Below are 59,582 nucleotides of genomic sequence, written 5' to 3'. Positions count from 1 at the left end.
AGTGCATTGTACATCTTTCTCAATTTCTCATATTGAAACAGCCTTGATTTATTTGCATGATGAAAGAGGCCCAATACAAATTCTTTAGAACTTTCAGTTAATCGTGATTTTGAGGAAGTATTTAAGATAATAGAACCTACAAACCAAAAATGGCTGTCCATCTGTATACTGGTAAATCTTCAAGCACAATTCCCTCTTTCGGGAGCTTTCATGTTTAGGGCACCTAATAATATTTAAATGTGGTGCAATTTCTGTTATTAGATACCAATTCAGATTAGGGAGGCAACATTGTGATAATAGGTAAAAAGTGGAGGCTGATGAGGTTGTTCAGCTCTCTGAAGACTATGATACACTGGCGGTGGACGTGGCCTATCACCTACGAGGGGAAGATTTTCCTGTAAACAGCCGTAATAGTTCATTTAGCTGGCTATGGAAGGAACTACATAACCTTAGCAATTTAAAGCCACTAAAAAGGTTGTTCAAGTGGAATTTAGTATTCAGTAATATTCCCATCCTAGCACTACTGGCTGCTAGAAGAGGATGTACGGATTTAGGGTGTTGAGTTGCCACCCCACAACAAAGGGGAAAAGCTAATGAAATAGGTGAACCATTCATTAATTTCTCTGAATTTTCATGTGTAGTTTCTAACTGGGGTATATGGATCCGAGGAACTCATTTCTTGTCCCATATGTACTTTGAATTTTAGCTTAGAGCACCAGAAAAACGCATTAAAAAGAAAAAAAAAGTGAGTCGAATATCAAATTATAGCATCACATGCCTCCTTTAAATGGTGTATATCTTATAAATACCATAAGGTAAAACTTATATTTTTGGCGTACTTGAATAAGAGATTATTTGAAATAACATCGAACCATCTTCTAACTATCTTCTATTTTGTGGATTAAGAGTAGAGGAATCCAAATGAAGAACTTTAGGTCAGCTAGTTAAACTTAAACACAGGAACGGACACTTGAATTGGTGCATTTTTGGCTGCAAGTATTTGAAGGCAAAACCCTCAAGAGACTCTCTCAGCAGTCAGCACTTAGGACTGACTTAATTATTATCTTTGATCACCAGTTATTGAACCCCTTCTGGTGTTTGAAAAAGGATGTATAGAACATTCGACGAATTATTTTCTTGGTAGTGCAAGTTTGATCATGCAGCACATTCATCGGATTATTTTCTTTTAGAGCTTCCTCTTTTACTGGCTAAGGCAAAAAACAGAAAGCTATCGCCTATGAAAATGAGATTATTTTGGGTTAACCTGAAAAGCATGCAAGAAATGAGAAAGATACTGGACAGAACTTTACCACTGACCCCCCAAAAAAAAAAAAAAAAAAAGCAAACTTCGAATTAAAGAATAAATGCATTGCAAAAGGAAATGCTTTACTACTCAAACTCATACATCTGCTGAATTGCAAATTAGTGAATTTTGCAGAGTGTGGCCCAAGCCCTCGTGACGGATCAAGGCTGAAAAACTGTCAATAGCAAAATCTGCATGGGTGGACGGTGGAAAGAAATTGCATAGGTGGAAATTAGGCTTTTGGTCCAATTCACCAAAATTTAATTTTTTGTGTGGTTAAGAATTTATTTTTAAAAGCTTTAAAAACAGTAGATACCTGACCTAAATTCCATTCAAAAATTAAAATTGACACAAAAAAATTTTTGACGTACTGGTCCAATCTGCAATAGGTAGTCTCCAGCAACAATACTCAAAGGCCCAACACCACTGAGCATATATATTGGTCCAGTTAGTAGGCATCGTTCTGCTATGGGTCGCATCCATGATTCATTAGCTGAGCAGATCCTTGACGCTGGGTTTGCTATAGCACAGCCCAACAATATTCTAGCTCGCGATCACGGAACCAAGCTAAATTTTGGTTTTTGAGGCATGTAAAAGATACTCAATAAAATCAATAGCTGTGAACAAACTATTGATGATGACTTGTGCATGTAGCATCTAATTTCTGTCTTTGTTTTTTTTTTTTTTCCCCTTTTTTGAGAGAGTCTTTGTATGTTTTGAAGGCCGATTTTTTCTTTCCTCGTGAGATGGTCTACATAGAAAAATATTCCTCCAAAAGTTTCTTAATCAATATTCATATTTGAGGGAGAAAGAGAACTTAGGAATATGTTAAGTTCATATTCCTCCGTCCTAAATTTACACCAACCGATGTATTGATTGTTTTGTATCATTAGTATTACTGATCGATATTGAGCTGATTTGATTGGTGACCAACTGGATCGAGAAGATGACCAGAGTTGAATCTTTGGAATCACTCCAACGCTCAACTCAAATCTAACCTAATTTAATTACTTTGATACGTTAAGAGAATAGTAAATGTGTACTTATTTAAGGATTATAAAATATTTATACCGAGATTAATTCTAAATGCGTGTTAAGATGGCGCAAATCAAATTGACTCGTAGGGCCTAATTCATCATACATCCACGTTATCAAACTCTATACAAGGCGGGAAGAATGATGGGTTGAATGATATAGAAAATGGAATGTAACGAAAGATTTCGAATTCGAGACCCTTCATTTATATATATGAAAATAGAAAATTCTATATGACATGTGGATATAAATAGAATAGAGACGTGCCTAAATTTATATAATGTGTGAATTTTGAATAAGAATTGAAGGGGTGTGAATTTATAAAGTTAATCTAGTAAAATTATAGATCTCGTAGTGTAGTAGCGATTTGATTTGACATACTTCGGATAAAAAATAATTTAAAAATATGTTGGGAAAAAAAAAGTAAAAATTTGTGTCCGGAAAACTACAATCCAAACGTGAATTATTTTTTGCTTAATTAAGCGGCCAGCCAGTAGCCTGGCATAGCAGGTGAGACGCGAGCGCCGAGGGTTTTGGTGTGGTGCTCCTCCAGGGCCAGGCACAGGCAGGATTCAGTCCCAATCTACATATCAATTAAAGCAGTGCCAGGTGAAGTAGCGGAGAGACATAGCTGGGCCTTTTCATTTTTATTTTGATTTTTATTTTGTTTTTTTACCATAAAATATACCATGGCTGCTGTGGAGAAGACTGAGGAAGAGCTTCGCAAAGAGATCGAAGAACTCCATCGCCAACAGCGCGAGGTTCATCTTCATCTTCATCTTCATCTTCTGCCCAACCTCGTTATCTTTTTCCCACTAATTCCAGCCTTTTTACTTCAAATTTATGTCTTCCTTTTCTCCATTCATATTGCTTGCATGTGGAATTAAACTCAAAACAATTGCTGTAATACGGTTGTTTTATTCATCTTTCTTAGATTACCGAGCGGCTTCGCGATCCAAGGGGTCTCCGCCGCGGTGCTTTATCCGTCTCTGCTCCTCGCAATTTTGCCCCTAACGGCGGCCGCCAGCGTGGCTTTGTTAGACCTGTAAGTCTTGCCTTCACCCCTATGCCCTTGCCTCTACCCCTCAATTGCAGACACATTTTACACCAAAGGTTTCGTTACTTGTTGGTGTTAATTTTTTATTTAACTGGGTCTTTTAGGCTGATAGGACCGATTCCGAAGACCAACCTCCTCCCAAAAAGCGACTTTCTTCAGCTGTCTTCAAGGTTTTGTCAAAGGAACCCTAACCACCTTTTGTTTTGCTGCCACATTTTATTATTGCATATTGAGATGCCTGAACTTACTGTTTGTTGTCAATGAAGGTTGAGGATGGAGAGATTGTTGAGGATGCTTCCTCTCCGGCTGCTGCGAAAGAAGTGGCAAACAAGCCTGCTGATGTGGAACAAGGTGCTGGGAATTCAGCTCCTACCCTGAGTGAGAGGAAGCCCTCCAATTGGTCTATGAGGGATGCTAGTTATCAAAAGCCATCTAGAATGGTGAAGTGTCTTAATCCGTTTTCAATGATGCACTGTTTGTTCTCTTAATGTGGAAATTCGAAAATTTGAGTTGGTCTTCAATCATGTCATTTAGGACTTTGACATTCCTCCAGCTGAGCATGTTCCCAGAGTATTGCCCAAGAATGAGGATCCTAGTTTGGTTAACAGGAACAAGAGGATGCTGAACCAGCTTCGTGGAACCCTCGAGGTATAGCAATTCAGTATATCCTCTTTGTTGCATTGCAGATGTCATTGGTTACTTAACGATTTGAGTCCAATTTCGAATGTCTTTGTTGTGTTTAAATGAATTAAAACGAAATGCGAGTGATGCTATTGAAGCGTGCCATAGTTGTCATCAGGCACTTAATCATTTGGATTTGGTTCTCTAAATCTTTCTTCTTTTTAAATGAACTAAAACGCATTGCAACTTGCAAGTGATCTTATTTAAGCTGGTTCTATGAAGTGTAGGTATTGCAATTTGTTGAATGTGAGAAGCTTGCCTCATGTTGGCTGTTTGAGCCTGTCATGGTTTTCTTTTTTTCTTTTTTTTTTTTCACAGAGTGTACATTAGATTACAACTTTTTGCCTTCAGACATGGACAAGGAGGCAAAGTTTATTTTTCTTAGTAGTACATCGAAACTTAACTGCGAGATGGAAGGGAGATAGGGATAGCCTAATTAGGAGCATGGCTGAGGTGTCAAGATATCAACCATCTAGGATGAAGTGGTGGGCCGCTACTTCTTGGCTGTTATTTCAGCCAATAAATTTATACCCGATCACTGTGTATTCCTCTCTGCTAAAGCAAGAGGACTTCCCTTTGGTTCATCTCTGGTTGATCATATAATATTTGTGTACCTGATAAATTGATATTTGCTTGAACAATTATGTGGTCACTACACATTGCAGTATTTAGAAAATGGAAAAGTATCAGGTCCTATTCTTTTCCGTAACACATCTGAATAAGGAAGTCAGTAATTTTTTTTTATTTGCTTAAAACACTTCCAGAAGTTCAGAAAAGAAGACATGCAACTTTCTGGATCAGAAGCATACATGCGTAGGTCAGATTCACTCAAAAGGGTGAGTGCTTATTATTTCCTTTATAATATTTGTATCAGTGGTTTTTGTTGCCTTGGAGCTGCTATGCTTTTGTTTGAGTCAAGTATTTAAATAGTAAACAAGTGTCTGGGGATGTATTGCAGGCTGAGCAAAGGGCACGTGAAGAAAGCGAAAGGCTTAGACAACAAGAGCGGGAACAGATTGCGGAAAAGCGGAGGAGAGATTTGGTCTGTTTTTCTTATATCATGTGTTTTTATCGTTCTTTGTGACTCTCTAAAACTGTCTATTGGATTCCCCCTTTTTTCTCTACCAGACTCTTAGAGCTCGTGTTGCAGCCAAGGCAGAAGAAAAGAAACTGGACCTGCTGTTTCTTCGGTGGTGTGAGCATCACAAAAAACTTGGCAATTTTATAAGGTGTGTAGGATGGAACAGTTATGATCAAGCTTTTGGAGATGAGTCCTTTTTACTTTTAACTTGGTTGTCACCTCTGATCTAATTTTTTATTATGTCGCTTACTGCAGGTTATTTCTAATTTTGGTCCAAAAGTGTCCATATTCACAATTTTATTGACACGAAGATAAGTTTCTTCTCGTGTGGAGAATGTTGAAGCAGTTGATTGATATTTGCTTTCATAATTTGCAGGAATTTGTGTTGATCAAACGTGTTCATTTAACATGTTTTATGACTCTTTCTTTACTTTTTCTGGGTGTTTCTTTTTTAGGACAAAAGCGGAGCCTTCCATATATTACGCTTTTGCCAAGCCATTGGATGAAGATGTACAGTTGGTTGAGCAGGAGAAAGAACAGGTGCGTTCTGTTTGCAATTCCTGCTTGTAGACTTGGGTATTGTTTGCCTGTGCAAAAGCGACAGAAGAATACAGAAACTAATTAAGCTTATTATCTAGTTTTGATGCGGGATATAGGAAGCAATAATTAGCACTAACAATGGTTAAATTCTGTCGAAGAATTGTTCATAGCCCTCCAGCACCAGTAGAACTTTATTGCATTTCACTGTTGGTTGTCGGAATTTATGACTTAAAAAGTTCATAATAGACGTTGGCAGCGATTTTTCAGTATAACTGTGGGGATTGTAGCTAAAAAATTAATTTTGTCCAACATTTTTTTTGTTCGGTATCAGTGTTAACGATTTACTGGTTCTTATTCCCTGGGTATCATCAGATGTTTCAAGAATGGAAAGCTGCAAGGAGAGAGGAGCTGTCTCAATACCAGAAACAGATAGTTGAGCAGTACGTGGCAAATGTTGAGAAGGAGCTAGAGAGGTGGCAAAATGGAAGGAAAGGTAGGAAAGCAAACAATGAAATGGCAAATTTGCAGGAGACAATGGACAAGGAACTTGAGACCCACAGGCTTGAGCATGGTCCCAAGACCAGAAAGATTCCTGGTGGAACCAGCAATGAAGAAGAGGAGGATGTGGAAGACATTAATGTTGGGGAGGATGATATGATGGATGATGTTCTGGATGTTGATGAGAACAGCAGGAGAGTTGATGAAATAGCATCAAAAGCAGAAACTGGAGATGGGAGTCCACAACCTGAGAACAAGGATTAGTAATATCTGAAGCCTGTCCTAGTTATTTTGTAGGTTTTGGTCTGGTAGTTTCTTGTCATTTGAGTTTTTCTTGTTACTTGGCTTCTATTTTTTTGATAGGTATGGTTTTATTTAACTAGATGTTGAGTATTGTGTGTGTTCTTGTTTAACCCTCCAGTTTTGTGGTGTCAAACAATATTCGACTGGGAGAGGTGTGCTAAATTAGTTGTATACATACATTAATTGGTTTTTAAGCTTTTCCTTCTAAAAATAGTTCCTGGGATGGCTAGATACATGAAGTATTAGCGGCCTGACGCAGGATGTTTTGGACATTCCCTGGAGCGTTGGGTCGTTGGATGTTTTAATTTCAACGCAATCCTTGAGAGCGTTTACGTGTGATATTTTGTCATGTTGATGCCGCCGCTTCGGTTAGCTGGTGAGTGCGGATGGATGGAACTCTGGGGGGCCGACTTTCGGGTGAGTTTTGGCTAAGCACTAGCTAGCACTTTCTAATGCGATCCGGTAGTTTGTGGTGGTGAATTATTTGGTTAGGAATAGACAGAAAGTCTGAGAATATTCTAACAGCTTCGCTGTTAAATTGTGGCGTTGCGTTATTCAATTCGTGTACTGCATTGATAAAATTTTTATGTATACAATGGTAGCAGATTGTACGAGTGAAATATATACATATCTATATCACTGCAACTTTAGTACTATCTATTATAGAGTCCAAATTGCGATAAATTTAAAGGAGTAGGTTGAACGTTAGTTACCTCCCAAAGGGGGTAAAAAAAGGGTGAGTGTATGCAGTTATGCACAATCTATTTAGCCTCTACTCTTCTGATGCACGTCAACTAAATGAAAAACTGAACATGGGAATCTCTTCTACTCATGAGTTTTTTTTTTTTTTTTTTTTTTTTTCCTCTTTCCCTTTTCACACTCTTGTTTCTACAATGTGATTTATCATGATATGATATACCCTATTCTAGAATTTTCCGATAAAAGATATATAGTGTCCAAAAACCAACACATTTCTGCCCAAGCCGCCCGAGCTGGGAAGCAGTCCCACTAATCTTTACTATACTAAAGGTGCGAGTTAGAGTTGCTACAGTGAAAATGGGCAGGTTATACCGTGATTTCTGTGAGCTTTAGAGGCAGTTTGGTCTTTTGCCATTCAGTGGTGGTGGCTTTGCTGGAAATTTCCTGCTATCCGCGTGGCTTTGTTATGGGCACTGAATAGGGAGCCGCCGAATACACCAGCTACGCCTAACATGTGAAATGAGAAATTCCATTTCAACGAAAATTTTGCCACTTTGGATACATTGAGCCCAACAGAGATAGAGAGAGCGAGAGATGGTCCTGCACTCGTGGCATCTACCTTTGACTTTGATTTTCAAACCCTCATCTTACCTTTTAAACATTTTCAGTATAGATTGTAGAAGAAACAACTTACCATTGTTTGGATTGCGATTTATTTGCCAAAATATATTTGTTTACATCATCATTACAATTTCCAACGCACCTTTTTATCTTCCCAATTACCTTTTTATCTCACATACATCACATCATAAAAAGTGCTACAGTAAAAATATCTCTAATAATTCACAATCCAAACAAACTTACGTACTCATTTTTCGTAGCCATTTTGTTGACAATATTAATAAAACTCAAACCCATTGTTATAATGGCTCGATACTAGAGGTGACAAATCAACCCACCTAATTAAATTTACCTATACCGGTCCATGAATAGATGGTATAAGTTCAAAATTTTTGAATTAAATTTTTGAATTAAATTTTATAGTACTTAGTTCAAATTTTTATATTCTTATTATTCAATTATTAAATAATAGATAATTTTGTAACATAGAGTATAAATGAAAAAAAATTGGTAATTAAATTTATTGAACATTATAAATAAATATTTAAAACTAATAATGGGTACAAAGAGTGGTATAAATTGATAACTTGTTTTGCAAAAATAAATTTAAATGAGTTTACCAAAAGTTAAAATAAATAAGTTGTAAATGGGTAATTGAGTTACACAATTCATTTTTTGACTTACCCATTTATACCTATCTAATTAAATGAGTATAAATGAGTTAATTTACTTATACCCATTACCCATTTTATCCAACCCAAATTCGTACTCATTTTTCGTAGCCATTTTGTTGACAATATTAATAAAACTCAAACCAATTGTTATAATGGCTCGATACTAGAGGTGACAAATCAACCCACCTAATTAAATTTACCTATACCCGTCCATGAATAGATGGTATAAGTTCAAAATTTTTGAATTAATTTTTATAGTACTTCGTTCAAATTTTTATATTCTTATTATTCAATTATTACTAGAGGTGACAAATCAACCCACCTAATTAAATTTACCTATACCGATCCATGAATAGATGGTATAAGTTCAAAATTTTTGAATTAAAATTTTATATTAATTTTTATAGTACTTAGTTCAAATTTTTATATTCTTATTATTCAATTATTAAATAATAGATAATTTTGTAACATAGAGTATAAATGAAAAAAATTGATAATTAAATTTATTGAACATTATAAATAAATATTTAAAACTAATAATGGGTACAAAGAGTGGTATAAATTAATAACTTGTTTTGCAAAAATAAATTTAAATGAGTTTACCAAAAGTTAAAATAAATAAGTTGTAAATGGATAATTGAGTTACCCAATTCATTTTTTGACTTACCCATTTATACCTATCTAATTAAATTGGTATAAATGAGTTAATTCACTTATACCCATTACCCATTTTATCCAACTCAAACCCACCCAAGTCACTCATTTCAACACCTCTACTCCATACTTTATATTCAAGCCCAACATTTTTGTTTTCCCACTTTAGCTTTCTTGCTTTGTTTTACCTTGAGAAGCAAGAATTTTCATGATAAACTGAATTTGTTCTTCACTACGATTTCCCTTGTGTTCCAACAAAGGAACGTTTAACTTAAAATAAATATTTCAACCAGGGGAAAAAAAAACCAGTTTAAAAACAACTACATATAACGGTTGATATATACATACACTGATACATCTATACCTTCTATACAAAATGACTTTCTAATTATCAAATGCAATCATATTACCAATTATCATCGTTTAACCTACTCCATAAAATTAAATTAAATTAACACAAGTTAGGGCAACCTCGCGCGTAGCGCGAGGCCTAAAAAACTAGTTACTACAAACAAGCGCTAGAAACGTAACAAGTCGTTCCTAGGAATCATTCATTATTGTCCCACTGGGAAGAATTCTCGTGTGAGGGTAGTCTGTTTTTATCTCGAGGAAAAAGGTTTAATATTTGTACTAGTGTATTGCTAGTCAACTGCCACTTCACTAGGACTAGTACACTACACTGCATCAGAAAACGAAAGTGTCGTTAAGAGTCACTAGACTGATTATTGTTGTTTTGGATAAAAACAGAGAAAAAAAAGGGAAAGGTTTCGCACAAATTGTCTTGACAAGACACACAGGGCAATAGTCCTAAATAAATATAACACTGAGACAGAGCACAAAAACACCAACTCCCTCTTGAAGCAGAGAGGATCAACCTTGCCTCCCATTAAAAATTGTCACTTAAAACGTGATTTCTCTTAAATTTACATGATTGCTTCTCCATATGCTTTTTTAAACGGGTGTTTCTCTTAAATCTATGTGGATGCTTCTCTTACATTTATATGATTCGATAATGATTCAGTTCACGTTAATTCATCGTAATTTTGTTGGATCACCCTCTTAATATAAATTAGACAGATTAGAGCAGGAGTAGATGGTTACAATAAACCAAACAAAAAGAAGCGCAAAGAGTCTCAATCCCATAATAAATAGTAATACTCAACTAATAAAAGAATATGGCTTTGAATGAATGGGTTTGCTGGGAGGTTTCGATTCCAGGGGCCACCCACATCATGCGTATAGTGTATAATAAGGACACATGCATACATGCACATAATTGATAGAGTAATACCAAGTAGCTCACCTTTTTGACATTAACCAAACACGGCAACCACACTGCTTTACTCGCTCTCATTTTCTTTATTTTTGTTCCCACTTCTTCTTTGAGAGCCTTAAGGAATAAGGAGGAGGAGGAGGAGGGGTTCTTTTCTATCTTTTCCCCTTCCCTGTATATCTCTCTTGGAAAGCAAGCAAAGCAAACATAACAGAGTAAAGCAAAAAAGGAAAGAAAATACAGCGACAACAACAACAGAAGAAGAAAGACCGACCGACCCATTTGAGGACGTGAGGTGGGGCTCCCCCCCCCCCTTTCCAGTTTCCACCTCCCATTATATACTAAAATGACCTCCAGACCACCCAACGCCACCAACGGCACTCACCACCACTCGCACCCACCACCACCACCACAACCTCCCAGCAACACCACCAACGCTACCGCTCTTAGTACCCACCAACCCCACCCTCCTCCTGCTCCTCCTCACTCCCATTACTTCCCACCTCACTCTTCTTCCTCCTCCTCCTCCAAGGCCTCCTTCAAAGGCTGCTGCTGCTGCCTCTTCCTCCTCTTCTCCTTGCTCTTCCTCCTCGTCCTCGCCGTCATCCTTGTCGTCGTCCTCGCCATTAAGCCCAAGAAGCCCCAGTTCGACCTCCAATCCGTCGGCGTCCAGTATCTCGGCATCAACTCCAATCCCAATCCCACCCCAACCCCCACCTCCTCCTCCTCTGCCTCTGTCTCCCTAGCCATCAGGATGCTCTTCACCGCCGCTAACGATAATAAGGTCGGGATCAAGTACGGCGACTCCAAATTCACGGTGATGTACCGGGGGATCCCTTTGGGACGGGGCACTGTTCCTGGGTTCTACCAGCCCGCCCATAGCGTCCGCCAAGTTCAGACCACCATTGCGGTGGACCGGGTCAACTTGCTCCAGACCGATGCTGCCGATTTGCTGAGGGACGCCACCGTCAATGATCGGGTTGAGCTGCGGGTGCTGGGGGATGTTGGAGCTAAGATCCGGATTCTTGGCTTCACTTCACCTGGGGTGCAGGTTAGTTGATTAATTTATTAGTAGTAATTTCTACTCCCCATTATCACTGCGAGCAGTACTCCACTACCAAAATTTACCATCCTACAATTAATTATTGCAATTGTTTTCGCAGCCCATTATCACTCGAACCCCCCCCACAACACACACCAAAAAAAAAAACCAGTGGTATAGTTGCTTTATGGATTCTTTCTGTTAGACAAATTGCCAAATGCTCTTTCCAAGGACTGAGAATTTTAGTAGTGGCGTGTCCCATTTGTCAACGAACAAACAGTACTAATCACTAGCATAGGAAAACAGACATTATTTATTATCATTTGACAATTACTTATAACGCTATGGTGACGAGGACTGAGGAGTGTGGAGGGCTTACTTTACTATTGGTTTTCTCAGGTCTCTCTGGATTATGGGTTATGGGAAAGGCCTCCGCAGCCGCAGGGGGGACGGGGTTTTGGGGGATGGGGCTGGGTGGGGCGTTGTGGCCAGGGAGGTTGTTGTCGGCGTGGGGATATCTTGTGGGAGGGCTCTATGTGTTGCTTTTGTCGTTAGCTTGCCTCCGGTGTAAGTGCGTAGAAAATGAAAGTTATTGTGGGGGCGGTGTTGCTAAGGTACGCCGGCTGCTGGATTCCCGTTGGCTAAAATACGCGGGAGTTGTTGGCTGAGTATTTGCATTAACGGTAGTGTTACCAGGCCTGCTAGTAGGACTAGGATTATTAGGCTGCCCCTGGTATGGTCCACTGGTCCAGGTGGGGGTGTCAACGGGTGAGGTTTGGGTCCGGATCCGACTCAAATTCGATAATTTTTTTTTGGATTTGAGTTGAAAAATAATTTTGATACTCAAACTCGGACCGTACTCGTTTGCTTTAACAAAAAACGGGTCACATACTGACATACAGAATATAGGATTACGATTCATATCCCTGAATAATATATTAATAATTATAAAATATAAATATTTTTAAAAACATTCTTTTATCAAATTAACAATTTAATAATGACTTTGTAGATTGATTTGTGATTAGTTTTGGATTGACTATTGCGAGTTATTAGTGGTTTAGTTTTGTAATTTGATTTATTTAAGTTTGGAGATTGAATTTGTTATTGATTTTGGATTTAATTTTAGAATGTTTACGTTTGAATCTTCTCTTTTGGGGTAGACTCGGACTTGGTTCTAGGATTTAAAGATCCATCGAATATACGGGTCGGGTCCTGCTCTAATACATAAAACGGGTTTAGATATGAAATTTTCAATTCCAGTCCGAATCTGATCCGTTGACACCCTATGGTCCTCCAGGGACTACTACTAGGAGATTACGGCTGGCTGGATGGATGTCGTCAGCTTCTTTTTTTTTATATTACTATTATGCCATTAAATTAAATTACTATTGGGGGCCATTGGCTTAGGTTTACTACCGTGTCTCTGTGGCATTAGTACCGGTACCCTTGTATTTCTGGGAGGGATGTGCTTCGTTTTTAGAGGGTCATTAATAATTCTTTCTGTGTTTTCTTCTTGGGCCTTTTTTTTGGCTATTTTTTGGATAGGTGATTATTATTGGTAAATAAGCTTCCATTTGCCTTGTTTATCAGTTGGACCTTTTGCTTAATTTAATGCTTGTCATTGACTCCTCATCAACATATACTACTTATGATGTAGTATCCATCTCCGGTTGGACTGTTTTTTGTTTCTTTGCTTTTTGAAAAACACCCCAAAAACGGGGGATTCAACTGTTTTCTGGATCCGTGGCAACTCGTCACCGCAACAGGCGCGTGCATGCTTTTTTATTTTTATTTTTATTTTTATTTTTAAAAAAAAAAGATGATGTGGAAACTTTTTGGGCAAATATAAAAAAATGGGATTCCCACAGAACATGCTCTGTGCATGTGCTAGCTAGCCGCTTAAAAAGACACTTGGTAGTAATTTTTGTCCCACCGATGGATTAGATGCTTTCCGTTGTTTCACGGAAACAAGAAGATAAAAGCAAAAAAAATCTTGAAACATTTGTTTGTTTTCTGCTCTCTAGGTCCTGTGCAAAAGAGACTACTGTTTCGGTTGGTCTAATGATTGAATTTGAATTGTGGGGGGGGGGGGGGGGGGGGAGCAGGTATCGGTTGATTGCGCAATAGTGATCAGCCCCAGGAAGCAAGCACTCACTTACAAGCAGTGCGGATTTGATGGCCTCAGCGTATGACCTGCTCCTCTTCAAACGGACCTCCACCGGTTCTCTTTTTTACCCTTTCTTTCTTTCGAGAGGGAGTAAATTAAAGAAGACTAGGAAGAATACTTTTTTTATTATTTGCATGGTTGAATTGAAAGAGTAATTTTCTTTTAGCCACCACCGCGACCGCACATGGACGGACTCGATTTATTTTTGGTTGCAACAACTTCAGAATACCTGATTAGTCATCACTAATTCTTAATTACTGCTGTTATTAGTGAGGCAAATGTTTATAAAGAAATGTAACTCATGAGAGCATCTTTCCTTTCTTTTCTTTTCAACTTCTGTCCTGGTTTTGTTGTAAAAGTTTTGGAGCGATTTTGTGGATGGAGGAGAATCTTGGGGTTAATTCTTTTTAGATGTTCCGCCCGCCTCCGCTTATGAGTAATGATTGAAGATAGAAGAGAATCTTGGGATGATGGTCTCTTGCCTTCTTGCTTAAGCATTGTTGATTCTTTATTGTGATATCTCTGGCTTTCTCTCACAGTTCTGTCTTCTTCCCCATTCTCTTCTTCTCTCTTTCCATGATCATCATGAAGGATTTTCGAAGGGCAAGTGTCAATTCAATTAGTTATAGTTTCTGAACATATAATAGCCTTTCTTTTACTTCTACAATAATTGACAGAGAGATTATAACAATATATGTTCAGGTAGCATCGAAGGTATTCTTATTGTCCTCGTGTAACACGCATATATGCAGAATTTTTTGAAAATAATAATAATATTACTATAACACTTTTTCCTCAAGTGATAAAAAGTTGATAAAAAAAATAACGCGATTATTATGCTCCACTTGGCATTTGCAGGTTTAAATAAAAAAGCAGTTCAAATCGTCCGATAATTTCTTTAACACTACTGTTTGTTATTCAAGACCTTTCCTCTTAGGAAAAGGCAAGATCCAACTCTCAAAGAACAACTAACTCGAAATCTCAGGCTCCAGGAAGAGAGTCACCCAAGTAGACAAACTAGATTCTTCTCCATGTACAGCAATATATAACCGTTCGGCAGATTTGATCCTGCATTTTCCCTCTAATCACGCTTCATATCCAAAAACCAAGTTCTACCACCAAAGAGGTTCTTGCTAAACATTGCATCGGCTACCATCCACAAAGAGCACAGAAAAAGGACCATGAAATTAAAAATCAACGTGAGCAAAACAGGATTTCAAAGACTAACAACAATCCATAAATACTTCATAAAACAATTCTTGCATCATATCCAAATCAGAAAACAAAACTTTCAGAGCAATTTCCTACATGTCACGCAGACTCTGAAAAGAGGGGAATAATTTTTTAAAACTCAAGTTGTTCAACTCCGGATATAAAACTCAAGTTGTTCATGTTTTCAGTTTAGGCAACAGACGATTTATGCCTTCAGCCGACCATAGAACTTCTGCTTCTCCTGTGTGGTCTGGAAGCGACCGTGTCCAAACTTAGAAGAGGTGTCAATAAACTTGAGTTTAATCTCTTCAAGAGCAACACGAGATGTCTGGTTCAGCAAGGACTGACGAAGTGTGACAACCCTTTTCTTGGGACCAACACAGCAACCCTTGATCAACAAATAATCATCCTTAACCACACCATAGTGGGGAAATCCACCCATAGGAGTAATATCCTTCTCAGTCCTGAAAAGTGAAATTAATTTCCAGTAAGAACAGAATTAAGAAACTAAAAGTCAATCGTAAAATCAGATAATGTAACTGCATGAGAATTTTACAGTTTTAAGAACAACATCATTTCAATTCCGGTTATGCAAAAGAAGTGTACCATGAGCATGTTATTAATATTAATTTCAATGAATCCTAACAAAGATGCAATGTTCTACTCAAAATTGTAAAATGGTAAAAACGTACAGATACAAATCCCAAAAAAACTAAGAATTACAGACTACTCGCAAAAAAACTTGCTTGGTAAAACAAAATAGATTCGGAAGTGAATATATTGCTTGACATCCACAGAAAACATGCACTGCCATCCACTAGTAAGAAAGCCACAATTATATGTCCAAAACAAAGACAAAATGAGGAGAGCAAAACCAATACTTCTGTACCTGTCAAACTCAGTAACAGCAGTATGTCCTTCTTGGCCAGCCTTTCCAAGCTTGTAAACTTTTTTGTTCATCTCGGTACGGTGGTGGTATCCATTTTGACCAGCTCGAGCAACCGTGAAGGAAACTCTAGCAGGGTGCCAAGCACCAATACAAGCTACCTTACGAAGACCTCTATGGGTCTTGCGAGGAAGGCGGGTGACACCCCAACGGGTTACAACACCTTCATATCCTTTTCCCTTGGTTACACCAATGATGTCAATCATTTCATCTTTCTGGAAAACAGCATCAACTGGGATCTGCTTCTCAAAGAAGCCATAGGCATAATCAACCTTCTGTGCAACAGAGCCACCATTCACCTGAATCTCCATTAGATGGGCCTTCTTTTGTTTCAGCCCTTTCATCTTTCTTATCTGCATGAATGACCATTAGTTACTAAATTAGCATTGGCCATAATTGTAGTCCGTCAAAACTTATCAGTGGTTCTCTTACAAGTCCTTTGTTTCTATCATTTGGCAATGAAAATTTTTGGCAGGGAGAAGGAAGAAACTGAACTGATCAAAGAAATCAAACAATAAAAAGAAAAAGACCATTAACTGAACGAAAGAGAATAAGTTACCATAGTTTATAATCATCAGTACCTGAGTATGAGCCAAAACACGAATAACAGATGCATATTTCTTCAATTTCTCCAGCTGAGCTTGAATATCCTTTTTCCCTTCCTCAGTCTCATACTTTTTCGACCACTTGGTGAAGGCCTTCTTCTTGGACTTGCACCAATTCTTATAAAACCTCCTCTTGACCTCCTCGCTAAGATGCTGAGCCCAAACTGTGTTAAGGCAGCGGAGACCACGGGGTGTCTTGACATACCCAACAACTCCAACCACCACTATTGGAGGAGTTTCAATAACGGTAACAGCCTCACATGTCTCCTTCTTGTGCAGCTCTACAGTCCCAATCACAAGATATAATTCAGAAATTGATCAAAAGAAATTTAATAAAAAGAGAATATGGAATAATTAAAATAGGGTATGTAAAACTAATAATGACAATGCCTATTCTACAATGCAATTCCTCTAGAAGAAAAAAAAACTGCATGAGAAACCCAGAAAGCTGTTTGAATTACAAAATTAAAGGTTTCCTCCATGGTTTCCCTTTTTCTTCATCCAACATTACAAGAAGAAACAAATCAAGTTCACTGAATATACATTGTACTTCCAATCAAACCACATGATGCCCATTATACCAGCTCACTTGCTTTTAGTCATGACAACCAACACATATCTCAAAAATTAGAGGTCATAAGGAACAAGTAAGACAGCCATCGAACAGATTAAATAGATTAGTTATTGGTGATAAGCAAAAACAAAATGCAACCAATTTGTCAGAAACAGACCAACAAAACCAATATGCCAGTACGATGCCAAGTATAACAGTTGCTACTTCTTAGCAAGCAGAAATACTTTTCAATAAGTTGAGAGAAAAGACAGGCTACAAATCAAATTCACCAAATTTATTAAAAACAAACACAGAGCAATGAGTCAGAAGAGGACTTTACTGGATCCAGGTTTCTCGACTTCTCTGACAATGTGAGTCATCCCAGCCTTGTAGCCAAGGAAGGCAGTTAACTTGCAGGGCTTGCTTGGGTCATCCTTTGGGAATGCCTTCGCTGCATTTATTAATCACAGAAAGAAAAATAATCAAAACAAAAAATAACAGATTGGGAAGGCCACGGAACATTGTTGCAGTTGAACGAAGTTAGCCACTTTTAATACGTAAAAAGTTAATAGTTCAACACATACCAGTTCCAAATTTTTTAAACAAAAAAAAAATATAGGAATGAGCTTCAAATTCAATACAAAAGAAAAAAAAAAGAATGAGTTCTGAAATGGAAATGCAACTAAGATGGTAAAATTGAGCTATACCCTTTCCCCTGTGACGAGCAGCTCTCTTCCTGGGGAGGAAGCCGAGGGAACCATGGCGGGGATGCTCAAACTTCCTATGCGACATCTTTCTTCTTCTCCTCCTCCTCCTCCTGAACACAATTTTGGGAATACCAATCAAAGCTCAGATTTTACAAAATAAAGACAAAAGAATAAATGCAGCCCCAATAACATCTGGAACCTCAAATTCCAATCAAAAGAGAAGCACCAAACTTTTCAGAGCAAATGACAAGGCTTTTAAGCTTTCCTTGGGGGATAAACAGATTAAAAAGGGTGGACGGAGAAGTAGCTAATAATGCATACGTTAAGATTCTTATGAATTAGTTATTGCTGAGAAAACAGAAAATGACGAGCGAGGCGTGAAAGATGGAAAACCTGGGGAAACGGCGCTGTTGTGCTGAAGCAAGCTGAGAGAGGCGACCACTCAAGAAAACCCTACTTAAAAACTCTCTGCATTTTTATAGGTACCAGAGGTTTATTAATAATCAACCTTGGAGAAATGGATCGCAGGGGCTAATGGGCTGGGTCGTGAGCCTATAGGCTTTTCAAACGTAAACTGCAGCCCATCCCAGCCTGATAATCTGCACTCCCGTAATATCCAGTACTAATCTTTCTAAAGTTTAAAAAAGAAAAAGAAAAAGATTTATTCCATGATTAAAATTTTTAGAATATGACTCTTTTTTTTATTTTATCAATATTCGATTTTCCAACCCAAACTATTGGAACTTTGAATAGGATTGCCAAACTCCATAGGTATAATGAAATCAAGCACATGAGAAAACTAATACTACATAGCACAAATAGCGAACACGATTTGACTGGTAATAAGAATTTAGAAATCTCTTTATTTTTTATCTTTTTGTATATAAAGCCTCAAGCATGGGTTTGGCTTTAAAAAAATTTGTCATCATTTATTATCCTATTCTCACTCTTGCATGATGGAATACTACAAGATCACATCTATCATCTTTTCACGCTACACGTTTGAACAACTACTAATATGTAGTCTCTCTCATTTTTACAGTTAGAACTACAATAAAACTTTCAAAAAAAGCCACCAATAAGCTTCTTTCATTCAAAAAATAAGAGACATGCTTCTATTTGTAAGTATAATAAAATTTCAAATGATCACCAATAAATTAATGTCTTTTCCTTTAAATTTCTTTGTGTGCTACGATTTTTTTTAATATGCATATGTGAGCGTCTTTTCCACTAGTTATATTTTCAGTTTCAACTAATAAATGTTGATGAGACCTTTATTTTAATGACTAATGTTGAGATTTTAAAATTTATAAATTATGAATTCAAATTTCTCTACTCATTCTTTATTTTTTAAATTAAATTTCACCCTTGTGCATGGGAAGCAGGGGGGCAAGGGAGTTGGAACTAGTTTTTAGCGATCGAAGTCAAAACGAATTTCATTAGACTAGGAGGTATAAACCGTGCTACGCACGGTGGGAAAAATAGATGGAGATGCCCAGTCCAGTAAAATGATTTGTACTTAATCCAAAATAGATCCATTAATGGTACAGATAAACCAAAATTAGAGCAAACTTTAATACAACGAGGGCACCCCTAAGCCAGCGGAGGTTAACTATTGAGGATGGCTGCATCCTTGATCAATAAAAGCTCAAGCCTCCTAAGTATGTAATCATGTAAAAAATAGTAAGTGCTATTCTCAACAAAATATCAGAATATTAGAGAATTTTGTCCAAATTGCCATCGACGTTTGCTATCTCAAGGCTAGATTGCATTATGATTTATAACATCTCAAGGCTAGATTGCATTATGATTTAGTTATAAGATCCATCAATTTTCCAATGATGCAACTACTTAAACTTGTAAACATCATCCAGAGTTAGATTTTGTTATCTTTTCATGCTCTCAAAATAGTGAAAACATTTATATTAATATAATTTTTGAACTATAAGTGCAGAAAGTAGACCCTATCCCAAATCTTCGTGATTCATATGAGATAAAATATACGAGAGCAGGAAAAATACGAGAACTCAAATATACCGAGAGCAGGAAAATCATGAAGGGACGGGTACAAATTTCATCTAACAATATAAAAATCAGTAATCACCATGTTGTGGTGCACTTTCTTAGTTTACATAATCCGACTAAAGATAAATTCTGAAGCTAAAACAACAGGAGTAAAATTTTATATGCCTTTCCTCTTAACGAAAATAACAGCAAAAGAAATTCTAAAATGGGGAATAAATCAACGAGTCCTTGTTTCATGGAGTCTTCTACATTGCATACTTGGGAACTTCCTGTGAACAAACAATGCACAAATACCGATCCGCTTTGGAATGAGTACCAATTTTGTCAACTATTTACACACAAGGAGTATGCTCTCACACCCTCCAAAATCACAAAGGTAAAGTGCCATTGGTATAGATACAAGGCAAAAAATGGAATTACAATATACAATAGCATAACAACCAAAACGGCTTTTGCAGGGGCTAGCTACTGTCTTTGTGATCATTTGTGAAGGAATGAGGCAGGGCAAACCTCTTCGCCATCAATGCCATATACTTTCCCAGGTGCTCCACCAGTGTGAGCTTTGTTTCAGTGGGTTCTCTTGTGTGGTCTCCTAAGAAAACTCCTGCTCCATAAGGGGAACCTCCTCTCAGGCCGTCTATCTTAAAACATTCCTGCTCCAAATGTGTATCCTATTGGAGCATAGACCATACCATGGTGGACTCACTGGGTAATTGCTATCCACCTATAAAATAGAAGGTAGTAAATAACTAACATTTATTATAAAACGCAACATTGGACTCATTCATTAAGGACAACAAGAATAATACCCACCATTTTCTTTAGGGGGTTAAGGAGGTAAAGAGATAGAGTAAACAACCTCGAATTAAAGAGAGACAAATGCAAGAATATATAGCTAATCAACAGGTAGAAGCTTGTCATTTAGAAAAAAACTTCTTTACCCTTTTCACACCACTTCTTTAGCCTTCATAAAGCAATGACTAAATCCAACAAGTTCGTTCTCATGAAACCTACTCCAAGTCTGACTCCCAGCAAACCAAAAGCCCAAACATTAATATTCAAAAAATCATCCAAATAGACTTTACTTAGACTTGTGCATAAACCTTAAAATTGAGATGGGCATTTTAAGAATTTAGGAGGATATGCCTCAGATCTGTATTCTGCATCTTGTTGTAATTATTCCAGTAGGGCAATGCTAGAGCAGCATCACTTATAGCTTCTCTCATCTGAATATATGGAAAGGGAAAAAATATCAATTATATATTTTTTAATAACCAATGGACGACTTACAATAGAGGATAAAGTGGCACATTAGGCAGATGGACAGTTCAAAAGAAGAGAACGAATATAAGACATGCAGGCAAAAAGAACCAGTCAAGAATATATGGAGCAAGTACTCTTTTTCTCCTTGGATTTTTTCTAGATGGAGAACAATTCTTACTCTGTTACATCTCGACATAAATTGAGTGTCTTCTCTCTCATATTCCAATTTTCATCTTGTCATATCACCCTTTGCTTGTATCTACTCTGGCAAAGGCAATGCAAGATGAGGGAAATCAAGTTGTTGTTGAGAAAGATGAGTAGCTATAAATTTGGCAACCACATCAAGAACTTTATCTTGAAAACACCAAGAACAAACGCTTATAAACAAACACAATGGAAAACAAAACAAAATAAAAAAGAAAGAACACAATATAAGCAAATAGCAGAAATTTTGTTTCAACAAGGGGTCTAAAAGACTTTTTAGTAACTACTTTGGGTTTAAATAAAACTATTATTGTTTACATCTATATAAACTCATCCAAAATGGATTTGCTATTTCCACTTAAAACTACAAAGTGATTGTGTTACATTGTCCGGTACTCTCAAAAATTTCTAGCCAAAAAAAAAAAAAAACCTCTCCTCCTCTTTTCACCCAAAATGCTAATGGTCATTTTCTGCCAAAATCAACAACCAAAATGCAAACAGATTTTTTCATTGATATCAGATCAAATGCTAATGTAAACCAGTGCATGACATCTGTTCAAGATATACCTAATGCTCGACTTGTCCTAAACCAAGTCAACAAAGTAAAGAAACCTCCAAGTCAACAAAGAAAAGGAACCTGTCAAAGATGCTTGCATCTGTAATAGTGTTGACAGCCATGTCTAGATGACCAATTAGTCCATTTAAAAACAGAAAAAGAAAAATTATATCAGGGAACCAATGACAGTTCTCCCTCTCTCTCCCTATATATATATATATATATATATATATATATTTGGGATAAGCTCAACAATTGAATAAATAAGACAACTTCCTCACGCCATCCAAAGCTAGTAGTTGCCAAAAAAGCTATTAGCACTACTGGTGTAGTGTGTGTTTATGTATATTTGTGCAAACGTGAGGGAAAGCATGCAGTAACAAAAGAAGGGTATATTAATCAAAGAGAGGGTAGAGTATGGTTACGATTCTTTGATTGCAGTATAAAAGGTTACCACGAGCCTTAACTATTCTAGCCTCGGTCAAATAATAGAGGTTTGACAAGTGGGATGATTGACAAGCACCATGTAGCTAAAAATCACCCCCTTCCACTCCTAAGAAGCCAAAAGGTGGATCAGGGGATTAATACATTCTTGACACTACGAGCTTTGTACTTGCTCGGGTAGAATTTAGTGAGAATCCTTAAATTGAAGCTGATAGTTTTCCACTACTAAAGTCATCTCCCAGTAATATTCCCTACATTTCCCTTTTGTTTTTAGTTTCCAACAATACAATTTCCTTTGCACTGCAAAGAAGAGTAGAAAGCCATAATGCATTAGCAAAGGCAAAAAACGAAAAAAAAAACAAATTCCAAATGCAGCAGGACCAGTGACATACCTCTTCACACCCTAAATCCATCATTACTCTAATGGATCAAGTAACAAGATCTGTAGCTGCAATATGAAAGTATCTTTAGTTTTGCAGGCAAATAAAAGGTGCCGTTTCAAGTGATATTGAAGTAGCAGAATGAAAACACTGATTCACATGTGCAAGCAATCATATCACTAAGCAACTTTTAAGCATAAAATAGCGATGTGCTATACTATTTCTATCGTTGACTAAAAATGGTCGGGAGTAGAGAGTTGAGATATGCTTGTGACAGCTAAATGAAAGGTAAGGTGCGACTAAATCAAGTTCAGTTCATCCCAGATTTAGGGACCTGCAAAGGGGGTTTGGCGGGAAGGGAATGGTAAGCAGAGCATGTACATTCTAAAACTTCGGTCTCTAAAAAAAAAAAAAGAGATAAGGCAATTAGATGTGCTAGCCTAACTACAAAGGGTAATCAATACATATTCTGGGGGAACCAAAGGGTAACCAAAGGGAATCAATACATTCCTTTGCACTACAAAGGGTAACCAAAAAGTAATACATAATCCCACACTTCTCTCATGAAGCAGATCCCTAACTGTAGTGGTTAGTATAAACAGCAACATAACAACTCTAGCCCAAAACACAAAGAGGAAAAGAGCAACAAAGTACAATAGAGTTTAAATTTTTTAAGGCACACACCATAGTTTTTTTCAGAACACAAGCTACACACCAAAGGATGGGTCCCAAAATAGCACAAATCCAGCTTCCTTGGAATTTTTATTTCATGCATGGCAGTTACAGGCAACTACAAGAAAAAAAATCTGAATGTAGTGGTTGCTTCAATTATGAATGTTCTGAAAAGAGCAGGCATAACCATTTATCCACTAAGGAAATTAAAATGTCACAAGCTAAGAAAATAACAAATTGAGTAGAATAACAATACCCCTTCTTTTTCATTGTCCATGCGTATCTTCTCTAGAGCAACTTCTTCTCCAGCTTTCCTTTCTTTGGCCATATATGCTTGGCTGGAAATTTGAGAGGAAAAAGAAAAATTATGGACTAAAAAGAAAAAAATATAAAATTAAAAGAAAAGAAAGAGGGAAGCTAAGCATTCCAGAATGATCTGATAACAAAAATACAAACAATAATCAAAATTCATGTAACCATCTAAAAGGCAAAAGAGAACTCAAATCGAAGAGAACAGAACTCAAATCGAAGAGGGGAAGATGATGAGATGGATAGAAACATACCAAAATTTTTTGATACAACGAGATGGGGACAAGCGAAAGCAGAAGCAGGAGAATTACAGAGGTAGGAATGAGAGAGAAAATAGATGAAGTTTGAGGAAGAGAAGCGCTGAAAGCAGTGAATCAGAGGAATGTTGAACTGGAAATATTATTGCTCAGATAATTACAATAAGGATATTGCTATTTAGGAGACAAAAAAGAAACACACTTGACGTACCAGTATATGGCCATCTGCCACAACATGAAATCAAACAGGCTAGCAAATCACAAATATAGAACTTCTTGCTAGCAAAGTTTCAAATGACAGAAGAAATTTTTTTGTTGCAATAAGTAGGCTACTTTGCAGTTATACATAAATAGATAAATTTTTTTGAATTACGTTTAATAAGGCTAAAAAAACACTACACTAAGACCTTCCCACAAAGGGGACAAGCACTATGCACGGTATCAGTTTGAAAAAGCACAAGTCAGGGTTCTTTCTTGATGAATAAAATCTTCAAGTCCGATTAAAGATAGAGATAACTGGATGTATTTTTCCCCATTTCAAATTAGAGCTTATAGTGAAGCTAGAATTCAAAGATAAGGCAGTATCCCCATTTCATTATCATTTGTGAACATTGTTGTACCTAATAAGAGCATATACTACCAAAGTTTTAGGACTCACTAAAATTTAGTACATAATCCCATATTCATCTCAAGAATCACTTCTCAAACCAGTAAAGAGGAAAGCATTGAAAGAGCAAGAAGATGGTTCACATCATTGACGAACATAAGCTACATAGCAGACCTTTCCAGTTAAAACCAGCTAAACTCACGACAGATCTAAAACACAAAAAATGGCTTAAAAGAGGAAAGAATGCAGGCTAGCTTCGTAAAACAGATGACGGATGCGATTGTTAAAAAAAAAAAAAAAAAAGCTTACAACGAAGGAAAACAGCAATGGCCGGGACAGGATTCAGACCACTCAAACCCAGAGAGCGAGAGAGCAGAGAGTCGATGCTCCTTGCACTGTAAACAGCATGTACCCAAGACGACCACATATTTTCGATCATCGGGAACCTAAAAAAAAACCTTCTGCCTAAGCGGCAGAGCAACATTGCCAGTGGAAAAGAAAGAGAAGTTAGTGGGAAGAAAGCAAAAGCAACAGAACCAGAAAAGTAGGGAAACAGGGGCACATGGGAAGCATGTGAAACCTACATCAGATACCCCAACAGTATTCTATACCAAGGTTCAGAACCTCTGCCTAAGCAGCAGAGCAATATTGCCGCGGCAGACAAGAGGGAGTTTTCTGGGAAAAAAAAACTAACGAAGAATGAGGGATCTGTAATAGCCATGAGAAAATCATAAAACACAAAACAAAATTTAAACCTAATCAAAGATTCCAAGCTAGTTCCTTTACATGTCTTATCATTTTCTTTAAAGCTTCTACAATCATTTTCCCATTTCGCAAATAGAACACGAAATTAAAGATCAATCTGCAAATGCCTTATATAGTGCATTTCCTAAAATATTAATAAAAAAATTTAAAAGGACAATTTTTTTCAAGTGAATCACGGTGATATACCTTGATGGAGATTTTTCGATCGCTCTGGGGTTGCTTGAATTTCTTGACCCTTTTCTTCACTGTCTTCTTCGAAAGCAAAGGCACCGCCATCGCTGCTGATTCTTCTTACGTTTTCCCTCCTTAACCTGCACATTTCACAGACAAATCACAATCAGCTATCCATCTACAAGCATCTATAAAGAATAGCGCAACACGGGGAAGAAGAAGAAGAAAGCTGCGGCTGCTGAAGGTTTGAGAGCTTACTGTGGGTTAGGGTTCTGCGGAGCCACCCAGGTTTGGAATGGAAAAGGTTGTTTGAGACCACATTTAAGAGAAAATGAGAAATTCTATGGCCTTCACAAGCCAACGAGAAAAGCAAAATCAAAGGAAGAAGGAAAATCACCGACAAAAGTTAAGAGAAATAAAATAAGCAAACTTAGAGCAAGGAAGCCGCAAACTTAGAAGAAAAAAATAAGCAAAGAACAAAGAGTCTTAAGGGTATTGAAGATTTGGGCATTATAATTTTGGAGAGGAGAAGCGGCGCTGCAACGGAGAGGTTTTTGTATTTTGTGTAGCTAACCCTAGGGAGATAAGAAGATAAAACGGAAGTGGAGGCTTTTGTGGAGAAATGATGAAAAATGTTGCAGCCCGTTGCTTTGCGAGCCTCTAAATAAATTAGGGAAACCCGAATTTGTGGCAAAAGAAGAGAAAGAGAAAAGAGGAAAAAGAATGACAGAAGAAAGACAGAGAGAGCAACTGCAGAGAGAAAAGGCAGCGGGAAGAGAGAATGCAGCAGAAGCACATGGGATACTGGCAGCGAGGCCAGGTGGGAAGCTAACGCACAAGGGCACGTGAGAGGACGACGAAAGTTTTGGCTGAATGCTGGTGGGACGTTATCTACTTATGTTGATAATGATTTGGTTCATTTTGCAGTCCTACCATTTATCCACCCATGGCTGAAAACGAAGGCCCAAATCAAACGGCCCAAATCTGACCAGTTCCGAGTTCCGACTCAGTGATTCTTACTCGATACGAACCATTAAAGCTCGAGTCCAGCGTGCTTTTTGTGTTCAGCAGAAGCAGAAGCCATGGATTTCTCGTCTCTCACAGACGCTTTATCGTCCCAAAATTATGCCAAGATCCCTGATATTTGCGAGACTCTCATGCTTCAGGTCAGCTCCTCTTTCTTTTCCATTTTTCTTCTTTAACCAAATTCGTGTTTTTTTTCTTTGGGGGCTGGGGTGGGGTGGCGTGGGGCGGGGTGGGGAGGGAGGGAGGGGGATATTACTAATAAATAGTATTCAGTTCTATTCTAAAACCCTAAATCTTTGCTGTATAGGTTGCTGCTCAGGGCATTGCGTTCCAAGATGATTGGCCGTACGCGATTCATCTTCTAGGGCACATTTATGTTAATGACATGTAAACTTTTTCCACTCAACTTCCTTTCCATCCTTTTTTTTCCTTTTGATTGTGTAGTTTAATTGGGGAGACGTAATTTAGATTTTATTTATCCTTTTGGTATTGGGTTTGTGGGCAGTAATAGTGCACGTTTCCTGTGGAAAACTATTCCGGTTGCAATAAAGGAGAGCCGGCCGGAGGTGACGGCAGCTTGGAAAATCGGTCAGAATCTCTGGACGAGGGACTATGCGGGTGTTCACGATGCTATTCACGAGTTTAATTGGAGTCCTGAGGCTCATTGTATTGTCGCCGCCTTCTCAGGCAAGTTTGTCTGTGATCCAACTGCATTTTTTGTGCCTGTTTGGACTTTGGTATTGAGGCTTGGGTAAATACTAGTATACGCCTAGAATTCAGTAGCAAATTTGTGGTGCAGTATTTACATTTTTTTTTTTTACTTTTTGTTGAGTCTGAGGAAATTGATATTGCATTTGTGTTTAGTTAGAACAAAAATTTTGATTAAATGAAGTAGATATGGACGATTGGATGCCAACTCAAAGCTGAATTCAGTTGGCTGGAATACCCACCAACAGTTTGACCAACAGAGTCATCTAGTGATTTAGACCTATCTTAAATTTTTTGAGACTTACAACCAAGCTGGCTTCACTCTTTTCTTTTCAATGGGAATGGGGAGTGGAAGTTTGTTAGCTTAGAACTTCAGAATTTAAAAAGGCGCATCTGAAAATTATTTGTTCCTAGAAGGAGTTGAAAGTTATCTTTTGCCAGTTATGAGTGTCATACAAAGGTATGCTTTCCTGTTTGGGTGACTCTTCTTGATGACAGATTCAAATGTAGTCCTAAGTCCTTTAGCATATTGTTACTTTGTTTCGGGTTCTTGGCATGTCCCCAAAAAGTTACTTTTGTCTTTTGGCATTTGATGCCTTGGAGACCAGCGAGCGTATATCTTACCCTTTTTTTTTCTTTATGTTTTTAATTCCTTCATCCTCTTTTGAGTCTATATTGGCGTGCATGCATGTTGTCTTTGTGGTGTGAATTAGGAAGACACATAATATGGGTTGGTAGGATGTAGGAGAAAATTCAGAATACAGGATTTGGTCATAAAATTTATGGTGACCACAAAAAGGAGGCACTACAGCAAAAACAGTAACCGTGATTTCGCTACCAAAAATAACAGTGATATACTTATTTATATACTCTATCAAGTGTCTCTGTTTGTTGAGTATAATTTATTGTGCTTCTAACAAGTGTCTCTGTTTTTACCTTTAACTTGTGCATTACGCAGAACTTTACACTAAAAGAATGTTTGACCTCCTGGTTTCTGCATATTCAACGATAAGCATACAAGATGCAGCGCTTTTCCTAGGAATGAACGAGGATGATGCTACAAACTGTAAGCTTCTTGCTTTTGTGTTTGGTTTATTGTAACATTTATTGCTTTTGATACATTTGGGATGCACCATACGGATTTGTGGAGTATACGAACTCCATTACTTTGTAAGGCATTGTATACCGTGTTGAGATGGTTGGGCTGTATAGTAGGTGCTTTTAGAGATAGTGAGTCCGTCTTTGCTGTTATGAGCAACTATGTCAGAAAGTGCTTTATAATCAGTATGTGGATATCTGCCTGGAAGCTGTGGAGTTGTTTGATCAAACAGCAGTGTCTGTAGTGGCTAATCTGCTGAACTCTTTTCTAGGCTAAGGTGGAATTTTGATGGAATATGGTTTCTTAGATCATAGGGATTATGGAGTAATTGAAAGCCTTTTAGTTTGTCCTGGTGTACATGGAAAGTTTCTGTTTTACTTTGATTAATATGCTGATTGCATTTTACCTCGTACTGGCAGTCTGGCACATGACCTTCGGAGGAACCTGGTGAATATCTGATTTGTAGATTTTGGGGATGTTACAACTTGATTTTGACAGACAATATGCTTGTTTTTGCATTACAATTGATAAAATTGTGCATCCTCAAATAACTTAAGATTTGCTGGTCAGAAGTCATATAAAAGATCGCTGACGCCAAAAATTAAGTGTTTTCATGTTACACTTTCTGCAAATTGGTGTTTACGTGCCTTGGTTCGATCATTCACTGTTTGCAATTATAACTAAGTCTTTGTGAGCCAGTGGGTAGAGGAGCATGTAGACATTCTTTGGTGAGAGATTGATCAAAATTATGTTCTGATGATGCGTTGTGTAGATGTGCTCCAACACGGTTGGATTGTTGATGCCAATTCTCGGATGCTGACTGTAAAGAGGCAGGCAGTTGCAGCAGAGCAGAAACTAGATCCCAGTAAATTGCAGCGCTTGACAGAATATGTCTTCCACCTTGAACACTGATTTCAACCGTCTAGAATCTGTCAGAGCACATCCTCCCGGTAGTTATCTCATTCCAATTGAGTTTACTGGAAGGTGTTTGGTGAAGAATGACAAGTCCTTGGTTTTTGTTTGCCAATACATAAAGGGTGTGACTAATATCTTGTTATTTTAACTCGGATGGTGTTGTTGAAGTCGATCTTGGGTTTTCTTGCAGATAGTGGTGAAGACCACTAAAGGGTGGGCCATAATTTTTGGGGGTGTTATCTTATATTTTTCTCAGCTACCTTGTGTCTTATCGTTGATTTTAGTAGATCTCTACCCTCTACAGATGGAGCTTTTGAAATGACCAGTTTGATCTTCATGTGCCAGAACGATGAATCCTTGAAATATTTGGCGGCCTGGTATAGAATATCAACCAAAAAAAAAAAAAGCACATTTTCATGATGGTGATGAAAGAGAGAGAACGACCAGGCAACTAGTACGTGATACATGTTTGGAAACGACGGAACTCTTAATTTGAAGCTTTTTGTTTGTGGCCTTGCGAGCGCTTTCTTGTTTTGGGCGAGCCATAGGCACAATTTAGGATTAGTTAGTTATTATTCAGAAAATTGTTAGTTTAAGCAATCAATTCATTTTCTTGAGCCGTGTCTTTTGATATTTTTATTTTATTTTATTGGTATGGTTGCGGTCATATTTTCTCTTTATTCTCTAGGAAAGTGCTTGAAAGAGATCATCAGGTGATTTTAAAGAAGAGTCAAATCCATGCCAGGTAATTGAGATGAATTCATACATCTTATCTTATCAAGGAAACCATCATGGAAGTGTTTGGGACGAAAGCAACCAGTCATGGGGAAGTAGATAATGCGTGCCTGCTTCTTGTCAGACCACCATTTTTTATTTACGTGAGAAATATTTATTTTGTTGTGAGAGAATAATAAGGAATTTACAGAAACATTTTTAATTTTGAAGTCAATAGTTGTGAGCTATATGCAATGAGCAAGAAATTGTATACTCCAATATTTCGTGGTATCACTTGTTGACCAAAATCAAATAGAGTACGTGCGATTAGATATTGACCAAAATGAGAGCTTCTCCATTATACCTTAACCTGACCATTAGAGCGACCATGGAACATCTAGAAAGAGTCTTCTCGTACCAACCCAACTGTAATGGTAGTTTATTTGACAATGAATTGACCCTTTACCGTCCAATGTTTACCTCAAACAAACAAAAGAAAAGTGTCGATCAAACATCTTATACCAGCTTCACTTTATTTCTTTCTCTCAATAATGAACATGAAGATAATGACATGATACACCCAACAGTGTCAGTAGTGTGTGCCAACAAGAAAAGCTCGTCATTTTTAAGGGTTCCAGGGCGGCATAAGCAACAAAAAAAATCTGAAGATGGAAAGTTGCATTATCAAGAAGAACTGAAGCCCAGAAGAGCTAATAAGTCATGTTATGCTCCTATGGACGAGGTTGATTGTAAAAGAAAAGATAATAAAAAGAACTGGCTAGCTAGAACTAGAAGACGACGAGATGAAAATTGAATTAGTTAATTTGTTTTTAATACACTAGCTAGTACTTGGGAACTTGGAAGGAAGGCGAGTCTATACTCTATGGACCATGGTACTCTAAAAAGAATCAGAAATTCAAAATCATTTGAAAGTTTGAATACAGCACCGCGATGGCCTGCATGGACTGGGGCCTCCAGCCAGCCTCTCACGGGCGACTGGACTTGAACATGGAACTTTGATATGGGACTCTCTCAAGATCATAAAATGCCTAAAACAACGTCTTAATTTGTATTCTTCAAACTCAGACGGACGGACAAATGCATCCTTTCAAGAATCTAATCCGGATAAGCAGACAACAATAATGATATTGGTCATTATTCCTTGATATCAAAGTAACTATTCCTTCCAACTTCATTCAAGCAAATTCTAGAATCGCCCGGAAAAATCTCCGCTCCACTATTCCCAAAATTCCAATACAATGATCTGCTAATTTATCCACAGACACAACATGGGCATCCATGAAGAAAACCATTAGAGTTAAAACGGAATTAGTACGTGAAAAACTAGACTAAATCACAAACTTTCGGCACCTCAATTGTCAACCAAACAAAAACAAACTAGTAAAAGAAAAAGGGGCACGGGGCACACGCCATTAGATTTCTGCTAATTTAGATTGCGGCTCTAAATCCTTCCTGATATATACATATCAAAACATGGAACTGCAAATAACCTTACATACTGCTATTAAGGGTCCAAATTTACATAGAAATATGGGGGCGGTCAATTGCTATCGGGGGTCCGTCTTCACATTTTCCTAGCTTTTTTACCTGGTTTCTTGATCAAAGGCCTGGTGTTCATGTAAAGATCATGAATGGATCGAAACTTCCTTTGCCTTGGCGGACAAGCTTCATCATCCAAGTTGTCATCGATAATCCCAGAGTTAATTTTCATGGCAGAAGATATTTCATCGGCTGTGCTGCCCGTTGTATTCCCAACGCTTTCTTCTTCCTCTTTGTCAAAGGCGCCCCCACCATTGCCAAACTTGCTATCCGTAGAATCGCCGCTGAGCTGAATCAACTGCAGAGCCGCGTCGACTTCCGGTTCCGTCAGCCTCGGACCCATCTGGGCTCGTCGGGTTTTTGTTTGGGATGCTGATTTTGTCATGGAAATTCGAAGGGAAGAAAAATATGAAGGGAGATAGATAAAAAAAAAAAAAATGGGATGGGACTTGGGAACTTGGAAGGGGGAGGAGGTTGGGTGTGGAACACCGGGTGCTGCTTAAATAGGAGGTTTCTGTGACTGAGGGGACACGAAATTTTTGTTCCTCGACCTCGAATCCCTTTTATAATTAGGATTTTGACATGTTTCACTCGATTTGAGTGAATAAATAAATGAAGTAATACATGGAAGGAAAATATCTCTTCTTCCAGAAGTTTTTATTGTCACTTTACTTTACAGTGTATAAACTATAAATAACTTGCAAAAAAAAAAAAAATTATTGCATTACAAAGACATTTTCTAGTTACTCTTTTCATATTTAATTATTATTTTATTTTACATACATTGTATTGCATCATATAAGGTGTTCGAATATTTGTCAATAATCTTTTCCAAACAACCTTCAATCCTAGCGAAGCATATTTGAAGGCTGTCCTTCATCCGTATAAGGTGAATTTTAGAAATCTACCTTGAAGTTTATCGTAATATCACCTAACATCCATGAAGATTTAAAATCTCACATACCTCCTCTTAAATGATAATTTGTGTAATATTGTTACCCCTTATATGTAAAAGTAATATCAAAAAAATGCATTGGAGGAGAGAGATTATATTATCTTGCCACTTTTACCCTTGTACAATTTGATTTATGAAAAAAAAAAAACAAATAAGGTGGAATATTAAACTTAGAATATAAGAAAGTTTAAGTGGAATAAGAATAAACTTAATCACTTCGTAACTAGATAATACTGCTGTGTGCAAAGGTAACTTCCATACCTATTTCAACATTATAAAAAGGTAGAAGTTTCAAGAGATTGGTGGCAAAAAGGAGGAAATTAAGAGTAAATATTATGTAGCAAAGAGACACAAAAAATTTGACGCAAAGAGGAAAATTATGATGAAAATTTTAGGAGATCACTTGTGGCAAAGGTGAACATTAAAAGCAAAGATTTTTGCAACAAAGAGGAAGAAAAATGTTTTAGATGGCATTCTTGTTATTTGGTTTTAAATATTTTAGCTCGTGGATTTTTTTAAATTTTTTCTCAACCTTTTGCTACTTAAAACAATTGTGTTTGGATAGCCAAATAATGGCTAAAAATTATTTGCTTACATCACAAATACAATTTCCAACACACCTTTTTATCTTCCCAATTACTTTTTTGTCTCACATACATCACATCACAGAAAAGTGCTATAGTAATTATTTCAAATAATCTCCTATCCAAACTTGTTATTTCAATAATGTCTTTGATTGGGACATCTAATCACAATCATATTGATAGAGGGGGTAAGTGGAAATTTTGAAACTTTGAATGTGCCAGGTGATATTAAAATGAATCTTGGTTTCTAAATTAACCCTACGAATTATGCATGCCATATCCAAATCACATGAAACATTTTATTACATAGAACGAGTTAGCCATCAATTGATTAACTTCGCAGATCATCAAAATGGGTGTACACACTCATTTAATGATTATAATTATTCATTTATTTGCATAATTAATGTACGTGTGACGGACTTTGTAATGTATCATCAGTCTCAACTATTGAAGGTCTCGCAAAAGTATATAGTTCACCATCTACCTCGATGATCGTTTCTGGCTCTCTTCTTTATAGTGGATACATGATGCTCCGAATCAAGAACTGGACAGGATATTGTTTTCATTTTATAGCATCTGGTGAAGGAAAAAGGTCGATGTCTGTGTAATATAATTTGGAAAGGAATTAGCACAATGGCGCATCATGGCTATGCTCCTCCTTAATACTTAAGAAGAATAGCAAAGTCGGTGCAGATTTTTCTGTCACTTTCTCTCTTAGGGTCTTTTTTTTTTTTCGGTTGTAAGACTATCTTACAAGTGTTGCGAGAAAGAATTTAATTAGAATGCATCCATCATTATCCAAGTAAAGATTATGGCTTTGGTGGCAACATTTTCAATAGTGGCATATTGATTAGTTTGAACTTGTTCTCTTGATAAGATGATTATTAATTGATTATGTGGGACAGTTTGTCAAATATGTTGGAAATGAATTTCTAAAGTAGTATAAGCCGTTTGTAAATCTTGTTTGACAACAGATGTACAAATTAAGTAACTTTTGATCGATGCATATGTGTGTTTGGATAGCTCAAATTTGCCAAATAACGTCTGACTTGCATCATAAACATATTTTTCAATCCATCTTTTTATCTGACATACATTACATCACAAAAAATACTACAGTAATTATTTTAAATAATACTGTATCAAAACACAAGTGAAACACAGTACTACTAATATCAAGATACGAATTGATCTTGAGGTGTGACCCTTAAAGCTGGAAATCCATCCCATTATCTTTCAGGTAACCTGTATTATCATAGCATTGAAAAATAAACAAGTTGGAAACAAAGAAACGGCCACAACCAAGAGTCACTCGGTAGTCGGTATGGTGTGGGCTGTTTCCGGACTGGGTTGTTTCTTTTCCTTTTTAAGTTCTGACGACCAAAAAATGGCTAGGACACCATGAGTATATGGGTCCCTTGGAAATTTCTCAACATCTATAAATAAAGAACAGTACGTTCAGATTTCTCAACATCGAGCCCTAAGATAAATTTTAGCCTTGTGAAATAGTAAGAATCCTGTTGATGACACCTAATTCAACTTCATATCATAAAGGTGTGTTTGGACTAGGAAGATTTGAAATAAAAAAATTTGCATTCATAAATTTCAATCACTTTTTTATCTTCTTAATTACCTTTTCATTTTACATACATCACATCACAAAAAAATGCTACAGTAATTATCTTAAATAAATCATCCAAATAAACTCCTATCCAAACAAACTCGAATCATCTAGTGCATTCCGGTTTCCATAATACAGTCCAAATTTATATTCTGGAGTTTACATCTTATCCTAGCTTTCCTTCACCTAGCTAGCCTATATATATATATATATATACCTGCCCTCGCGCACACACATATGCATAATAACAGAAGGGAAGCAAAGAAGGACAGACAGTCTGCAGAAATTAGTACACCAACAGGCAATCAGAAATAGTCAAATTTGAACGAAAACGATTTTGGCTTAAAATTCTTTGGAAGAGCCCTTACATTACATGCAGGGGGGTAAAACTGGGTTGAGGGCTTGAAGTTGAAGGCTTGGTTATTCGTTAAACGTCCTTGTCGAGAATTGGCCACTTCTTGTCATGGAGTTGCTGGTCCTAAATTTTTGATGGGTTTTTCTTTGTTTTATTAGGCAATCAATGTCGTCGTCGTCAAATGGAATTACATCGAGATAGTATATGTTTTACAGGGATGGCCGATGACACCTTTCCATTTTTTCAAAGGAATCAAAGCCGTCGATGATGCCTATGTGCCTAATTATGATGCTGTTGACCATGCATCGTGTTGTCGTCTCAGAACAAATGTGGGATTGAAGCTCCATAAAGTCGCATAATTATTTCTTATGGAATTGAAAGTTACATTCAACAACGACTTTGAAGCTAGCTACTTTGCTCCTGTTTCCCAGGTGTCATTAGCTTCCATGCAACAGTACAACCGTCATGCACATCAAAATTACTGCCCAGTGCATATACAGGTTTGCCTAAACTTCTATTATATTGTTGGGTTTAGTGTCGAATTCAAAGCCGGTTGAATTACTATTTTCTGAAGAAGTTTTTGTAGAAAAATGTATTGTAATGATGTAATCTACGTGAGGTTAAAAAGTGATTGCATTTTAGACTCGTCGCATTAGCATTTAATTAACCACCGTTTTTGGGTGTCCATATTTTACGTCTCATTAACTTTTGACACTATAGAAAACTTGCTCTACGGCACCTAAGAGATTACCTTCATTCTCCTAAGGTCAATTAATATGAGATCATAATAATAGGCAGCTAACAAATTGATCCCTTATTAAGTACCTCTATTTTATCAAATATGGAAGGCATTTAGAGCCAAAGGTTGCAAGGGTTCTAAGCGTTATAGTAGTTGAAAAGCCAAGCTATACACCTTTTAACCAATTACTCCACAAGGAATAAACCATGTTAATTCTTGCCCAAATGAGAAGTAGCAAAGCTCCTGATCATACTATAAAAGATGGTTTTGTAAATGATAATTGCATGTCTTAGTGCTAATCTTTCGCCCATTATCCAATATGTCCAATGCTGCATATTTCAGTGCTAGTTTTTTCGCTCATTGTGTATTAGAGCTTATACAACACCAAGGAAGGTAGCAAAACTGCCAATCACTTGTCCTGATGAATAGTACTAATTAAATAAAAACCACTAATCACGAATACCATATCTAAAGGGCTCCACAGGCAAATGAACGGCAAAGAAAAAGCATTGACGCTTTCAACAACTCTCCCCAACATATATATGAATCTTATTCTTGATCATATCCATTTGGGAAAATTTCCTCAATGTTTCTATGAAAGCCTGTGAATATATAATACTCTTTCCATTCCAATATTAGAGTCGTTTTTTAGGAATTCATCTTTTTATATAGACGCAGTAATCATTATACCTAGATGAGGTGATATTGACAAATTTACATGTGTATTTTTCGAATTCATAATATTCTCTTGATAAATGTGTATTGAGATTTTAAAAAGTTTCTTTTTCAAATTATAAGATTGGAAAGTATGTATTAAATTTGGAATGATAACTCTTATTTTGAAATATCAATAAATAAAGTAAAAATATGACAATAACAATAGAACGGAGAGAGTAAAATTATAACTTTGCGTCAAGTCAAATGCTATTATTGCTTTTTCTGGCCAACTCATGACTAGGACTACCGCTAATTGTACTTGATTAATATACTCGTCGTCCTTCCCTAAAAGATACTACAAATTAACGATCACTCCAAAATATGGCTGGTGAGTTATCAAGAAACTTGACCGCCCCAATGATTTGGGGCGTCAGTTTGTATATCATTGGCAAGTAACAAAACCAATAAACGGGTCTTAGATCCTGACTTGATGGATGTTGCATAGGCTACTTCTTCATGCATAGTATAACCAGCCGCCCAATATTCTCGAAATATTCTGTTCAAACTTCAATTGTAGGATTCAATGATGCCCAGAGATTATGTAGACAATTTGACCGAAATATCAAATACTACTAATTACAAAGCAATCTACAGGGGGGGGGGGGAAAAAGGGGGAAGAAAAGTGCAGAGGACGTGATTGGAGTATACGTCACAGGAATGCGGACGAAGTCTTTCATTCATGGTGGTCTTCATCACATCAGCCCTAGCCCCTAGCATACGGGAGATTGAAATTGTGCAACTAGCTACTCGGCCTGTTCCATTAATACTGAAGATTAATAAATTCTGTAGCAATGTTCAAAATTTAATTCTGTGGTTCATTATCGTTTGGAACGATTATATTTTCTTCCCCTTTTTTTTTTTTGATAAAAAACAAATTTCATTAATCAATTGCTGGAAAATCGTCTAACACAATATGATTTAACAGGAGGTTAGACATGACGGAACTGGTTAAACATTTTCTTCCTCTCTAGTTGTTGTTTGTATGAGGATGGGATTCTGCAGCCAATAATCATGGCCGGAACGTCAATTGACCATCCCAAAACAAAGTAGAAATAGCAACCAACAATGGATTATAAATATTAATTTGAATCCACATTGATATGATTTCAGTCAGATTATGACACTGGAGTTTGGGATTGAAATATAAAGACACTAATTAATAGAAATGAGTATACATATTTATAAACTTTTCCTAATAAAAATCTACCAGTACTGTAGTATACAAACAATTACAGAAATCGTTTACATGAATGGATGGATGGACAAACCAAAAAAGAAGGCTGCATACGATACATCTCTAATTCATTCAACAATAACAACGAATCGAAGACGTCCTAGCTGGCCGCTTTCTTGACCAGATTAGGCTTGGTATTGGCATAGAGATCAGCAATGGAACGTAACTTCCGCTTCCGCTTCCTCTTCCTCTCCATCATGAATAAGCAAGAAGAAGCATCTATTTCTTCGCAAACATCAAAGTTTTCTCCTGTCTTGATGGCAGAACAGGAACTGGAGGAAGAAGATGACGACGACGAGGAGGACGATGATGATGATGTGGAGGCTACGTCTTGATCATGAATCGCTTCGGCACTGCACTTAGCAGTCATGTCCGCTCCATAGCTTTCTACGGCTGCTGCTTCAAGATCACTAGGCGCCACCATCATAATTACCAGATCATCATCAAAAGTACTACTACTAATAGTACTGCGGCCGTCTTTGCTGCTGCTGCTGCTGCTATGACCATCTCCGCTGAGTTGAATCAGCTGGTTAGCCGCCTCCAATTCCGGCCCCGTCAGCCAGCTGCTGCTGCTGCTCATCATCATCATCATCTGGGCCGCGCCTTTCACTCCTTCGTGTCCTCCGGCAGCTGGTGTCAATTTCTTTATCATCGGAGACAATTTCTGGAGAAGAAGATAATTGGGAAGTCAGATTTCGATTTTGTGACGGAGGGATCACGAAATCTATTACCATACGTTTGTGAGAGAGAGAGAGAGAGAGAGACCGACTGGTTCTTTTCAGCTACGCTACTTAATACTGTCTTGACCACGTCGCTTTGGTTTTTTATAGTATTTAGAACTCACCGCCTTAGTCCTTCCTTACTAGCACTAGCACTAGCAGTAGTGGTGACAGCCCTCAAAGGAACGACGACCGACCTTAGCTCGCCACCCTCCAGATTTATTACTACTTTAAAATTCATCCCCAGTAGATATATGTAATAAAAAAAAATACCCTTTTATTTTTTCTTTCTTTGTGGTGAGGGCTTTGCTTTATTTCACAATCCCTATTAGCATTCCATTCTATCCTCCTACTCAATAAGAGATGGAGAATTGCACAAGAGAGAAAGCAAGTCCATTTAGATCAAATGCATGCACGCATGCTTTAGTACAATCTTTGAATTCGTCTAGGTGTAAATCTAACTTGTAAAATAGGTTATACAAAATGTTATCGTTGCTGACAGAAAGAAAAAAAAAATCTGACTTGCAATCTTGAGAGATTTTTAAATCTCAAAAACTTTTAGAGGCCAACTTCCCTAACATTATGGCTCATAAAAAAAAAAAAAAAAGAGTCAAGCCGGTTAAACGTTATTGGGCTACGTCTCCCACGCCTGACCTACTCTTGCTTTTCTTGTGCCCATCACTCTGTTATTCTCTATTTCTGGCGATTCCAGTTTTTTATTATTTCTATTTTCTGTCAAATCACACTTGCATAGCCTCTAAGATTTGTTTAAATTGCACAAACCAATCATTTGTTTCCTGAATTAGAGTCTTATTTTTGTCCGCTATTCTATTCTATGGGTTTTTTTTTTTTTTTTACTCTGGCACTCGTTATGCAAAACAGGACACTTTAGATTAATGACCTAATAAGTCATAGCAAATTGTTGTGGAGCAAGAGGGAACATGAGTTTTGACCAAAAGCAACCCATTCCTGTTCATTTGCAGAAGATGCACTCCTCCATTTAAGTTTAACAGGTAATTTTTTTCCAATCAAGCTGCCAACAACACCACCAAAGAAGGCCCCCATTTAAGTTTATTTCTCTCTTTTTTATCATCTGATTCGTAGTTTAGCGTTATCCTAATCTAATCCCGTCTTGGCTTTCAGGCCCCCTGCTTCCCTCCCTCCTCAGTCGAAGCTCTCCTCTATAAATACACTTACCACTACTATTTGCAGGATATAGCTTTTACAACATCACAGCTTCCAGGCCCTGAAAAGAAAATTTCCATTCTGCCGGGTGTAGAGTATAAATTCCCTTTCTTTCGATGATAACAGCCAAAAGATCCCGGAATGCGTCAGTGCAGACTTCGATTATATGGAGTTGAATGACTACTAAATGCGTCAAATAATCTTTTGTGCGTACCTTCACGACAATGCCTACTACTCCCTCAAAAGGGAACTCAACCATGTACAAGTAACTACAACTCTTCTGGTACAAGGAATTAAATCATAAAAAGAATTTTATGATGCAGGAACCCATGATTAATTTCCAGTATCTCATACTTTTGAAGTTTCGTTCTGCATTGGTAAGCTGATCCTCTTTTTTTTTTTTATTATTATTATTTTTTAAAGAGTCGAGCGAACCTTGCTAAACAAAACTGAGTTCGTCTCCAATCAGAAAGGCTGGAAAGTCATTTGAGGTACGGTCCAACCTGTCTTCTTCCCCAGAAGAGAACCTTTGCCTCGGTAAGGTCCATTTAAAAAAAAAAAAAATGCAGGGCCTTTGGACTGCCATTACAATCTGGCATGGTGTTAATATGGTGTAATCACTGGTGATTAAAGTCGAAGAGGTGCAGGTCGGAGACGTATATATTAATGGAAAATGCAATTGTAGGGCTGAACCATCTTGCTCATCGCCTTTAGCAGATATTTGAGAAGGTGCAATTTCTCCTGGCAACTGAAACTTTAGTTATCACTTCAGATTACTTCCACACCCCACCAACGTCCAATCGGGCCACAACTACTAGAGAGCTCAATGAACAAGAAGAACAGAAATATCAGAAGCAAGTGCTTTACTAGAAGCTACCAGAAGGTGCAGCTATGGGGGTTTTTATCAATGTTGAACCAATTTCATATGCTCGAGGATGATTGACCAAACCAACCGGTGCCAGCTTAACAGTTCTGGCCATATTTTTTGGCCCTTTGGACCAGACCCGACCAAAGCTTGAGTTTTCTTTAGCAGACGTATCAAACCACATCATTGACGTCGACCATCCTCGGTCCAACAAATGTTTTTGACGAAATTGCAATTTCTGCCTCAAAATTGGCACGCTTACCCGACCAGGGACCCTTGACTACCGCAGAAGGAAGCAACTGAAATCTGTTCTTACCTGAAAAAAGAATTCAAAGTATTGGCATATATCAATAACAAACAAAAAGCACCTCAGGTAAAAGGAAAGCCAAAACAGCACGTTCAACGTATCCAGAAGACCGGTGAGAAGAAAAGTGAAATGGGATGCTGACCTTCAGGAAACAGCCTTCGAGAATTAAACTTCACAGGTCAACAAGGCTATCAGAATAGCTGTATATCGGGCTAATGCCATTCTTGTCCATGCCCCTACCCATTCTTCAAGATGATGACTGTAACAAAAGATGTTGGAGATTATTACCAGCAGTGAAGAAATGAAGTCTTGATTGAACATTGGGAATGGGAAGACAGCCGACACTAGTCAAAGTATATACTTCAACAGCTAAGCATCAGGCTTGGTCAGCCTTTACCTGACCAACTACCTAATACTACGCCGTTTCACTGAGACATTCCCGAGTATATTAAACCGAACTAAACAATAGATCTTGCCAAAAGGGTAAGCTAATTTAGCTAAACACAAAGTAAATGCAAACTCACAACTTTCAGTTTACAAAGCAAAAAATAGCCACATGCCAAAAGGGTTATTTAGCCATGTTTCTGTGAATGAGGGTGGTACCATATGAGAAGGAAATTTGGAAGTATTTCGCAACCAACCCAATTGCTTTAATTGCAGATACTATAACTGTATGAAGAGAGAAGATATATGTTAAAGAGGTAATTTTCCAGTCAGAATTTCAACAGCTAAGGAGTTTGAATGGATTGCTTACCTACAAACTTGGAATTATTTGCCACCTATTAACCTATATCAACCTTTGGTAACCAAAGAATTCTAATGGCCAGTTGGAAAGGACCTAGAGATGAATTCTGAATCTAATGCAGCAAGACAATTTCACGAGCTTCTTTAGTACTTGCACCAGTAAGTCATAATAAGCTGATGAAAACTAAAATACATTTTTCATGATGCCTAAATGAAACTGATAGGGCACAACAGTATGCACAAGTCAACAGGTATGAGTACATTAAAGTGATGGACCAGATAAGACTACAGATGCTTCTGTATAAACTAAAGAGAGATTTAAGAAACATGCTATAAAAACTTTCACCCATTAAATATTAGCATATAAGATGGAAGGTTCCGATGGATTCTAAAAGCCAACTTCAGTCATTCAGGCATCCTGTAAAATACTGTTACGAACTTTTGTGCACAATGTATGTTCTCTAAGTGAACATTTACACACATCCTCTCAGCAATACAGTTAGCCATAAAAATTCTCACGTATCACTAAGCTTTGGTAGATGTTATCCGAGAACAAGAACCTAAACTGTCCTCCCAATTTCCCGCCTTTGGACTATGAGCATCCCACAATAACTAACAATTAAAGTTTCAGGAGAGTAAAATTGCTACAGATGTTGCCAGCACAATATCATTGGAAGATAGGGAGCTTATAGTTTTCATACTGCAAGTTTAAACAAAACTGCAAACCCAGAGATGCTACAAGAAGAATTACTTAGATCTTTGAAGATTGAATTACAACTCGATGAAGAAATATTCTTGGCATGTCATATTTAGTAGTTAGAGCTGATATTTCTTTAAAAACATGAACAAAGAGAATAAAGATTATGCTCACCCCCAGCTGATTTATCACTCTAGGATTCTGAAACTATATTCCTGAAGATTGAAGCATGATGGACAATGAAAAATATAGGCAGCCAAACAGCTTCCAAGGGCAGAAGCAGGCCATTGTAACAAACTTCACTTATAAAGCCACTGGGATACCCATATTTTCCCTGATAGGCTCAGGCTGCTTGGAAGATGTAAATCCTGACTGCAATTGCTCAGATGCAGCTTTCTTTATCCTGTAAGCCTCAGTCACCATCCCTGCCTTCAGAAGGCAAGATACCAAAGAGTTTACAGTGATCTGATCAGGAGTGCCACCTACGATTAACATCTTATTGAAGATGTTAATAGCTTCATACATTCTTCCTTTCATACAATGCCCTAAAATGAGAATGGTAAATGTGTATTTATCTGGAACACATTGTTTTGTCTCCATTTCTGCAACAATTGAATTTGCCTCATCAACATTACCCGCCTTGCAAAAACCATCAATCACAGGGTTGTAAATGAAAGCTTTGGGGACAATATCATCTCTCCAAAATAACTGCCTTAACAGATCACGAGCCTCATTTAATCTATTCTCCTTGCATAGAGCACTGATAACAATAGAGAAAGTATATACATTGGGAAACAACCTTTTTGAATTCATTTCATCCCAAAGCTTCAAGCCCTGGTCTAGCTCTCCAATCTGACAATGACCACTGATGAGAGATGTGAAAGTAACTACATCAGGTTCACAATTGAGGGTATGCATCTTGTCAAGCATCTTAAATGCCAAAACCATCTCACCTGACTTGCCAAATCCATCAATAAGAACATTAAAAGTAATTAAATTCGGTCTTATCCCACATTGCATCATCTCATCCAGAAGACTAGCAGCCTCCTCCATCTTTCCTGACTTGCATAAACCAGAAATAATCGAAGTATATGTCACGACGTCAGGTGCAATCCCAACTTGCGATTGGATATCTCTCAGTAAGTGTAATGCTCTATCCAAATTACCAACCGTGCACAACCCGTTTATAAGCGAATTGTATGTTATCATATCAGGCGAACAACCAAAACTTCCCATATCGTAGAATAACTGAAAGGCCTTATCAACTTGGCCTCCCTTACACAATCCTCGAATCACAATATTAAAGCTACAAGTATCTGGACAAAAGCCCCTTAATCTAAGAATATGATCTTGAAAAAATGGAACAGCTTCATCTACTCTATTTCGCTTCACTAGCATACTTAAAAGAATGTTATGTACAAAAGAACTAACAACCTCTTCTTTCTCACTGCTTAAATTAGCCTGAGAAATCAAAACTTCTTTACCGATCCTAAACTTGCCTGCATTCGCAAAACAAGAAACCAGAAATTCTACTACTGAACCGTCAAGTAAGAGTCCATCAGTAATCGTATACTCAAGCATTAATTGAGCCAAATCAAAAAAACCAATTTGACAAAGTGACATCAAAAGCAAATTAAAAGTTGAAACGGAATGAACGAGACTCAAATTCAGCCGTGTGAATTGGAAAAATTCAAATGCTAATCTGGGGTTGCTGAAATGGTTATTAATGTGTTGAATAACAAAGAAAGCAATGGACGGATTCAAATGCTCCCGAAAATAATCTGAGCTGAAAACAGATAACTTTTCACAAACAGATAGAGTACATACTACTTTGATGAACCAAATAGTTTCAGCTTTGGGAAGGTGCGATTCAAATTGTGCAGGGGCACCATGAAAACAACGAGTAATGGATTTCAAGGCAATTTTTTTGGACGCCCTTTGGATCCACAAGGGCATTATTCCAAGAGATGGGCCACTGCAAATGGGGTTTGTCGTAAACTTGATATTATATTTTTTTTGTGGAACACCAGAGTTTTTTAGGCCATAGTTTGTAATATCAGGGAAGGGGGTTTAGGGTTTAAGAAGTGAGAGATTTAGGAAACGAAGGTGGGGTCAACTGATATACAGACATGAAAGTGGAGAAGGCAGTTAGAGGAAGAAGAACAGTGAGATGTATTGTTAGGGTTGGGGAGCAAGAAAGAGGAGAAGACATCCCAGACCCAGTCTCCTCGGCGTTGGTAAATGGTTCGCAATAGCACTAGCGGAACCAGGCAAACCAAAACCGAGGACAGACGGACGCTGAGGGTAAACACGAGATTTCATTGGGTGTTTGTGTGTTACTCTCTGATTAGTACACGGAAATGTAATTTACACTCTTTTTCTTTTTTTTTATTTGTTCTCTCACTATTATTTTTATTATATAATTTTTCTGTATTAGATTATATAATATAACAAATGGTGGGAGTGTAAATAACAAAATATGAAATGCAAATAATATTTTTTCTTAGTACAACAATAATAATTACTTTGTGCTTTTGTTTTCTTTTTCTTTAAATCTTTTCTTTTTTCCCATTTTTTTAAGAAAAAAATCTTGTTGTTATAACAGCAATTGATAATTTATGAGTTAGTTTATTATAGAACAATGACTAAACAATGAAACGTTTTGTTTATTCAACTTGGGCAAGGAACCCCTCAAAATGTGCCAGAATTTCCTTGAATATCTTGCTTTTTGGAATTGATCTTAGATGGAAGTAAGTACTTGATCACAACAAAAAAAAATTAAAATGAGATATTCATGAAAATTATATGACAAATTAATGAATGTCGAAATGAAGAATGTCGTACAAAACATGATAGGAGATCCTTACTCCTATTTGATTTAATAATCCATTAATATTAGAAAGATTTCTATATTCTATTAACATTTCACAATCAAACAACGAATTTTTGGTAGTGATCTATATTTCAATCATTGTTTATATTTTTTAAATTTGTTTATATATTTTAAATTATTAAAATCACTATAATTTAATTATTATATAATTAAAAACATCTATTTTTTCAATATGAGGGTACGTAGTAAATTAAGATTTTTCAATTTTGACAATATTTCATTTTAACCCCACAAATTAGATATTTTGGGTTATAATCCTCTATTCTCTCCCTGTTTTTTAAATCTCATTCCTCTATTGCTAAATTATTTTTTAACAAATATTTATTTTATTTTAACCCTTGATTATATCCTCTTTAATTAAGAATTTTGACGATCTATTTTGATGTTTTTACAATCCACACCCTCTAACAGAGTGGAAGATGAAACATGCATTTAAACCCCACGATCTCTCATTGTCTAAACCCCTACTTTGCCAAATCAAAGTTAAAACCCTCCATTTTCTTTACCTTATATCCCCGCTTTTCATAGGGGTGAGAGACTGAGAATTGAGGAGGAAACAAATGGCTTTGGACAAGAACAAACTGGAAGAAGAAGCTTGTGTTCTTCGCTTCTACAAAATTGTCCTTAGCTGGGACTATATTCGCATTCTCAAAGAATCCCAAGTAGTTAGTTATTTTCTCTCTTTCTTTATTTCTTTCTTTCTTCCTCCATATTTCCATGTGTTTTGGCATTGATGAATGAATTATTCCTTTTTTTTTTTTTAAAAAAAAATTATCTTGGAACAGAAGGACAAGAATAATAGAGGGGATGGGAGCAGCCAGGGTCTACAGAAAGTGAAGGACACATACAAAGATGTCGAAGAATACCTTGCAACATTTGAGCCTCTTCTTTTTGAAGAGGTAAAAGCACAGATTGTGCAAGGGAAAGACGATGAAGAGGGTATTTGACTTTTCTGGATTGCTGTTAAATGTCTAGGAAGCCTTACATTTTATTTCTGTCTGTTCACACTACCATAGTACCAGTACTGCATATTATTTTGAGGTGTTTAATTTGTTTCAAATTAATACAGATGTGAATGTTATGTATTTTCGAGCTCGCAAGTGGATTTATTTGTTTATACTTTGTTTCTTTGCTTTGTTTTGACATTATGCTTTTGGAACAATGGAAACAAAGTTCTGTGTTTGTGGTCTGTGTGTGTTCCTGTATGTGTGTGTGTGTGTGAGTGTGTGTGTGTGTGAGAGAGAGAGAGAGAGAGAGAGAGAGAGATATGCACAGTTCATACACTATAATTTGTCCTTTTGCGCTTGCAGCAACTGAATGGATGCAAGGTATAATAGCAGAATGCAGTGAAGTCAATGGCTTTTACATGCCAATGGTTATATGTGTGGATGCACAATCGATCTCACAGAATGATTTGTTATTGCTTTCAAACAAGAAGGTAGTCCAGTTGCATCCATTAATTATATACCTGATATCATTTTCAGACTTCAAAAACGTAGTTATGTCGAAATTATCAATGAAACCTTTAGGGATGCTAATAAATTTCAAAACCATATGAGTTGATATTACTGTATTATTCCTGGATGTTTGGGTTCTAACAATGGATCTCGATGTGTTCTGAAGTTTGAAGATGTTAAAGGATTCCCAACTGCATATGCATTTGCACTAGTTGAGCATCGTCAGCATGATAAAATGAGACTCAGGCTGAATACAAGTGGAGAAGTCAAAGGATTGAACACAAATGACGTCCATTCCTGCTCAAGGCTGTTAAATATGCAAGCCTTAGTCACCGAAGTACAAAGATATGTATTCATCATGAAGGTATCTCTGGATTTTTTATCACTATAGGAGTTATTTGAGTGATCTTCCTCTGATATTGCCTAGATGTCATTTGGGAATGAAGGTCAGAAATTTAAGTTAAACTTAGTGGGAATAGACTTGCCATTTTCCTTTATTAACATAGGTGGAAAGGATAATCTTGAAGTATTGTTTTCACTCTTCCTTTTCTTTTTTTATTTTTTCTTTTTGTTTTATTTTGTATAATTTGATGCCTAAATCAAGGTATATGTTCTTCCCACAATGTCAAGGAGAAATTAGGATGAGGATATATTTTCTGTTGTAGTATTGTTGCAACATTTCCTGGTATGATTTCAAGCTGTATTGATTAAGCATTAACATTATTATTCAGCATCCTTAGTAGATCAGCAGTTAACTGTGAGGGGTTTGTTTCCCCTAATGATGCAATATTTACTGGAAGCAAGTTTTGTACAGAATGTTGAACTACTATGATGTAGCTAAAGTTTCTGATCATCTGATCTATGCACTGGACATAAATATTGACATAACTACACATACTTGGATGTCAATTTTCTCTTGTTTCATGTTCTATGTACAGATTTGCAGTTTATCAACCATTGTCCGTGAATATGTAGCTTTGCGGTCAATTAGATCCCTTCCTTTCAAAGATTTGATATTAACGGCCGCTGAAAGCAATTATGCTGCTGAAGACCGTGCCTGGAATATATCTAGACCCCTAAAGCAGTTTATTGAAAGCAATCATAACCTGTCTCAAATTGAAGCCATAAATGTGAGTTGTTGGGGAATCATGTATACCCTTTTTCAATATTTTGCTGATTTGAAGCAATGTATCATTTTTCGGCAAGCCTTGATTCAGCATATGAGTGCTCAATTGGGCTGGAAGCGGAAGGGAATGATGCTCATGATCAGCCTTCCCTGCTTGAAAGGGTAAGGGTGGTCACATCTGCCCCTTTAGCCCCAGATGACTGGAGTATCATGCATTTGTTTGCTCTCTGCGCATCTGGGCTTTTCAATTGCCAATTCACTTAAAACATCTTTCTATTCTAAACCAGATCTTGCATCAGTTTTGCATGTTTTCATATGGTTTATCTTATTTTGATCTGGTTGTTTACTGCAGGCAGGTCTTTCACGTAAGAAATTCATCCTGATTCAGGTTTGGCATAATACTCTATGCTCCAAATTTTTTAAACCGACAAGATTTCTTTTTTCTGTTGGCTACTCTTCATGACAATCTGGGTTGTCTCAGAAAATCCTTCATCTTTTGTTGAACAGAAAACAGTGACATTGCTTCCTTGTTCTGTTACTAATTTAATATATGTGTTACAAGTTCTAGGAGTTTCTTTCTTCCAAGTAATGGACATATTGACTTCACATACGCCTAGAGGAGACAATTGCTTGAGCCATTAGGTGTATTGTCTAATCTGTTGATTCCTCCCAGGGACCCCCAGGAACTGGCAAAACACAAACTATTCTTGGGCTTCTCAGTGCCATTCTGCATGCTACTCCTGCTAGAGTACACTCCAACAAGTAATATGTTTGTTTGTTTCAGCAACTTTTGTTGAGCTTGCTTTGACCGAAAAATGATTACATACGGCATGTGCTTGCTGAAAGGTTGTTAGGTTGTGAAAATAACAAATGAATAGCATTTTTTGGTAATTTATGTTGCATATGCATTCTCTACTTCTGCAGGGGGAAATTAAGCGGAGTAAAGCGCGGACCAGAACTAGCACTTCAGGACAAGTATGTAGTCCTTCTTTGTTTGTATCTCATTTTGAGTTTTTATCATAATCTATTCCCACTCTCCTCTCTCCTTTTTCTTCTTTTTTCCTTTCAAGGGTTTTTTTTTGGGGGGGAGGGGAGTATGTTAGGAGATCTATCTTAGTTCAAGTTTATCAGATATGTTTAATTTAGCAATATATACACTTTTTGACTTTTTTAGTATGATTGAAGTACCCACAGTGAAGAGGCTTGTAATATGCTGGAGATTTAACAGTTAAACATCCTTCTATATAAGAAAAAGCGGGACATTTTGATGAGAGACATCATTTAAAAGGAAACTGTCAAGATATTTAACATTTTAATGCTTTTTTAGTTAGAAATTATGGAAAGCCCAGGATTCAAGAATGCTTTGGGAATTATGTTTTTTGCACTTCTCAAGGGCTTAAGAGTAAGAATGGGGAATCCCACAGAAGCTTTCTGGTTATATACATAAGTCATACGCTTCTACATTGTATCATTTCCTCTTTGTACTTGGGGTGATATTTTTTTGTAATCATTTTTTTTGTGGTATTGGTACATGAGATGAGGTATTTGGATATTTTGCAGATACACTCACTGGGAGAAGGCTTCTCCATGGTTGGTTGGGATAAATCCTCGAGATGAACTGATGCCTATAGATGGTGATGATGGCTTTTTCCCCACTACTGGAAATGATTTGGTATGCCTGAGTTATTTCGTTCCTAGTAGTTCTGATTTTAAACTGGAATTCCATATCTGACTTGCTACTATTTAGAAACCAGAAGTGGTTAATTCCAGTCGGAAATATCGTGTTCGTGTTCTGGTATGTGCTCCATCAAATTCTGCCCTTGATGAAATTGTATTACGACTTCTAAATACTGGTCAGTCACTCTTCTTTGTACTGTTATCTTCATACTGAGTATTGCATTTGACAGTGAGAAGTTTAGTTCCTAAACTTTTGAATTAGGGTTATTTCTGGATCCAGATTATAGGGAGTTGCTGAAGGCATTTGTGTTAAATGTAAAAAGTAAGAAACCTGTTAACCGCTTCACGGGCGAGGAAGAAAAACTTCTGAAAAAACTCTCTACATATGGCAAGTTATGCATTTTAAATTTGAGGGATGCCATCTGGAATAACATGGCTTTACTGGTAGCTTCTGCACATATTCATCATGCAAGATCTCTATTATAGTTTAACTGATTGTAAAACATTCCACGTATGAAACTCTCTGTAAAAGAAAAATCCTAGTAAAGAAACGGGAGGTAGCATTTTACTTTCTATGTATGTAAGTATTGTCTGACTTATGTCTTATGATGCCTCTGGCAGAAATTAGCTCATTTTTAGCTGAAAATACAAGTCTCTGTTTAATGTGTTTTGTACTGGGGTCATTGAACAACCCATCAAGGTTGGCACCCATACATACTCACAATTTTGTTTACCGGGTAGTATTTCTTTATATTACTCTACAAGTGCTGAAAATTTAGATTATTAACATATAAATCTTGCTTTGGACTAACCAGAATCGGAGTTGTTTATTTATGTTGGCAGGTATCCGTGATGAAAATGACCATGCTTATAGTCCTAAAATTGTTCGAATTGGTCTCAAACCTCATCATTCTGTCCAGGCAGTCTCTATGGATTATCTAGTACGTACCTTGCTTCCATTAAACCTAATTGAAGTACACTCCAGTGCGATTTAAGCATCACTGGAATCTTGTTTTTGTAGGTGGAACAGAAACTTGCAGGCGTGGACTTTCAAAGTGGTGACAAGCAGAAGCAAGGAGGGGCTACAAAGGATAAAGATGGCATCCGAGCTTCCATTCTAGATGAAGCAGTAATTGTATGTAATTTCGGTCCTCCATTGGCACTTAAGACCAATATCAGTTTGTAATTCTGGAACTATTTGCAGGTGTTCTCCACCCTCAGTTTTAGCGGTTCAGCTCTTTTCAGTAAATTAAACCGCGGGTTTGACGTTGTTATTATAGATGAAGCTGCTCAAGCTGTAAGTCACGATACCCTATTTTTCTACCTTTATTTAGTTCCCAATTTTAAAGTACCAAACAAGTTTGTGACAGGTTGTACCATTATATATACTATATTGGCAGCAAAGGCATTTTAATAAGTAACTATAGCAGTCAGGATCCTTGATCCTTGGAACTTTCACATATGGAATATAACCTTATTGAAATGTAGTTGGTTGGTTCGGCATAATGGCAAACACATTTGAAAGTCCAGAAGCTGAAGTCATTTTTTTTTTGGTTTTATTTTTAATAACAATGTCAACTCTTGGCATCTTAATGGCAAACTTTATGTCTCTAATAGGTTGAACCAGCCACACTAGTTCCATTGTCCAATGGGTGCAAACAAGTATTCCTGGTACATCTTTCTTTGAAGTGATTTTACTATAGGCTTACTGTGATTTACTCATCTCAGCTGGCCAATATTTTATTGCGATAAATTGTACTTTCACCAGTTTGAATGGTGCAATCATGCAAAGCAGCAGAAGAAAGCATTGTAATTTTAGCTCTTTATTTTTTGGGCAGCAATTCAGAAACTTAAAGTGGTTCATCAATCTTCTTAAGTAGTTTATAAGCAATATGCTTCAGCAGTAATGTATTACGAGTTAGAAAACTTTAAACGGATAGCTCTTGCATAAGTGATTTTGAAGATTTTAAAGTATGATTTTGTTCTTTTCTGAGCTAAAATTGTATTATGATCTTTCCCTTTCTTCCTAGGTTGGTGACCCAGTTCAGCTGCCAGCCACTGTTATCTCTCCCATAGCTGAAAAGTTTGGGTTGGTGCAAAAATCTTCAGCTTGATCACCTTAATGTCTTCTTGGTTCTAACATTTTCTTTGTGATAGATATGGAATGAGCTTATTCAAAAGATTCCAGAAAGCAGGCTATCCAGTACAGATGCTAAAGACCCAATATCGCATGCATCCAGAGGTTTGTTGAAGTTTGCTCCACTTCTTGAGGCTCACACATTTCCTCACAGTTTTGGTTTCTTCATTTAGGGAGACAATTACCACTCTGGAATTAGTCCTGGTTTGTTGTTTACCAATAATCTCTTGCAGATAAGGACCTTTCCTTCAAAAGAATTCTATGATGAGGCACTGGAGGATGGGCCTGATGTTATGGACCAAACAAAACGGTCATGGCATAAGTTCCGCTGCTTTGGACCTTTTAGCTTTTTTGATATACATGAGGGAAAGGAATCCCAGCCCTCTGGAAGCGGCTCTTGGGTTAACGTTGATGAGGTTGAATTTGTCCTGGCAATGTACTGTAAACTTGTGACTGGATACCCAGAACTTAAGTCGAGTTCCAGACTTGCAATCATATCTCCATACAGATATCAAGTCAAACTCTTTCGTGATAAGTTTCGAGAGACTTTTGGCGTAGGATCTGAAAAACTAGTAGACATAAACACGGTTGATGGATTTCAGGTAATTGGTTTTTCCTTTCCTTCAAAACCTTGAAGGTTCTGTATGTTAGCTTCATCTGCCTGAACTAGATTTGCATCCATAACTCCTTTTGGGACCTTTTATGCTTGATGCTTCTTCAAAATTAGTTTACATAAGATCTGAAGGCAGCAAGAGATTCATCTTTCTGAAATGTTCTAGGGGCGTGAAAAAGATGTTGCAATCTTTTCATGTGTTCGGGCCAGCAAGGATAGAGGCATTGGGTTTGTGGCTGATTTTCGACGAATGAATGTTGGAATCACTAGGGCAAGGTCTTCAGTCCTGGTATGGGTCCATTCTGAAGAAGATGGTGGCTCGCAGAAGCATGATCTCAAATTTATTTCTGAAAGTTTCCTCTCAATCACAAGCTTTCTTTTTTCCTTATCTATCTTGCTAGGTAGTTGGTTCGGCAACCACACTAAAAAGAGACAAGCATTGGCAGAACTTGGTAGCAAGTGCTGAGACCAGAAATTCACTTTTCAAGGTACAAAAATGTTTAGGAGAAACAACAAGTCATTCTAATATTAGAATCTTTGTTTGGATAGAGTATTATTTGAAATAATTACTGTAGCACTTTTTTGTGATGTGATGTATGTGAGATAAAAAGGTGATTCGGAATATAAAAAGGTGAGTTGGGAAATGTGTTTATGATACAAGCGAAATATTATTTGAGATATAATCACTATCCAAACAAAATATTATTTGAGGTATTGCCATGGGCAGTAAGCAGTAGTCAGCATTGACGTCAAAATTCCAACTCGACACTTGATTCATCTATTGTTATAGGACCAAAACAAGATTCCAGAATCTATGGAAGAGGCGTTGCTTGTGCTTTATTTCCTTTTCGGACATTTTCTCCTTTTGTTTGTTAATAATTTTGGTTAATTTGACGCCCAAACTATATAATTGTGCCTTATCAAGGATTCATAATGCTATGTTTCCCTTGAGCAGATTGTAAACTTATCTATGCGATGCATGCGGTGGAAAATCATCATGCTTAATTATTTATGCTGCAGGTTTCCAAGCCCTACACTGAGTTCTTTAGTGATGAAATCCTTAAATCACTAGAAGCAAAGGAGTCTATGCCGGAGAGAGATGAGGTACCTCTCGAAGATATGGAAATTAGTGTGCCTATTCATGGTGCTGCTGATGATGCTGAGCAAGGGCAAGCTGGAGATCAGGATTGGGGAGATGCTGGAGAAGGAGAGGGTTTTGATGGGGGATTTGACGAAGATTGAAATGTCTCATTTTTTGCCTCCCCAGGGGGAAGAGCTAAACCATCACTTCCTTTTGCTATAGTGATTACGCGCGGGGTTCCCACCGGGAGTGGATTTTTCATCATTTGTCCCTCTCAGTTTTATTCTTTTATAAATGTACTTTAACCAGGATCATACAAAATATGGACAAAATGTTAGAAAGCACATGAACCTCGCACGTCAGCCTGTGCAAGGATTTGAGCTGTAAGTATATGACATCTTCATTCAAGAATTAGAAATGAAAATTAGTCAGAGACTTCGGATCATTTAGTTACATTTTCTTTCCTACTTTTGGATGAGGATCTAAAATCTGCTATACTTAATTCTATTAATGTACTTTTTTATTCATTATGAAATTAAGCTATTTTTTCCCCTTAAAACAAACAAACAAAAAAAAATGAAAGGAATCTTAGAAGGTTATGCTGTCAATTTCAAGATTGCTGTCGACTACAATTGCATTCAAGAACGTCACCATATTATTAAAAAAAAAAAAAAAAAGAACAATCGAATCTATAGGCTCACATTATGACCTGCGGTAAAATAAATCGGTGTATTTACCAGGTTCTCAAGTCAATATCAGCACCGAGTCTGGGGGAAAAATTGGGAATGGATTTTACAAATTCGTCTACGCTCAGCTACAAGACATTGGGTTACGTGTGTACACATAGCCAGGGGAGAAGCTGACATGGTCATATCCATCAGTCACTGGGCAGTCAAAAGTGGCCTCATCTGACGGCTGAGATTTAATCGACTCTGCCATATCCTCTGGCGAAGTCACCGGGAAGTAGTCGGAAACTGGACTTCGCCGCCCATCCTTTTCTATGAGCGACAGCTCGTTCTCGTTGAGGGAACCTAATTCTGAGTCCGTAGCCACCATATGAGAACCAAGGTTTTCAATCGCATCACCCGTCGACGGTGGAAAAGCCATGGGATCATCGTTTTCTGAGAATTCAGGCGGTGGCAAAGGTTCACTGCTGGGAGCAAAATGTGGAGAAGTTGGAACTTCTAGCCATAGATCATACGCTGGAGAAACCTCTGCTGGAAACTTAACTTGTTCTGCCGGTGAATCGGCTGGAGAAAATCCATGGCTAACAGCTGGTTCAGGTTCTGTAGAAGTAATCGAATCTTCATCGACATATCCGGAACTCGGGGACAAAACGTGATCAAAGAAATGAGAAGGCAAATGTTTCTCCTGACTGTCATTAATGAGGGGCGAGTTGAAACGATGATCATCAGGCAAATTCGACGGAGAAAGAGATGGCGCTTCAGTATCATCGGCATCTATCGAACTCCCCCAATCAATTGGAGAAGATAAATTCGACGGCGGTGGATGCGCTTGTCTATCATTGTTCACCGGCGACGGAGCCGTCTTCAATTCTTGATTGGATGCACAGTTAAGAATTCCTCTCAAGCCGTGAACTGCGAGACTACGGCTATAAAACAGGCCAGGCAACAGAACACCGACGCCATCAATGGTGACGGCATCATCGGATGAAGTCGGGGAGCTCCTGCTCTCGACGCGGACCGTTGCTCGACGAGCAGCAGTTAGCGTAGGGAGTGAGGATCCGGAAGTGAAGCGGCAGATGTCGGAGAAGGTCATGCGGAGAGGGATGACGTGGCAGCGGAGAATGGAGATGTAATCCGACGCCATATTAGTCATGTCAAGAGTGAAGAGAGAGGAGTCAGTGGGAGCAAAGAGGGTGAAGGACTTCCCGGCGAGGACCTCGTAGATGAGGTCGGAAGTGGCAATGGCGTTGCTAAAGAGGTTGTAGCCTCTGGCTCTGAGTACGTTAAGCATCGACTCTAACTCGTCGTCTTCCACGGCGGTGACGGTTGTGTTGGTGATGGTGAAAAGGAGGAGAATTACGGCGAGGAGGCGGAGAGTTGACGCCATTGATTGCGGTTACACAGGTGTGAATTTTGGCGGGCTTTTCCGTTGGGAAATTGAAATGTGACGTCGGTTTCTGGACAATAAACAGATTCTTCGGCAGGCGGTTATTTATATATAGAACGCCCGTAAGGCAGGCCCAAATCAGTTGGTTTGGGCTAGTCCTTTTTATTAGTTGGTTTGTTGTTCATTGACGAACCCATAAGATATCAGTCGAATTGACTGAAAAAAAAATCATTTATAGATTAAAAAAAATTAATAAGTACCGTATAGGGATAGAACTTTATTTTATTTTTCTTTTTTTGGCATGATCTCACTTGCCTGAGCGAGTCAGTAGCTATGAGGAAACTATGAAGGGCTTTGTGCCCACTTAGACAGGGGAAGAAAAGTGGAAATTGACTGAAAAGCCCAGTTTATTTGGTGATGAGGATACAAATTGAGTCATGCCTTCTCAGTTTATTTAACAAAATTTCATCTACTGAAAAGGAGAAATGGATGAAGCTATGTTGAATGGGTGATGAGAGAGAAGAAAATTTCGGCTATAACTAGTTAGCATAGAATGCTATTTGCAGTGTTAGTGCTGTGTGCACACCATTACCCCAAAAAAAAAAAGGAAAAAAAAAATTGTTAGTGCCTACCCACTCTTTATAGGATAGAAGGTGTAAATTGTCTATTGTCATTGCTAATTTCCTAGTATATCTCAATTTTCAGAATTGGTTCGATCCTGGATGGCTTTTTATTCCTCCGATTCCCATCAGAACAAGGTTTGGCTATAGTCGTCCTCATCGGTACCCCTTTTCTTTCTTTTTTTTTTCTTTTTGTCCAATTGCAACAATCTACACTAATTCTATCTACGGGGAAGAGAGCCCAACTAAGCTGGTATGGAGATTGGATGGTAAACCTCTAAACCAAACAAGTGCATTACGACACTTTCTGAATTATTTGAACAAATAAAGCACGATACTTCTTTGTAATACAACACATTATTATATGGAGTTTGAACCCCCAATTTAGTGCATTGGACGGTTCTGAGAGGCTGTCATTGGCCATTTTAGAGCTCTCTCCTGTGGTTGAATCAAAGCCTAATAGTTCTTTCCGCTATTTGTTTACCAGCCCTCTTTTCTCCCTAAGAAACTACTCCAATGACTTTTAAAGCTCGAGCAAGAGTCCTAGTCTCTACAACGTGTATAGACTAGCATTAGGCTAAGATTCTTGTCCTTTATTATTATTATTATTTTGTGATACGTATCCCAAATGCTAAGTTTGATTGCCATCGACTTTTCTATCGGTACAAACAGGTTTCAGAGACGGAAACTATTTGAGATATTTTTACTGTAACACTTTTTTTGATATGACATATGTGAGATAAAAAGGTGATTGGAAAATGTATTGATGATACAATCAAATTAGTATATGTAAATAAGGTGTAAATAAAGTGAAATAATCTTCCATCCAAACACACTCATATAGATACTAAGGATAAAGTCCTCAGCAGGGTATTTCAACTTGTGAGAATTACCTAGAGGAGGTTGAGCCCCCTTTGGGGTTGTTCCGTGAGTTTGAAAAAAAAATGCTTATTAAAAGTATTTTTAAAGTGTTTGATAACTAGTTTTTAGTAACTTAAGGAATCCAACGTTTGGCTCCAACCACACTTCTTCGAAAAGCCAAAATTTGGTGCTTCTTTAATTGCTTTTACACTCAAAATATGTTAGATTTAAAATTTTAGATTTTATCCTAGATTAGTAAAATGCTTTATCCAACAATTCTGAGAAATCCTTTGGCATAAAATGACTATTAGTTTCAGGGCTATGTTTGTAAATATACGAATAAAAGTGCTTTTTAAAAATTAAAACCAAACACAAGTAAATATCAAAAGTGCTTATGTAATTATACTTTTTAAAACACTTTTGTTAAAAAGTACTTGTATCAAAAGTGTTTCTTCATAAATCACTCAAAACGGGTTTAATTTAGGAGAGAAACTATAAATAGGAGATTCTGAATTTCTTTAATTTATTTTAATGGAGGGAGATTTTGAATTCAAAACCTATTATTTGAAAAAAAAACTTGTGATAATTAACTAATACTGCTCGTGTTACATCTTTGGAAAAACGTGAGGACTAGTGAGCAAATACTGCTCGTGTTAATCTCATTTTTTATGCATTTTGATTTTTTTAGTTTGTTAAATTTTGTGTATTACTCAATTAATGGTTATTGGATCTTAAAGAAACAAAAAAGAATTAAAACATGATGTTTATAAAAGAGAAATATCAATATAATAAAAAGTGTGATAGAAAGTGACACAGGATGTGGAACAGATGATCCGTTCCGGAGCAAATGAGATTGGAGGAAAACGGTTTAAAAAAATAGGAAAATGAAAGGAAAAAGTGAAAGAAAGCGCTAACCGCAACAACTATGCCAATAACTCCCATTATTTGACGTCGACGCTTTTCGCATAACGACAAATGCAGGTAGTTTAATAATATTAATAAGGGAAAATTATCCAATTGGCCCTTAAACTTTTTGTCTAAGTAAAAATAAGCCCCTCATCTATTTTTTGCTGACTTTAAGCCCTAGAACTTGTAAAATTGGACACCCGCGACCCTTTTAGCCAGTTTCTCCGGTTTTGCAACCGGAAGACCAATTCACACGAATGCTAGTGTGCTTCTTCAAAGGGCTTTTTTGTCCGCATTTTCTAAGCAAAAGGGAACAACTATGCTTAACCCGGAGATCCTGCGCCCTACCCCCGCCATTAGAGCCAGATCCAAACGCTGAGTTATGCTTAACCCGCCTCAGTGAATCCCTTCAAGACCCATTAAAGAACCTCCAAAACTGGAGCAAAGCTACCTTCGGTAACTCTTGCCAAGGCTTCACCTCCTTCCTCCAATGCGCCACCTGCAACAACGGCCGGATTTACAAACTCTCCCTCTCCAACCTCTCCCTAAAGGGCTCCATCTCCCCCAATATCTCCAGCTGTACTAATCTCCAAGCACTCGACCTCTTATCCAACGCCATCTCCGGCCCCATCCCCCCTGACCTCCAATACCTCGTCAATCTTGCTGTCCTGAACCTCTCCTCTAACCGTCTTTCCAGCCCAATCCCTCAACAGCTCACTCTCTGCGCCTACCTTAATGTGATCGATCTCCACGATAACCAACTTTCCGGGCTCATCCCTCAGAAGCTAGGATTGCCGGCCCGCCTCTCGATTTTCGATGTTTCGAATAACAAGTTGTCGGGTCCGATACCCTCGTCCTTAGGAAATAGGAGTGGGAACCTGCCGAGGTTTAATGCGAGCTCCTACGAGGGGAAGAAGGATCTGTACGGGTACCCATTGCCGCCGATAAGGAGCAAAGGGCTATCGGTTCTGGCCATTGTAGGGATCGGATTGGGAAGTGGGTTGTTGAGTCTGGTGCTGAGCTTTGCAGCTATTTCCGTATGGTTGAAAATTTCGGAGCAGAAAATGGCTGCTGAAGAAGAAGGCAAGATTAGTCAGCTCATGCCGGATTACTGATTCAACCTTTTTTTTTGTTCTCTTTTGAATTCTTCTTTTTTAAAAAAATATATTATTAATGGAGCTGCCACTAAGAATCAATGGCTGGATAGGATTGGATGGTGTCCAGAGTAGGGGAGAATTGGGCAGTCGAAGGAATAGCTATGACTCTGCTAGTGGGGAGATTCCTAAGAGCAGTGGTATCACTCTCTTGCAGAGAATGAGGAGAGAGAAAGCGGCAGCAACGAGGGTTTTGTAGAAATGGGGGGAAAAAGGAGAAATTGTTCCCTTTTTGCTTAGAAAATGCGGACAAAAATGCCCTTTGAAGAAGCACACTGGCATTCGTGTGAATTAACCTTCCGGTTGCAAAACCGGAGAAACTGGCTAAAAGGGTCGCGGGTGTCCAATTTTATAAGTTCGAGGGCTTAAAGTCAACAAAAAATAGATGAGGGGCTTATTTTTATTTAGACAAAGAGTTCAAGGGCCAATTGGATAATTTGCCCTATTAATAATAATAAACGGCAGGGTAAAGCCTAATGGATAAGCATAAGATGCGTGCGGCTCAGCATTTGTGGTGAACGTACTAGTTTTTTTTTTTAAAATAAAATTTTTGAGTGGTTTCATATCCTGTCTGTACCTATTTAATGAGAAAATTGAGACATTTTTCCTATTTCATTTCAATTCCAATGAGAAAATTATTTATCTTTTGCTTTATTTAAAATATTCAATAGATATAAGGTGTTATTTCTCATTAAATTTGTATCATTTTCTTTTTTCAATTGGCTAATAATATAATAAAAGTGTTATTTTTCTTCTAAATTCAAGTTCTTTAATTTCTTCTTATTCAAAATTTATTGTCATATTGTTTTATATTTCATTTTGTAACTATAAGTGATTACATATAATTATAAATAATTGGAATCGTAAATGAAAAACCAGAGTCAGATTTGGTTTCATCTTTTAAAGAAACTAGAATAGACAATTTTTTAA

At 37.4% G+C, this 59,582-nt stretch overlaps 8 protein-coding genes and 1 long non-coding RNA gene across 40 annotated transcripts; 4 read left to right on the top strand and 5 right to left on the bottom strand.

The window, feature by feature from the left end:
- The first annotated feature begins 2,666 nt into the window (after nucleotides 1-2,666).
- Nucleotides 2,667-6,692, top strand: LOC113731821 (uncharacterized). Its single transcript, XM_027257278.2, has 10 exons — nucleotides 2,667-3,099; nucleotides 3,273-3,383; nucleotides 3,500-3,565; nucleotides 3,662-3,835; nucleotides 3,930-4,043; nucleotides 4,841-4,912; nucleotides 5,035-5,118; nucleotides 5,205-5,305; nucleotides 5,613-5,697; nucleotides 6,070-6,692. The coding sequence occupies exons 1-10, from the start codon at nucleotides 3,028-3,030 to the stop codon at nucleotides 6,457-6,459; spliced, it is 1,269 nt and encodes a 422-aa protein (XP_027113079.2). The 5' UTR covers nucleotides 2,667-3,027; the 3' UTR covers nucleotides 6,460-6,692.
- A 3,733-nt stretch (nucleotides 6,693-10,425) lies between these two features.
- LOC113731820 (uncharacterized) lies at nucleotides 10,426-14,102 on the top strand. 2 transcript variants are annotated; one of them, XM_027257277.2, is made up of 2 exons: nucleotides 10,426-11,470; nucleotides 13,570-14,102. In XM_027257277.2, exons 1-2 carry the CDS (start codon nucleotides 10,766-10,768, stop codon nucleotides 13,654-13,656), a joined length of 792 nt encoding a protein of 263 aa, XP_027113078.1. In that variant the 5' UTR covers nucleotides 10,426-10,765; the 3' UTR covers nucleotides 13,657-14,102. The 2 variants fall into 2 exon arrangements, with proteins under 2 accessions (XP_027113078.1, XP_027113077.1); XM_027257276.2 differs by lacking the exon at nucleotides 13,570-14,102 and adding an exon at nucleotides 11,861-12,208 and having other exon boundaries at nucleotides 10,628-11,470.
- Nucleotides 14,103-14,845: 743 nt separating this feature from the next.
- Nucleotides 14,846-18,169, bottom strand: LOC113731819 (large ribosomal subunit protein uL3). Its single transcript, XM_027257275.2, has 6 exons — nucleotides 18,048-18,169; nucleotides 17,655-17,764; nucleotides 17,288-17,398; nucleotides 16,371-16,675; nucleotides 15,733-16,142; nucleotides 14,846-15,307 (listed from the first exon to the last, which is right to left on the bottom strand). The coding sequence occupies exons 2-6, from the start codon at nucleotides 17,737-17,739 to the stop codon at nucleotides 15,049-15,051; spliced, it is 1,170 nt and encodes a 389-aa protein (XP_027113076.2). The 5' UTR covers nucleotides 17,740-17,764; nucleotides 18,048-18,169; the 3' UTR covers nucleotides 14,846-15,048.
- Nucleotides 18,170-19,885: 1,716 nt separating this feature from the next.
- LOC140036824 (uncharacterized) lies at nucleotides 19,886-26,200 on the bottom strand. Of its 25 annotated transcripts, none has more exons than XR_011840402.1 (7): nucleotides 25,566-26,200; nucleotides 25,323-25,447; nucleotides 24,681-25,046; nucleotides 21,121-23,536; nucleotides 20,826-20,905; nucleotides 20,621-20,700; nucleotides 19,886-20,403 (listed from the first exon to the last, which is right to left on the bottom strand). It is a non-coding gene; the product is annotated as an uncharacterized lncRNA (long non-coding RNA). The 25 variants fall into 25 exon arrangements; XR_011840396.1 differs by having other exon boundaries at nucleotides 19,886-20,905; nucleotides 21,121-22,446; nucleotides 22,539-22,594; nucleotides 23,211-23,536; nucleotides 25,566-26,199; XR_011840398.1 differs by having other exon boundaries at nucleotides 19,886-20,905; nucleotides 21,121-22,594; nucleotides 23,211-23,316; nucleotides 23,455-23,536; nucleotides 25,566-26,199.
- Nucleotides 26,201-26,251: 51 nt separating this feature from the next.
- LOC113731818 (COP9 signalosome complex subunit 8) lies at nucleotides 26,252-29,722 on the top strand. Of its 3 annotated transcripts, none has more exons than XM_027257273.2 (6): nucleotides 26,252-26,473; nucleotides 26,641-26,720; nucleotides 26,839-27,020; nucleotides 28,000-28,107; nucleotides 28,913-29,090; nucleotides 29,401-29,722. In XM_027257273.2, the coding sequence occupies exons 1-5, from the start codon at nucleotides 26,390-26,392 to the stop codon at nucleotides 29,050-29,052; spliced, it is 594 nt and encodes a 197-aa protein (XP_027113074.1). In that variant the 5' UTR covers nucleotides 26,252-26,389; the 3' UTR covers nucleotides 29,053-29,090; nucleotides 29,401-29,722. The 3 variants fall into 3 exon arrangements, with proteins under 3 accessions (XP_027113074.1, XP_027113072.1, XP_027113071.1); XM_027257271.2 differs by having other exon boundaries at nucleotides 29,360-29,722; XM_027257270.2 differs by having other exon boundaries at nucleotides 28,913-29,722.
- Nucleotides 29,723-37,459: 7,737 nt separating this feature from the next.
- LOC140036823 (uncharacterized) lies at nucleotides 37,460-38,404 on the bottom strand. Its single transcript, XM_072079719.1, has 2 exons — nucleotides 38,303-38,404; nucleotides 37,460-38,201 (listed from the first exon to the last, which is right to left on the bottom strand). Exon 2 carries the CDS (start codon nucleotides 38,187-38,189, stop codon nucleotides 37,638-37,640), a length of 552 nt encoding a protein of 183 aa, XP_071935820.1. The 5' UTR covers nucleotides 38,190-38,201; nucleotides 38,303-38,404; the 3' UTR covers nucleotides 37,460-37,637.
- Nucleotides 38,405-40,039: 1,635 nt separating this feature from the next.
- LOC113726709 (uncharacterized) lies at nucleotides 40,040-44,339 on the bottom strand. Its single transcript, XM_027250569.2, has 3 exons — nucleotides 42,229-44,339; nucleotides 40,756-40,872; nucleotides 40,040-40,622 (listed from the first exon to the last, which is right to left on the bottom strand). The coding sequence occupies exon 1, from the start codon at nucleotides 44,008-44,010 to the stop codon at nucleotides 42,358-42,360; it is 1,653 nt and encodes a 550-aa protein (XP_027106370.2). The 5' UTR covers nucleotides 44,011-44,339; the 3' UTR covers nucleotides 40,040-40,622; nucleotides 40,756-40,872; nucleotides 42,229-42,357.
- A 940-nt stretch (nucleotides 44,340-45,279) lies between these two features.
- On the top strand, nucleotides 45,280-53,483 carry LOC140036822 (probable helicase MAGATAMA 3). Of its 5 annotated transcripts, none has more exons than XR_011840378.1 (20): nucleotides 45,280-45,612; nucleotides 45,733-45,886; nucleotides 46,258-46,385; nucleotides 46,571-46,768; nucleotides 47,343-47,534; nucleotides 47,883-47,918; nucleotides 48,204-48,292; nucleotides 48,455-48,505; nucleotides 49,091-49,202; nucleotides 49,278-49,383; nucleotides 50,051-50,148; nucleotides 50,229-50,342; nucleotides 50,412-50,504; nucleotides 50,825-50,878; nucleotides 51,238-51,296; nucleotides 51,365-51,449; nucleotides 51,578-51,946; nucleotides 52,124-52,246; nucleotides 52,363-52,445; nucleotides 52,978-53,073. XR_011840378.1 is itself a non-coding variant. In XM_072079715.1 (20 exons), exons 1-20 carry the CDS (start codon nucleotides 45,508-45,510, stop codon nucleotides 53,197-53,199), a joined length of 2,472 nt encoding a protein of 823 aa, XP_071935816.1. In that variant the 5' UTR covers nucleotides 45,284-45,507; the 3' UTR covers nucleotides 53,200-53,483. The 5 variants fall into 5 exon arrangements, 4 of the variants coding, with proteins under 4 accessions (XP_071935816.1, XP_071935815.1, XP_071935817.1 ...); XM_072079715.1 differs by having other exon boundaries at nucleotides 45,284-45,609; nucleotides 52,359-52,445; nucleotides 52,978-53,483; XM_072079714.1 differs by having other exon boundaries at nucleotides 45,287-45,612; nucleotides 52,359-52,445; nucleotides 52,978-53,483.
- Nucleotides 53,484-53,681: 198 nt separating this feature from the next.
- On the bottom strand, nucleotides 53,682-55,172 carry LOC113724037 (uncharacterized). Its single transcript, XM_027246988.2, has one exon. It carries the CDS (start codon nucleotides 55,109-55,111, stop codon nucleotides 53,849-53,851), a length of 1,263 nt encoding a protein of 420 aa, XP_027102789.2. The 5' UTR covers nucleotides 55,112-55,172; the 3' UTR covers nucleotides 53,682-53,848.
- Nucleotides 55,173-59,582: the final 4,410 nt, after the last annotated feature.

This window comes from Coffea arabica, chromosome 2e, assembly GCF_036785885.1.
Source record: "Coffea arabica cultivar ET-39 chromosome 2e, Coffea Arabica ET-39 HiFi, whole genome shotgun sequence".
Lineage (NCBI taxonomy): Eukaryota > Viridiplantae > Streptophyta > Magnoliopsida > Gentianales > Rubiaceae > Coffea > Coffea arabica.
Note: the sequence above shows the minus strand (reverse complement) of the source record. Positions and strands in the feature narration are given on the sequence as shown.

What these genes read in the sequence shown, in the direction of transcription:
- LOC113731821 (XM_027257278.2), top strand. Translation starts at nt 3,028, where the DNA reads ATGGCTGCTGTGGAGAAGACTGAGGAAGAGCTTCGCAAAGAGATCGAA. An exon ending in AGCGTGGCTTTGTTAGACCT is followed by an intron (nt 3,384 to 3,499) that starts GTAAGTCTTGCC and finishes TGGGTCTTTTAG; the next exon opens with GCTGATAGGACCGATTCCGA. An exon ending in AGCTTCGTGGAACCCTCGAG is followed by an intron (nt 4,044 to 4,840) that starts GTATAGCAATTC and finishes AAACACTTCCAG; the next exon opens with AAGTTCAGAAAAGAAGACAT.
- LOC113731820 (XM_027257276.2), top strand. Translation starts at nt 10,766, where the DNA reads ATGACCTCCAGACCACCCAACGCCACCAACGGCACTCACCACCACTCG. An exon ending in TCACTTCACCTGGGGTGCAG is followed by an intron (nt 11,471 to 11,860) that starts GTTAGTTGATTA and finishes TGGTTTTCTCAG; the next exon opens with GTCTCTCTGGATTATGGGTT.
- LOC113731819 (XM_027257275.2), bottom strand. Translation starts at nt 17,739, where the DNA reads ATGTCGCATAGGAAGTTTGAGCATCCCCGCCATGGTTCCCTCGGCTTC. An exon ending in AGTCGAGAAACCTGGATCCA is followed by an intron (nt 16,676 to 17,287) that starts GTAAAGTCCTCT and finishes TTGGGACTGTAG; the next exon opens with AGCTGCACAAGAAGGAGACA. An exon ending in GTGTTTTGGCTCATACTCAG is followed by an intron (nt 16,143 to 16,370) that starts GTACTGATGATT and finishes TCATTCATGCAG; the next exon opens with ATAAGAAAGATGAAAGGGCT.
- LOC113731818 (XM_027257273.2), top strand. Translation starts at nt 26,390, where the DNA reads ATGGATTTCTCGTCTCTCACAGACGCTTTATCGTCCCAAAATTATGCC. An exon ending in GCGAGACTCTCATGCTTCAG is followed by an intron (nt 26,474 to 26,640) that starts GTCAGCTCCTCT and finishes TTTGCTGTATAG; the next exon opens with GTTGCTGCTCAGGGCATTGC. An exon ending in TATTGTCGCCGCCTTCTCAG is followed by an intron (nt 27,021 to 27,999) that starts GCAAGTTTGTCT and finishes TGCATTACGCAG; the next exon opens with AACTTTACACTAAAAGAATG.
- LOC140036823 (XM_072079719.1), bottom strand. Translation starts at nt 38,189, where the DNA reads ATGATAAAGAAATTGACACCAGCTGCCGGAGGACACGAAGGAGTGAAA.
- LOC113726709 (XM_027250569.2), bottom strand. Translation starts at nt 44,010, where the DNA reads ATGCCCTTGTGGATCCAAAGGGCGTCCAAAAAAATTGCCTTGAAATCC.
- LOC140036822 (XM_072079714.1), top strand. Translation starts at nt 45,508, where the DNA reads ATGGCTTTGGACAAGAACAAACTGGAAGAAGAAGCTTGTGTTCTTCGC. An exon ending in AGAAATTCATCCTGATTCAG is followed by an intron (nt 47,919 to 48,203) that starts GTTTGGCATAAT and finishes GATTCCTCCCAG; the next exon opens with GGACCCCCAGGAACTGGCAA. An exon ending in CCAGAAATTCACTTTTCAAG is followed by an intron (nt 52,446 to 52,977) that starts GTACAAAAATGT and finishes TTTATGCTGCAG; the next exon opens with GTTTCCAAGCCCTACACTGA.
- LOC113724037 (XM_027246988.2), bottom strand. Translation starts at nt 55,111, where the DNA reads ATGGCGTCAACTCTCCGCCTCCTCGCCGTAATTCTCCTCCTTTTCACC.